The sequence below is a fragment of the Camellia sinensis genome, chromosome 13 (assembly GCF_055761805.1).
Source record: "Camellia sinensis isolate YWXY chromosome 13, ASM5576180v1, whole genome shotgun sequence".
In the NCBI taxonomy this organism is placed as follows: domain Eukaryota; kingdom Viridiplantae; phylum Streptophyta; class Magnoliopsida; order Ericales; family Theaceae; genus Camellia; species Camellia sinensis.
In genome coordinates this window covers 103,626,594-103,698,682 of record NC_138973.1, presented here as the reverse complement: position 1 = coordinate 103,698,682, position 72,089 = coordinate 103,626,594, and the positions used below count along the sequence as shown (strand labels likewise).

The window sequence follows — 72,089 nt, the reverse complement described above, 5'->3', positions numbered from 1 at the left end:
TATCATGTGCACCTTTTGGGTTGTGTGTAGTAACAATTCCCTAAATGTGTTTACATTTCTTTTTTGAGCCCAAATTTGGCATCAGACCTTGGATGCAAATCTATCAGTAGTGATCTTTTATTTTGGCTAGAGCCAAAGGAAGATTTGAAATAATTATTTTTTGTTTTGGTTTGTTTTGTCATCTTTCTATGTACATGGCACATGGCCTGTATAATTACTTAAAGGGTTGTAAACGTCATGAGGTGTATGAGAATTTTCACTGTTTTGTTACTTTTAGAGTTGGTCCATCAAATTTTGGATGCAACTACTAGCCAAAAGGAAATCTCGATTTGTCCGCACCATATCACATTATCTACATCAATAATGATTCAGATTTTATTTTTTAAAAAATCTCACAATTCTCTTTAAATATCTATCATTAGTGGTATGGCTCCATATATACATGAATGGATCCTACACATACATCAATAGTAGAGATCCAAGGGGATTGTGAGGATCTCTAAAAATAGGGGTCTCAAGTATTTTTCTATCTCTATAGTACTCTAAGTGCTCGTTTGGCTAATATTTTGGAACTAAAAAAAGTACAAAAAGACAAAATAAACTATAAGTCAATAAGACAAAATATCACTTTTTACCCATAGTCATTATATTTTTTTTTTCACAAAAGTCAAAGAACTCTTAAAACAAAAACCAAACAAGACTAAAAAACTGAGGTTAAAAAAGTCTCAAACTAAAAAAGTTGGTTATAATAGCCAATGCCAAACGACCCCTAAATTAATAACGTTTTGAAAAAATTTATGAATAGAAAATATTAAATTATTTTTATTAAATAATTAAAAGATAAAAGATGACATATTTCGTATGTGCTGCAAATTTTTATTAATTAGAAGTATAATATAAATAATATCACCTGATATTTTAAAAATATCTAATAATTTTTTGAAATGATTGGATATTAGCATTTAGAATGGTTAATGGTGCTCATGTGTGTAGTTAAAGCCCAAGGTAATGGTTATTAGAATCTATACTATATATTAAGTAAACGGGGGTTTTTAACCCCAAGTTTTATGGGAGTTCCAATTTCTCAATCTAAATTTTTTAATTTTTTGATTTAAAAAAACAAAAAAAAACATAAGCATTTATTAACTTCTCCCCACCCCTAAGTTTTATCCTTATAATAACAATTTAATGCATTAAAAACAAGTATAAAAAAAATTCTTTGAAACCCAACACATGAATTCCTTGAAAAATCCCAACACATATGATCATTATCCCTCGTAATAACACTTTAATGCATTAAGAACAAACATAAAAAAAATTTCTTGAAAAATCCAACACATATGATTATTATCAAAATATTAAACTTTAATATAATATAATAAAAAAAAGACATTTAATTTCTTGAGAAGTCTAACACATATGATTATAATAAACTTTAATATAATATAAAAAAGGAAAAAAAATGAGACATTTAAAAAAAAATATTTAAAAATCACAATTCATATATATAGATAATTATAAGCACAATCCGTGCATAGCACGGGTGATATGCTAGTTATCATTTAAGGAAATGGTCAATCTATAGGTGAGTTTAAGAAATAGGCAAATTATACTAATAGTTTATACATTTTGTTTTTTGTATTCCATTTCAAAAATATTTTACTCATTTTTCATTATTTAGTTGAACAAAAAGCAAGTAAAATATTTTTTAAGAAAAATATTTTTGCATTATTTTCTCAAAATGATTTAACTTTAAAAATTTTGTAAGTCAATTTTTACAAAGTTGACTGTCACTTAATAAATATCTTAGTTCACTGAAAAGACATAAATGACACTTTCTTAAATCAAAATTTCTCTTTTAGGCAATAAAATATTTTTGTTTCAAGTGTCAACCAAACTCCGAAAAATAAAAATAAAAATAAAAATATTTTTCTGTGTAAAATTAATTTACAAAAAAAAATATTTTTTGTGTAAAATATTTTATGTCGAAACAAACCGATTCTTAATTTTAAATTTTGTGTTAATTTAATCTAATTGATAATGTCATTAGTGTTTTTTATGGAAAATAATCACTAAATTGGTTGAGTAAAACTCACAGTGTTTAGTAAATTTATAATTTTACTCTAAAAAAATAACATATGCCACTTATATGCAAATTTTCATTAAAAAAAATGCTAAGAGTTATAATCAGTTGGACCAAATTAAAATAAAATTATAAATTTAAGGTTAAAATGGAGTCAATTAAAATTATAGGAACCAAAATGACAAAAAGACCAAAGAACAAGAACTACTATTTTGCCTTTAAGAAATAATTTCATTTTAGTAAATTAAATAGAGCACAATTTTTTTATTTTTACAATTACAATTTGGAGCACTGTTTTTTGGGTGAATAAATTTGGAGCACTGTTAGTTTGGATAAATTAAGACGGTTGTGAATTTGGTTTTTCTTTTTCTTTTTTTTTCATTTGATCCTTTATCACACGAGGCCAAAATACTTTTAAGATGGAATGTCAAACCAATGAATAAATAACCGCGTTATTTGGAAGGTTGACTATTTGGTTTTTTTTTTTTTAATATTTTAATTTGATTAAAATAATTGTGTTTGAAAAGTTAGTTAATTTTTTTTATAATTAATTTGATGATTGTAAAAGAAAAAATAAAATAATTATGAATTAGATATGAAATTTTATCTTATTAATTATTTTGGCTTATTTTATCTTTTAATGAATTATTTTAATCCAATTCACCTCTCAAACACCCCCAAAATATTTATAAAATGAGTTTACCAAAAATGACAAGGATTGTAAGATGGGTGTGTGGTATGGGCATCAAATATATTAAAAAAATAAAAATAAAATAGGGCAAATTACATTAACGATTTTTGTAATTTAGAACTTATGTCATTTTGGTCATCAACCTTTTAATTGTAATACATTTGACCTTAAATATTGAATTCTCGTTCCAAAGAAAGATAATTGAAAACAGTGATGCTTAGTTCAAAAAGTTGCCAATTTGAAAAAATATAAACTAATTTGACAAAAAATAAAAATGTCAAAAATTTATTTCACCCACTAAAGATAAAATTAAATAAAAATGATAAATCTTTTATATTTTTATTTTTTTAATTTTTTACCAAATTAATTTTTAGTATGTGTTTAGATGATGATCATGTAATGAGTGGTTGTTTTTGTTGATAATTTTTTATGGCTATCATATAATAAATAGTTGTAAATAGTTGTATTTGTTGTTACCATATATTTTTAGATGGTTATCCTATAATTAATGGTTATTAGACTTTTAATCTATAATCAATATGTTTATCACATGAAATATTTTTAGTTTGAGATTTTTTGATTTAATAGATTAGTTTAATAATGATATCAAAGTTGTGATTATGTTTGACTTTTGAAAAATAGAAACTATTTTAACGAAAATAAATATAAAAAAATTATTTTAAAAAATTATCTCGACCATCTCAAAAGATAAAATTATATAAAAATGATATACTTTTAATTTTTTTTTCGCCAATTTAATTTTTAGTTTCTTAAAAAAAATTATAAAAATAAATTCTAAAAACCAAACCAAACAGAACTTCATCACCAAGAAAGTTTTAACATTATTCATTTAAAAAAAAGGTCATTACATTTTAAACAACATATAAGTTAACTAATACAAAATAAGTTGTATGACGACTTTGCTTTTAAAATGAACCGTTTACATAGTAAACATATTTGATTGTCCTTATTTTGGAATAAGATTCAAAATTCAATGTCAAATGTATCACAATTGAAAAGTCAGGGACCAAAGTGATACAAGCCCCAAACTACAAGGACTGTTAGTTTAATTCGCCTCAAAAAAATTGAGACTTTTAAGATGTCTCACATATTTTATGTAGTAGTCATGCTACATCCCCACAAAAATCTCCCACAAAAATATCCAATCTATAAAGGGATGTTTTTGTGGGAGATTTTTATAGGGATGGATCATCTTTCCTTTATGTATAACTAACCACATAACATATTACATGTTAATTTTTAATCTCAAGATGTTAGCTTGGTAATCAAGGTTTGATATACAAGGGTGTGCTTCCTTTACGGTCTAAGATTCGAAATATCCTAGGTGCAAATAATTTCTTGAAATCAGTCCATATAGATTTTTCTCCGACTTTAATTAGGTCTCCTTTTAGTAGACAATCAGAATGATTCCCTGGATTAGTCGATCCTTAGGGTCAAATACCAAGTTATTAAAACAAAATGTTACATGTTAATGTTTAATTTAATACAAAATCAACCATGTAAGGTCAGAATTTGGGTGATTGTTGTGTGCCATACATAGCAGATATTGTTGTGTAACCAACAGCGCTCATTTCGAGTTTTATTTCAATTTCGAACTGTTCACTTTTTACAGTAGATCGAACGAACATACTTGTGAAAATTCAAATTGATCGGATATCGATAGTTCTTTCATCAAATCACATTTGAATTCAGTTCGTCAAAGTAGAATCCAGAAAGAGCCCATCAGCTGCACAATAATAGTAGTTATGCATGGCTCACAGCAACAACTATGGTTCTTGTAAAGCCTTCCCTTACTATGTCACTGTGGGTGAGTTTGGAGATTTAAATTCTAGTTTTCTTGTTGTAAAAATTATATTTGTAAAATGATAGATGTAACACTAATTGAATATAGATTTAAAGATAATAGATTATGATGCTTTGATTACAATAATGACTCATAGATCAATGGTAAAATATATATATATATATATATTGATATGATTATTGTAAAAAATTGTACTGTTGTATCTATACCTGTTCGTATTATCTGACGGTTATAGAAAGTAAGGGTTTGGATGTTCTTAATAGGCCTCACAGCTCATGGATTTTATTTTCTTGGCACTGAATGCCAAGTTCTAAAGAATTCACCGGCGATGAAGACTTTGTGGAGGAGCTCGGGAAGCTATGGTGGGCATGGACTGACGTCGAATTCTCAAACTCACTATTGTACTTTTATTAAGGGCACTCGGTTCAAAAGTCCAAATTCGAATTTCTTTTGCCCTAAGGTCTAGGTGTAAAATCATTATGTCCATATAGACATACTTTTGCACAATGACCAAACTACACTTGTACATCTTTATCAACTTTTTACACAAAGTAATAGAGAGAGAGATATTTCACGGAGCAAGAGAAAAAAAGAGAGAGAGGAGAGAGAGAGAGAGATTCAAGACGTGCGAGGGAGAGATTCAAAACCATAGATCGCTCGCTGCCATCTGAGAGTTACGATCCACGAATAGATCGTCACTACAGTCTAGCTACGCCACCACTACGGCCTTCAGATCTCTTTCATTCTCTCTCTCTCTCTCTCTCTCTCTCTCTCTCTATCTCTCTACAGTCGCTATTGTAGCATGGATCAAATGGCTATAACTTGCAGCGATCAAGCACATCGGAGATATAGTCAAACACAACAGAGATCTGGCTGCGGTGATCAATCACAAACCAAAAACACCGCCACCACCCACTCTTACCATCAATCTCTCTCTCTCTCTCTCTCTCTCTCTCTCTCTCTCTCTGTGGCTCTTTCTCTTGTTGAAAAAATACATATTTATTTATTTGTTTATTTTTTGTTGTTGTTGTTATTGATCAGAGAAAATGCTCTAATGACAAGAATGTTGTAATTGTTGTTTTCTCTTTGTTTGTTTATATTTTTTTTTCTTATTTTTTGTTGTTGTTGTTGTTATTGTTGTTGTTGTTGTTGTTGTTGATGATGATGATGATGAAGATTGCAACAAATAAAAAACAAATTTGACAAGACAAATTTGTTCAAAATTTGAACACACGCGTGCGTGCGCGCGCACATACACACACACATACACACCGAAATAAAGAGAGAAATAGAGATAAAAGATATGTAAAAATTCAACAGATAGAGAAAGAAAAGAGAAGTGGAGTAAGGAACAGATAGAAAGAAAGTTTGAAAATTATTTGAATTTGAACAGATACAAAAAATAGGTTATAAAAATTCAATAGATAAAAAAAAATCAAAATATAGGTTAAAAATTCAATAGATAAAAAAATATTTGAACAGATAGAAAAAAATTTGAACATATAGACAAAAAAATTTGAACAAATAGATATAAATTTGAACAGATAGTCAACAAAAGTCAACAGATGATAAAAAAAGTCAATAGATAAATTAAAGAGTAAAATTAGAAGCGAAATGTCCTTCAAAACAAACAAAAGGACTTCTCACCAAACTATTTCACAAAGGGTGAACTTCTTACCAGTAAAAAATATCTACTGAATCTAATATCTTATACCCTCCTTAGCTTGAATTTATCGCCAACTCTTTTATTTTTACTTGTAATTTGTAAAACTGTGGCAATGTTGTCTGTAATATATTAAACTCTATTGTATTATTATTTATCTTTGGATGTAAAACCCTAATAAAATCTTGTGTTTCTTTGTTATTATATCCTTTGATATAACTAATTTATTGAAATTCACATAATTTTTTGAAATTCATCGTAATATCAATATATTATAATTAAAATATTGGTTAATTACCTACAAGTTCTGTTTATATATGCCTTGCTAGGCTACGTTACATAAACATTTTTGACCCATGTTGTCCCAAGCTGTGTTTCTTTGCTAACAGCCGCAGCAGGTGTGGACGGTCTTCTTTCTAGGGATAAGGTTTGATGATGTCACTACGGATCTTGTCCCGGGTAAAGATTCAAAAGAGAGAGAGAAAAAAAAAAGATATGAAAGTTAAGAGAGAGAGAGAAAAAAAAAAGAGATATGAAAGTTGAGAGAGAGAGAGAGATAGAGTTGAAGTTGACTGAAAGAAAGAGAGAGATAGAGAGAGTGCGAGAGAGAAAAAAAAGGTTTGAAAAGAGACAAAAGGTTTAATGAAATGGGCCAACAGATAGGTTCCCACCCATCAATTTCAACATATTCGTGTATGCAGAAGAATTGGTACATTTCGCAGAAATTTATCCATATAAATCTAATATTTTAGCGCATGGACCTTTGAAAAAAGAAAATTCAAATTTAGACTTATTGCCGGAGTGCCCTACTAGTTATTTATTTTTTAGAGAGCGTACAAAACAATTACATACTGGAAATGGAAATGGGTTTGTAAAGCATTGAAACCTAGTGAGTGATAGGTCTCTAACTATTGCGATTTCACAAACCGCTTGACGTATTGTTAATGATGAAAATATAATACTATACGCACAACGGAAAATAATATGGATTCAGACAAACCTTGTTAGTAAACAGATTGCACAATGAATCCAGTTTAGAAGGTGAATCACGTACTCTTGGATAATCTCCACAGCAATGGAGTAAAACTACTAGAGTTTTACCCACACCAATCACAGTACAAAGGCAGAATGGTTAATGGGAAGAGAGAATGTATGTTTTTTTTGTTATATCAAAATACAGAACCCAAGGTCTGTCTATATAGGAGAGTTAGGAGACCCATAGGATAGATATATTATCCCAGATAATATCTATCTCATATCTATAATATCTAATCAATAATTATCATCTATTATATTGACAATTATCCCATATCAAGATTATTCCATATCTTGATATATAATCTATTACTGATATTTGGATCTCTCCTAATTGGGTCATGCCACTATGGGCGACCCAATTGAGTCCATGTGCTAAACCCGACCCAATTTCCAACATCTTCCATTCAAACATGCGCTGGCATGACACCGCGCCTTTTATATCTCAATCTACCCAATAAACACAATCATACTTAGCCAATGGACTGTGCGATCGCTGAGGATACCTGCATATGAGAGCTCTACACTAGAAACTCGTCACGAGCCAACATAGAGGCATCAACCCAAAGATCAAATCTCATATTCCCTAGATCCATCTAGTTACACCAAGTCAAGCATCTCTGATCCCTCAATGAGCAAACATTACTCCTCCAATCATGCTATGTATTCAAACCAATCTGTGTCTCATAGAGGGCGATGTGAGTTGTCGACAGTGAATATAGAGCAGAGGTGTAATTCTAGACAATCTTCCTTTCGCCCTCATGTCACTTAGTTTGAAGTCAATTGCTTTCCTAGACATGTTCCTCAAAGTTTAATCATACTTGACCACGGGCAACATACCAAAGTAGCTAACATTGACTTCTTACTTTATGACATAGTCTGAAAGTTGCTAAGGGTATAGTATAAATGTCAAAATTTAAAGCATATTTTGGACGTATTTAGACTAACACAATGAGGAAAAATTGGGATCCTTTCTCTCACCTCACTAATTGGTCTCCAAGCACTGTGGGCTCGACTTTTTCGCGCCCCCCTTTCAGAGAGCTCGAATTGGTCCTACAGTTCGAACTCCTGTCACGGTTCTGAATCTAATCTCACAAAGTGCAATGTGAAACTGATAAACACCAAAGAGTCCAATCCGGCAAATCATTTGGGAAAATCGATTTTGAATCAAATAATGCCAAAACTGGATTGCTTTGCCAGATTACAGAGTCGCCACCTAAATATTTTATTTTTGGAAAATTTAGGAAACCCTGACTCATGCCAAAGGTCACGTGTCCATCATCACCAAAGTTGCATCGGCTCAAGAACTTGGGTACGAGAGTGGAAAGTCCTGAAATGAGCACCCCCGCTCGCCCGATCAAAGATCGGCCTCTACTATCATGATATGTTCTTTTATAAACATTATGTGTTCTTATTCCGGTTATTAGCTAACTTTACTATGTGACACACACAAGCAAGTATAGACTAAGTCGCAAGAATTGGAACAAATCAACTCATGTTTGTTTTCGAAAATGGTTTGAATTTGCCACCCTCAAGTGGGCTAAAACACGGATTTTCCATCAAACAAGATGGGCTTAAAACATGATTTGCCACTTCGCAAAGTAGGATTAAAACTCATATTCATTGAATTATTCCAATCCAAGCAACAAAGCCTGCATCCACAGGCATTCATGTAGTTTAGCATTTAAGCACATAGCCTTATGGCAAGCATGCGAAGCATGGCAATATGGCAATCATACTCATGTAAATATGGTAAAGCATAAAACTTACCGAGTACTCCGAGCCAAAACAAAAGCTAGTTAGAAAAATGCATGATCCTAACTATACAAGATGCCTAATGCAACACATGCGATAATGCAATTAATAAGCTTGGCTACCTTATATGGCATATGATACAATTTGATAACATGCTTTGAAATACGTATTCAAAGAAGTATTGAATTCACAATGCAGTTTGAATGATACGCCGAGTCTCGGTGCATGCAAGACAAATGAATGGATGCAATCATGCAAGCATGAGGTATGCTAATCAAAACGTGTCCCTAATCTAACCATCGAAAGTGGATAAATAAAAGGGAGAAAGACGTGGAGTTGGAAGACATGCACACACGCACGCACACTTATTAAAACATTACGCCCTCGCGAAGGAGGGTCCGAATGAATAAGCTAACTAACTACACTAATTAAGCTAATTATTACAAACTAAAACTAATTAACTATCTTATTCTAAGGTAATTAATATTACAAACCGAAATTGAAGAATTAGTTACACTAACTAATTAAGGACAACATTTGAATTGAATAATTAGCTACACTAACTAGTTAAAGCAATTAAATGGCCTCAAGGGCGAGAAAAGCGTGCATGCTCAGTTGGTTTCCTCCCGAAAATCCACCGCCTTGCCATCGGATACCTCTGTTTGCATTTGTTTTGACCATTGAAAATTCCATCAACTTCCAGCACACCTCTGCTCCACCTTAGGAACACATTGAACAAACTTTTCATTGATGACCGGTCGGCTACAATTGGTGGCTATCGGCCACTGTTGGTGGCCAATCGGCCACCCCTTTCTTGAACTTCTCTTTTTTGCTGCAGCAGGGAGCAAACAGAGGCAAAGCAGTGTATTCTCAAGGAGTATGTGTACTATTACCCTCCTTATCATTACACAAGGTCAAAGGAGTGTAATTCTTGGCTCCAAAACCACCAACCAAGCATTTTCAATGCATTATGGCCAAAGAACCAAGAAGTACAATTTCATTGTATGCAAAAACAAGACTTGAGACCATCACCTTATCATGTGTGATCAAAGGTAATGGAGACCAAGGAGATTAGCTCAGTTCATCACTTTGAGTATGAAATGCTCCAATCTTCCTTGTGTTTAATATAACGTCCGATTGAATACATACAATGCAGCACAACATGCTTATCTTGCTCAAGTTTTACTTGTTCATTCTTGTTTACTCATTTTATATTATCAAACCATTCTTTAATTGATTTAGTCCATTGGTGAGAGAGTCCTCTAAAGAGAAAGAAATTTCAACCAAGGGATGATGTACGGCAAGAGAGAGTTCATGCCGTTGGTTAGTAGAAACATTCAAAAGAGGATTAAAACCATTAAACACAAACTCTATCTCAAGCATAAAAGATCCTAAACTTGAAACCACTCTCAAAAGCAATTGAAAGAGTAGAACAAATGAGTATGTGAAAAAGATTATGATGCTGAGGTTACATGCAAAATAATACTACAACATGCAAGCAACTCAAGCATTTCATGCTTAAAGCAAACAATGAGCTAGCGAAGACCATTACACTATAGGCATACAAGACAAAGCTCAAAAGATACAAACACTTCGTAACAATCCTAAGACAGCCTAAAAGGAGTCCTAAAACATGCTTGAATTAAGCTAAAGATAGCTAGAATAAGAGGCCAAAACATAGCACAAGCTAGACTATGAAGCACAATTGCACTACAAGCATACAAAACAAGCCTCAAGTGCTCCAACTAGCCCAAAACAGAGCTAAAACATGCCAACATAGAGCTTGAAACATGCTTGAATAAAGCTAAGTTAAGCTGAAAAATCAAGCTAACATGTGAAACAACCTAGGCATGGAAGTAAGACACAAGGAGGGGAGGCTAACCCCTCCTATTTTGGACTTCAAAAGTTGATTTTTACCACTGAAATAACTCTGATTTTCAGTGGTTAAAAGGGCCAAAAATTTTGATTTAAGGGTGGTAAGAAATGGCACAAAAGGCTTCACAAGCCAAAGAGCAAAAAAAGAAGACAACCCCTTTAACTCACCAAGACTTAAACTACCATTTTCAAACCTCAAAAACAGTTTTTTGTAGTTGAAAAACCAAGTCAAAATAGTACAAAAATATGGTAACTCAAGTTATGCAAAACAAATTTAAAGAGTAAGTCTTATACCTTTTGAAGCATAAGACAATTTCAAGCAAAAACTCAAGCTCAAAGCCCTTTCTAAGGCTCCAAGAAAGCATCCTAGAACCTCAGCTCCAAGGTAGTCAAGATTGATCAAGGGTCTATGTGCAAAAGTGTAGAGAAAGGTAACTACAAAGCACAAAATAAGAAGAGAGAGAGAGAATTCTAGAGAGAGAGAATTTTGTTCCAAATTGTCCAACCTCTTCAAATGGTGGAGAGAGACCCCCCCTATATATAGAAAAACAAGCTTAGAGCTTGTATTCATCCCTCCATACACGTGTATGGAGATGCACTTCAGTGAACAATAGCTGGCAAACAAATATTTGAAAAAAGAGAAAAATGGTCGTCGGCCACCACCAATGGCCGGCAGGCACAAGCCATAGCCAATGGACTGTGGGGATAGCTGACAGGCCACCCTCTCCTCCAGACTTGAAGCAACAAGCTCTTGGTCCACAACCAAGCACAAAACAAACAAGTTGAGAGGCTCAAAGGCAAGGCGCTCGACCGAGAACTTCAGGCACTCAAAACAAACACAAGCATACAAAACCATCGAGTATTCAAACGATGACGTCCAAGTCTTGAGGACGGTCAAAAATGGGGTGCCTACAGTTGCCCCTCTTTGACAGAACTCGGAAGTCATGAAATGACGGAAATGAGTGTCAAAGCCCAGGGATGACCCTTTTTTTACAAGGCCGAAGACTTGGACAAACAAGCAAGCAAAACAAAGAACGGTTGCGCCCGCAAGCTGCCTACGTATTCCTTTGCAAGGAATCAAACTAGCGTAGTTCTGGGGCAAAATGCAAATGACATGCACGATGCAGAACATAAGTTATGATCATGCAATGAGGGCTATAATGAAACATCTAGACGCAAATGTTATGCAAAGAAATGTTACAACAAACTCATACATATGCAAGTAAACATGAACCAAACCTCATTTCAAGGAGAAAGGATATAAGAAAATTATGCAATCTTAACTGCGCATTACGCAGGAAAGGCAAAGAACAATGCAACCCTCGGGCGCACTGGAGGCGTGAATCAAAATCCTAATGCGTAGCACACGCGTGGACAGAGATGGTGTCAACCCAGGGACACACCCTAATGTTCTAAACCAAAGAGAACAGTGATAACAAATTAAACACGTCCGCATACTATTTACCAAAACAAAGAGCAGTATAAGCATTGGAATCCGTCCGAATGCTTTTAACCAAAGCATCCTAACACATCACGCGCAAGAGGGAAAAGAGAGCGGTGCAAACACTAGAGGGCGGTATAAACATCGGAGCACGTCCCAATGTTTCTAACTAAAACAAGGTGGTATAAGCATCGGAACACGTTCCAAACACTTCTAACCGGGAGGGGTGGTATAAACATCGGGAACACGCCCCAATGTTTCTAACTAAAGCAAGGTGGTATAAGCATCGGAACATGTTCCAAATGCTTCTAACTAGGAGGTGGTATAAACATCGAAGCACATCCCAATGTTTCTAACCAAAACAAGGTGGTATAAACACCAGGCGTACCTGAATGTTTCTAACCAACAAGGGTGTGGTGTAAACACCGGCCGTACCCGAGTGTTTCTAACCAACAAGGGTGTGGTGTAAACACAGGGCGTACCTGAATGTTTCTAACCAGAATAGGGTATGGTGTAAACACCGGGCGTACCTGAATGTTTCTAACCAACGAGGGTGTGGTGTAAACACCAGGCGTACCCGAGTGTTTCTAACCAAAACAAGGTGTGGTGTAAACACCTTGCGTACCCGAGTGTTTCTAACCAACAAAGGTGTGGTGTAAACACCGGGCATACTCGAGTGTTTCTAACCAAAACAAGGTGTAGTGTAAACACCGGGCGTTCCCGAATGTTTCTAACCAACGAGGGTGTGGTGTATACACCGGGCGTACCCTAGTGTTTCTAACCAACAAGGGTGTGGTGTAAACACCGGGCGTACCCGAATATTTCTAACCAGAACAAGGTGTGGTGTAAACACCGGGCGTTCGCGAATGTTTCTAACCAGTGCAAGGTATTCAAGGGACAGGACTGATCTTACCCGGAGTTCCTCTAAATAAACCGTACATACAATATCATCTGGTTACACCAACTTTAAATGAACTGTACATACAATATCGTCAAGTTGCACCAGCTTTAAATGAACCGTATATACAATATCTTGCCTACACAAGAAAGAAATTTAGCAGGTACAATACAATGAGAATGCATATTCTATGCAAGACGAATAACCGTGACACAATGCTAGAGGCATGTTTCATGCACGACATGCAAGGAACAAAACAGAAGCATGTTCTATGCAGCGCAAGCGAGAGCATGTTCTATGCAATAGACAGAGTAATGCATATACATGGTCGATACAACAGGTACGAACATTTTCTATGCGAATGTAAGGGCATGTACAAGGTGATACAACGCAATATGCGTATCCCATGCAAACATGAGAGCATGCATAATGCAACATAACAACCATACATATTCGATGCGAAATAACAACAACGCATATTCTATACGAAATAACAACAATGCATATTCAATGCAACATGCATATTTGATGCAAACATGAGAGCAGTGCATCTTCAATGCAACATGCATATTCGATGCGAAACATGAGAGCAATACATCTTCAATGTAACATGCATATTCGATGCAAACATGAGAGCAATGCATCTTCAATGCAACAAGCATATTCTATGAAAAATAACAACAATGCATCTTCAATGCAACATTAGTGAATGCGTGTTCCATGCGAGAGTAACAAATGTATGTTCCATGCGAGAGTAACAAATGTATGCTCCATGCGAGACACCAAATGCATGTTCAATCAAATGCGTGACGCACGCCTTACATACGTGACGAAAATACTCTAATGCAACATGTTCAAGAAGCACCTCTTCGATCTTGCGATATACAAAAGGATACAAAAAGGATACTCTTCGTCCAGTAAGAGGCAAACAAGGGTCATCAAGAACACAATTCGAGTCTTTGCAAAGAAAACTCAAGCTTAACAATAACTTTTCCTTGCATTTCTCAAGAAACAAGGACCAAATCATTGGAAAGACACCATAATAGGAACATTGGGGACTGGAAGACCACCAAGGAGGGGTGTCGGCCACCCATCGGCCACTCCTAGGCACCATCGGCCACAAGAGGAAGCTATCGGCCACCAATGGTAGCCGGTCGGCCACCGATGGTAGATTTAGGGCAAAATGGGGAATTCAACTTGGGCCTTTATATTTACACCCTCACACCTCATTTCCACACAACCCTAAGCCCGAAAATCATCCTTCCCCCTCTCTAGACCTTCATCCTCCTTAGATCCAAGTGATACACGCATTTTCCAACGCTCCATAAACACTTCCTTTGCTAAACCCTCGTAGTTTACCCCGTTTTAAACTGGTCGAAAGTTGATTTCGGGGTTTCCTTCGTGGATTTCACCGCTCGGGGTTTGTTTTCCCCAAGTTTCTCCTGGATTCGGTGCCCTTTCTCGGACTCCATCCTTTTCTTCTATTTTCTCCTTCCGAGAGTTGACTTTTGTTAAATTTTGGCATTCCTCGCCCATTTTTCACATTTTCGACCACTTTCTCATCTTCCCTTGAGATGGCGGACAACATTCCACATAATGGAGCTTCTCCAGAGATGAAGGCGAATTCGGAGTTTGAGCCACTGTCACTTACCGATTGACGTTTTGATCCGGCAACGTATCATCCCGAGATACACATGTTACCGTCCGATAGCATCCGTTAGTTCAGGGGGTTTGCACGAGTGTAGAAACCCCATTTTTGACCGTCCTCAAGACTTGGATGTCACCATTGGAACACTTGGTGATTACCCTTGTTTGTGTTCGTCTTGAGTTCCCGGAGGTCTCGGTTGCGCGCCTTGCCTCAGGATCTCTCGACTCGACCGTTTTGTGTCTGGTTTTGCACCAAACACTTGTGTTTTGCCTTGGAGGGGTAGGGAATGCCTTGTGAGGCATCCCCACACATCACCGGCCATGGCTTGAGTCCACCGGCCAGTGATTCTATGCCATCGGTAATATATATTGCAGGTCGGCACTCTTTGTTGCCGGTCGGCCATTTATTTTGTCAAAGTGGCAATTTTGGATGGCCGACCACTGTTCATCTACTTTTAGTAGATATTTTGTGCCAGCTGTGATAGCTGGCACCCACTCTGTTCCACTCCATACACGTGTATGGAGGGATTTCCCTCTTGGATGGCTTGTTTTGGAAGCCTTACAAGAGGGAGTTGCCTATAAGAAGAGGGCTCTGCTCTTGGCATTAGGGTTAGACAACATTTTTAGAGAGCTTTGACATTAGGGTTAGGAATTTGCATCTATTCCATCTCTATATTTCCCTCTCTTGTTAGTTTAGTGTGTGTTTGGTCTTACTTTTGCACACAAACACCCACCATTATACCTTTCCTTGGTTATTGAGGGCCAAAGGAGTGTTCTTGGAGTTCTTGGAGCTGGTTTGGAGCTAAAGAAGCTGCTGGAGCTTCATTTGTGAAGGAAGTCTTCAAGGGTAACAACTTTCCCCTTTTTTACCCCTTTCTTGCATAGCCTTTTAGCTTACCTTGCAACTGTATTTGAGCTTTGTGTATAACATAAAAAAGTTCTGTTTTTAGGTCCTCTAAATAGTTGTTTAAGGTTGTTTCAAGTTTTGGGGTTGTTTGACCCCTCTTAAACCTTGTAAGGCTCCATTTTGTGTCATTTTGGGAGAGCTCCGAGACCTCGGTGTTTGGGCCTCCTCACCACTGAAATCTTGAGGGATTTCAGAGGTGAGGATGGTACCTTGAGGTCCCAAGAAGGAGAGGGCCACCCCCTCTCCTTGTTGTCCTTGAAAATGGCACTTTTTGCCTCTTGAGGGAGCACCTAGCTTAGGCTCTTGTTGACCATACCTTAGCTGTTATTTATGCTTATTTTGCCATGGAATAGCATTTTTTTAAGTTGGTTTAGACACACCATGCTTGCTATGCATACTTGTCTTGTAATGCCATGAATTGCCTTAACATGTGCTTAGCATTTAGACCACTATGCTTACTTGTTTTGGCTTAGCTTTGTGAAGCTTTTATGCATGTTTTAGTGTGCTTGAGGTCTGTTTTTGGTCATTTGGGTCATCCATGCTTTGCTTTGTATAGCTACCATGCAATCTCCCCTGTAGGCCTTGAGTGTTGACCCTTCTAGCATGCTTTACTTGCTTTGTTTCAGTGGTTTGGAACCACTTATCATGTCATTTCAGTCCTTATAGCATGCTTGTATGCTTGCATTTGATGCTCCTTTAATTCTTTAAGAGGTTGGTATCTTATGCTCCATATTTGGCCCCTTTTGTATGCTTCCTTGTATAGGCCATTTAGATGCCATCTAGGTGTGTCTTTGACCATAATTTGGCATGATTTGGGACTGTTTTGATTCACTTTGATCATTTCCTTCGTGTGTTACATGATCATAATTTAAGTCCTTGGGCTTGGATGCATGCTTTGCTTGCATTGGTAGGTTGATTTGGCATCATCTTCTACATGTTTTTCAAAGCTTATCATGTATGCTATGTGCCAATGTTTGCCCCTTTTAAGTGTGCTTGAAAGTTTCTTCTATATGCTTAGGTATTCAACCATGTTTGCATGCATGTTTGTATGCTTAGGTACTTGGCTCATGACATTTTGTTGCATGTTTAAATGGTATTGCATTTGGCATGCATTTCTTGCTAAGTTTCCTAACATGTTACATGCCTTGCATGTGTGCATGGTTAAGATTACACTTTGCATGTTTGCTAACTTGCGTACTTGTCCTCATGTTCATGTTGCATACTTAGCTTCCATGCCTAGGTTGCATTGCATAGAGCATGCATGCTTTGCCTCTTGAATTGAGTATGATAGAGGTTGGGCTTTATGTGTTTAATTGGTTTGCATGTCATTTGAAATCAAAATGCATAATTTGGCCTCTTGGGCCATCACGCATTGAAATGCGCGATGGATGGTCCGAGAACCAAGGACCATGTCCCTTTGAGTAATAAACATGATAAGGGATATGGTTGGTGCATACATTGCTTGAATTGCATTGCCATGCAAAGCTCTGTCCTCTGCTGCTGTCAAACAAATTCTGCAAGAACTTTCTGCCGATCGACTGCACATAGTGCCGACCGGCAATCTATCCGTGGCCGATAGCTTCATCAACAGCCGATGATCACATCTTACTGCCGGTGGCCATTCTCCTCAGCCGGTGGTGTCCCCCAATGTCCAGGGAAGCAATTCTGAGACTTTAGAAGTTTTCAGAGGGGCAAAGCAGGGAAAACAGAGGCAGCTTGCGCATGGCAGTGGACTTCCGAGCGACACCCGAGCACGCATGCATTGAGCCCTCTTCCCGAGGCCCTTTTTCCTTGCTTTCTTAAGTTGATTAATTTGTTTAATTAATTTAGTTGGTCTGTAATAATTAATTAGCTAGGTTAGTTAATTCATTATTCGAATTGTATTATTCTTTTGGTCCCTCCGAGCGAGGGCGAATTTGTAATAAGTGTGGGTGAGTGTGTGCATGTCTTCCAACCCCCACTTCTTTCTCCTTTTTACTTACCTGCTTTGATGGTTAGTAATAGGTCATGTTTAATTTAGCATACCTTATGCTATGCATGTGTGCATCCACACATTTGTCTTGCATGCACCGGGCTCAGCGCATCATGCTAACTGCATTACTATTTCAAATCTAACTTGAATACATGCTACTTGTGCATTTTCACATGTCATTCATAGAATAGCCGAGCCTACTCTAGTGACATTCCGTATGCGTTGCATTAGACATTTAAACATGGACTTGGATCATGCATTGATTGCTAACGAGTTCTTTGTTTTGGCACGGAGTACGATGTAAGTATTTACGCTTTAGCATCCTTGCATGCGTGTGAGTGTTGCCATGATAGCATGATTACCATAAGGCTAGCTGCTTATGTGATATAACTACTTGAGTGCCTGTGGGTGAAGGTTGGATTGTCTGAGTTGGAATAGCTCATTGAAATCCGTGTTTTAGCCTACTTGCGAGTAGCAAATTCCAAAACATTTTTCCAAAACAAACGGATATGCAATGCTTATTCCCAAATTAGGCAATCTAGTCTATACTTTTGTGCTGTGCGCATAACATAGTAATTCTAGGCTAATAATCAGGATAAGAATACATAACGTTTTCAAAATTAGATATCACGGTTAGTAGAGGCCGATCTTCGGATCGGGCGAGAGGGGGTGCTCATAGATGACCTTCCCCAATCGTACCTAAGTTCCCGAGCCGAGGCAACTTTGGTGATGACGGACACGTGGCCTTTGGCACCGAGTCAGGGTTTCCAAAATTCCCCCAAAATAAATATTTAGGTGGCGACTCTGTATCTGGCAAAGCAGTCCATGTTTGGCACTTCTTTTCAAAAATCTGTTTCTCAAAACGATTTGCCAGATTTGGACTCTTTGGTTCAGATTAAGAACCGTGACACAAATCGAGTCCGAACTGTAGCGGGGTCCCTCGCAGACGTGTTACAACGAGGCGCGCTGGAGGACCTCTTACTGTGTGAGCCGAAGTCACATTTATCTCATGGCGCCTCTGAGGTATACACTTCTTCTTTATTTTCCGCAATGTATGTTGCATTTCTTGCATGGCTCACACTGTCTTTCATCTGTTCATCGCAAATACATTTATGCACTACCTTATATCTGCTTTTTCCGAACATACTTTTGCACTGTATTTCTTACGTTACATTTTATCTGTTTGTCTTGATCACAGGGGGATTCACGCGTCATCCGAGGATATGGGACCACCTCCTCGAAGGAGTGGTACATGGAGCTTCCTGACGACGTTCGCCACATCATTAATGAGGCTGGCTTCGGCTCATTCTGCATGGGGCTCTCACGCTTCATAGCGAGCCGGCCTTTATTGGGCACTTTGGTAGAGAGGTGGTGGGATACCACCGATTCCTTTCACTTCTCTACCGCAGGGGAGATGACGATGACTCCCTTTGACTTCTCTATGCTCACCGACATCGAGGTGGGGGTCATCCGATTCGTTATGACACTAATATGGGCTAATGAGAGGCCGCTCAGATTTACCTACTGGGGATTTGCCCACCTATCTCTCGATCAGGGATGGTTCGCTACTCCTGGTTCGCAGATCACTACAAAGAGACGGCACCTGCGACTCGAGAGGAGACCGAGCAGTATGCGCGAGGTTTCCTGATGTTCCTGTTTGGCACTACCCTATTTGCCGACCGGGCGAACACCGTCGGGTTATACCTCATGAGTGCCCTGGTGGACCTATCTCGTGCCCGACTCTACGATTGGGGCTGCGTCGACTTGGCCACCTTATACGGGTACATGAGCTCGACCTCTCACAGGAGCGGACATCTGATAGGAGGTTACTGAAGGGCCTGGGAGGTATACTTTACTTCTCTGTTTTGCATTCCCTATTGCGATTTCCGCTTAGCATTCTCTGTACACTGTACACCATACACACACAATCTGCTTCCTGCTTTGCATACTCTGTACACTGCACACACTGCACACCATATACACACAATCTGCTTCCAGCTTTGCATACTTTGTACACTGCACACCATACACTCACAATCTGCTTCCTGCTTTGCATACTATGTACACTCACTGTTGCCTTTTCGCTTCCTACAGCTATGGGTGTACGCCTACTTTCCGAGACTTGCCCCAAAGCCAGAGGTGGAGATGCCGCCTATTGTGCCGCACTCTTAGCGATATGACGGGAGGTGCTAGCGGAGATCCCGGGAGTCCTTTCCCTTCTTCCGTCGATACTTCGTTACCGTGACCACGGTTGAGGTAACTCAAGCTTCTTTGTTTATTTCCGTTTTCCTTCGATTCTGACTCATATTGCAATATCTGATGATAGCTAACAATCTGCACATTTTTCATTTACAGATCACTTGGCAACCCTGGGCGACGATGCTTGAGGGAGTCAAGGATCAATTCACTGGTGCCCGAGAGGCTTCGCGCTTCTGGATCCTACTCGAGGGCCCGGTTTGTCGAGCGTGGTTCTTAGGGGAGCGATTCTTTCGCCAGACCATCGGCTCACCCAAGCCAGTAGTTCCGATGCCGCCTCCAACGTACATGAAAGCCACAGAGAAATACACTATGCAGGAGATGATCGACTTCACTAGAGGTTGGGACGCCGACTTCTACCGAGTTAATGGTGATTACACAGCCTTTATCTAGACATACCTCATGCCACCCCTGACCGGGGCTGTAGACGCGCCCATGGGCCCCGCTACAGTTCGGACTCAATTTGTGTCACGGTCCTTAATCTGAACCAATGAGTCCAAATCCGGCAAATCGTTTTGAGAAACAGATTTTGAAAAGAAGTGCCAAACATGGACTGCTTTGCCAGATACAGAGTCGCCACCTAAATATTTTTTTATGGGGGGATTTAGGAAACCCTGACTCGGTGCCAAAGGCCACGTGTCCGTCATCACCAAAGTTGCCTCGGCTCGGGAGCTTGGGTACGATTGGGGAAGGTCAGCTATGAGCACCCCCTCTCGCCCGATCCGAAGATCAGCCTCTACTAACCATGATATCCATTTTTGAAAACGTTATGTTTTCTTATTCCATTTATTAGCCTAGAATTACTATGTTATGCGCGCAGCAAACAAGTATAGACCAAATCGCCTAAATTGGAACAAAACATTGCATGTTCGTTTTGGAGATGGTTTGCTACTCGCAAGTAGACTAAAATGCAGGTTTTTCCACCCTCAAGTGGGCTTTTGAAAAAGATGGTTTTGCCACTATCTAGTGGGCTTAAAACTCACAGTTTTAATGGATTATTCCAATTTAGGTAATTCAACCTCCATCCACAGGCATTCGAGCAGTTATATCACATAAGCAGCTAACCTCATGGTAATCATGCTATTATGGCAACACTCACACGCATGCGGTATGCTAAAGCATAAATGCTTACCTAGTATTCCGAGCCAAAACAAAAGCTAGTTAGTAATCAATGCATGATCCTAGCTCATGTTACGATGGCTAATGCAACACATACAAGATGCAACTACAATAGGCTCGGCTATTCTAAGATGGCATATGATGATACTACAACTAGCATGTATTCAACTTTGAAATTGAAATACAAATGCAGTTAGTATGATGCGCCAAGCCCGGTGCATGTAAGACAAATGTATGGATGCACGCATGCTATCATAAGGTATGCTAATTTAAATATGCCATAGTCTACCATCATAAGCAGGTAAATAAAAGGGAAGAAAGACGTGGGGTTGGAAGACATACACACACTCACGCACACTTATTACACAATTGCCCTCGCTCGGAGGGTCCGAATAAATATTACAGTCCGAATAAATAATACTAAATTAATTATTACAGAATTTCTAATTAATTAACAAATTAAACGTAGCATTAAAGTGGCCACAGCCCCCGCCTCGAAATGCGTGGATGATGCATGCTTGACTCATCTTGCCCGAAAATCCGTACCATGCCACTGTTGCCTCTGTTTACACTGCCTTGCCCCTCTGAGGACTGCCAAAGTCCAAGGGCATGCTCTCTGGATGTTGGGGAATACCACCGACCAAGTAGAAACACCACCGGCCTAGTAGGATGATCACCGGCCACTGAATAAGCTATTGGCCAAACATATTTTGCCGGTCAGCACCCAACACTGCCGGCCGGCCAATTCTTCCTGCTGAAACCTGTAGCTGGCAACAGCAGAGGGCAAGCAATGTATGGCATGAAATTTTCAAACAAATGTGAGCATGGACACACTCCCCATCATGCAATGGACTCAAGGGAGCATGGCCCTCGACCCTCGGGCCATCAATCACGCATTTCAATGCATGATGGCCCAAAAGCCAAGTGTGCAACTTCGATATCAAATGAAATGCAAGCACAAAACACATCAAAGGGCCCTAACCCCTATCATGATTGATCAAGAGGCAAGGGATGCATGCTCAATGAAATGCAACCTAGGCATGGAGGCTAAGTATGCAACATGTACATGCAAATGAGCAATGTATACTAGGCACGCAACCTAAACATGTAAGCAAACATGGCATGCAACAACATGCGATGATGGACTTAAACTAACATGGATAGCTCGCAAGCATGCCAAAATCAGTGGCTAAAGTGCTCAAACATGAGGACCAATACAAACACACACATGCACATGTTAATGGGCCGACATTTAAACATCAAAAGGCAACTCTCAAGCACGCTTGGAAGAGACTAAACATGGACTAAGGGCATGCAATGTAAGCTCTGAAAACCATGTTAAGATGATGCCAAATCCAACTATCAATGCAAGCAAGGCATGCAATCAAGCCCAATGACTTAAACTATGGCTAAATGATTCATGAAGCAAATGACCAAAGTGGACCAAAACAGTCCCAAATCATATTAAGACAAGTCCTAAAAACCACCTAGATAGCATCTAAATGATCTATACATGGGGGCATGCATGAATGCTTAAACATGGAGCATACAACACCACCTCTTAGAGGCATCAAAGAGGCATCAAAGACAAGCATACAAGCATGTTATAAGGACTGAAATAACATGGAAGGTGGTTCCAAACCACTGAAACGCTGCAAGTAATGCATGCTACACACTCACACAACCAAGGCTAACGAGCCAAAATGCAAGGTGGTTATACTAAGCATGTGATGATCGACCAAAACAAGCAAAAACAAAGCTTAAGCATGCTAAAACAAACATAAAAGCTTCACAAAGCTTGGCCAAAATCATGCTAGAACAAGGACAAAAAGCTAAAGCATGTTAAGACCTAAACATGGCATTACAAGGCATGTATGCTAAGCAAGCATGGTGTTCCAAAACCAACATACAACAATGCTATATTATGACATAATAAGCATGAAAATTAGTCAAGGCATGGTCAATACACACTCAAACTATATGTTCCCTCAAGAGGCTAAAAATGACCCTTTTCAAGGACAACAAGGAGAGGGGGTGGCCCTCTCTTTCCTAGGACCTCAAGGCACCATCCTCACCTCTGAAATCCCTCAAGATTTCAGTGGTGAGGAGGCCCAAACACAATGGTCCCGGAGCTCAACCGAAATGGCACAAAACAAAGGCCAAACAAGCCTTAAGAGGGGTCAAACAACCCCAAAGCTTAAAACACCCTTAACAAACTCTTTAGAGCACTCAAAAACAAGACTTTTCTATGTTATATGTTAAGCTCAAAAATAGTTGCAAATATGGCAAAACAAGCAATGAAAACAAGGCTTAAAAGAGGTAAAAGCTCACCCTTGAAGCACAGCAGCAAATCAGCAACTTTTGGCCCAAGAAAAGGCTCTTAACCTCTGAAAATGGCCTCCAAGAAACTAGAATGGATGATGGTGGTGTGGTGCTATGGGTTGTAGTGGAAATGGTGCAAGAATCTTAGGGTTTGGAGGGTTGAATGAGAGATATAGAGGGTGTATGTATCAATGCCTTAGCTGGTTTTTGTAACCCTTGAAAATGGAGGTGAAGGGCTTCCTTTATAGAGCCAAGAGACTAAAGCTTCTCTTAGAAGCTTCAAACCATGAGCAAAGATCCTCCATACACGTGTATGGAGGATCCAGTTTGTGCCCTCCAGCTGGCACAGCTGGCATCCATTCAATCTGTCGAATACACCGGAAGGTCGTCGGCCAGCAAAATTGGTCAGTCGGCTATTTTAAATGGTCGGTCGGCCATCTATTTGGCCGGTCGGCTAAATTGATGGCCGGTGGTGGCTTCCAAGGCCAAAAAGTGGCCGGTGGGTGTCCAGATTGAAGCCCCGGAAGTTAGCTTTCCAATGGCATAAACCTTGCATTAAAATTCCTCCTATAGAAAAAGTTATGCCCATTTTGGTGAAGCCGCGCAGATTCGGTCCAACCGGAGTGATGCCCTACTTCAATCAACGATATCTCCCCCACCCGGAGTTGGTTTTAGGAGATTCTTGAGTGCAAAATGAAGCCCCGGAAGTAAGCTTTCCAACGGTGGTGGCCTCATAGCTAAAATCCAAGTATGCAAATGAATAAGCCCGATTTAGCGAGGGCTGCTCAACTCTCTCTTACCCGAATTCATGCCGAACTTCTCCCAAACTAGTTTTCTCCTCTCCTTTCCTCTTTTCTTCAAATCCAAACCCCTAAACAAAGTGTTTTGAAAGATTTTTTCAAAGATTTCATCTCTCTTTCATTCATCTCCAACTTGTCCTTGCTCGGTTTATCGAAAAGCGCAACATTTACCGAAATGTGAGCGTCGGAACATCGTAGGAATTTTATTTTCAAAACATTTTGAAAGAGAGGATTTTAAGATATAAAATCTTTTGATCAAGATTGTTTTGGTCCAAAAGGGGTATGAAGTTGGGATTTGACTCTCTCATTGCTGACGAATTTGAACCTTTGCCCTGCACACCTTTTACCACCAAGTAAACCATCAGTAACACCCAAGTCTTAAGGGCGGTCAAAAATGGGGTGTCTACGGGGCCCGTGGAGATGAGAGAGCAAGGGCTCCAGCTGCGGGAGAGAGAGGCAGAGAGGCCGGGGCGACTAGGACCTATAGCAGAAGAGGCTCTAGTACGGGACGGAGGACTAGGTGGCCAGAGCTGCCTACCACACTCACTTACTGGCAACATACCGGGGAGGCTTGCCATATTCCCATTGAGCCCGCACCAGCCAGGCATGAGCTTGTCGGGGTTCAAAGCCCAACTCCAGTATGTACCATACTTTACATTCTGCATATTTACTTCAATTCAGTTATGCTTTATAGAACACTAATCCTCTCAACGCACTTGCAGGCACCCATAGAGTACACCAGGTAGGCCTTCGAGCTAATGGCTTCCCTGATGGAGATGGTACAGAGGAGTATAAACCTGCTCAGCCTCTACAAGATTCCGGTAATTTCCTTCAATTCACACTTTATGCCATGAAACTCCCTACCAATACATCAGCATTTCAAACATAATTTGTTCCACACTGCACTGTTCTGACACAATGTACTCAAACACTGCACTTAATATTGCACTCAAACACCGCATTTGATATACACCACAACTAATATATTTGACAAACTGCCTTTTTTAGATCCCAGGCACATTGGACGTTCCAGCGAGAGCTGCAGCAGGACTATCAGCACCTTCTCTAGCGACAAGGAAAGAGAAACGAGAGGTTCCAGCTTGTAGCCGAAGCAGAAGTAGGGGCACCCGTGACGAGAGTGGCCCTTCAGAGCCCGTTCTGGACGAGGATGATGATGAGACGAGTGAGGACGAGGAGGCAGCGAGTCCACAGTCAGAGTCATCTGAGGACGGAGAGGGCGATGTTGGCTCCGATTCTGAGAGTGGAGATAATGCTGAGGCTGGTTCAGCAGCTAACTCGTACACGGGGGCCTCTGACAGTGGCGCTGATAGTGATAGCTTTGAATCCATGCCCAGGAAGAGGACGAAGAGGGCCTCTCGATCCTTAGGTGGATGGCACTGATCTAGATGTTTTTTGCTTAGTCTCTTTTGCTTCTTTCTTTTAAGCTAGTAGTGTTAGCACATTGTACAGTTTTATTTTCTTAAAAACTTGTACCCTTTTGTAAAAAGAAACAGTGATTGAAATGAAAAATCAACTTTTGATGAAAAAGTGTTATGTTTTATATTCTGAGCATCGCATTGCACCATTTTACACAAAACCAAGATTTGATGAAAATTGAATATTGTACATTGTATTGGCAATTTCTTGATCAGGCAATGAACCGACCATCACATAACAACAGAGTAAGACAACTCAATGAACAACTAATGCAACAACTCGATAAACAAAACAACAACTCGATAAGAAAAACAACATCACTACAACTCAATAAGCAACAACAAAACAACTCGATAAACCAAGAGAAACAACATAAAAAGCGACTCAACAAAACTCTTTAAACAAGACGGCAAAATGCACCAAGAGTAAAACAAAACTCAGGTTCTTAGCACTCCCAACACATAGAAAAGTCATAAGAATCATGTCGGCTATAGGCAGAGGTCGTCGGCCACCAAAAAATGACTGTCGGCCACTAGTACTGGCTGGTCGGCTAAAAAAGTGGCCGGTTGGGCACCAACACTGGCCGGTCGCCCACTAATGCAGGGAACCTCCAAATTGCTGCCACCTGTCTTCCACTCAGCACCTTATCTTCTACAAAAGTTGGGACTTTGTAGTTTCTTCATTCTAGCTCTGTTTTTGCCACAAATGGAGCCATTCTTAACTGAAAAACTCTCAATTTGGATTACAACTCTGGATGGCTCGGAAAAAGTGAACTTTCGGGGTTTCGGGATAAATGCACTATTCCCGTTGAGTCGTACCCCGCTGTGTTTTCCATTCCTTCAAGCCACGGCTAGATGTTGGAACTTGATTACACATGTTTTCAACTTCAGGGGGCAAAAACTATGCCCTGCAGTTGAAGACTTCCAACTTTTGATGGAATCCCAGCGTGATGAGGAAATCTTGTCCCAGTTCCGTTTTAGTCACATCCAGGTTTAGAACGGATGTGTGGGCTCACTTTACATGATGCTCGATCTTTAGTTCACAATGGAGAACTAGAAATTCCCAATTTGATTCATCAATTTTCTGATGCCAGCGACCGCGACGACCGTCTTAGGCAAAGCTTTCGGCAACATGCCCTTTGCTTGTCTATGTTGGCCCATTTCCTGTTTGCCCTTGGCTTCGAAGGGTCTAGCATTCGCTTGATCGAAGTAGCTTAAGGCTTGAAAAAGGGCAAGAGCTGCATTGACCTGACACTAGCCGAGACTTTGATGGGCTTGGATGCTTTCCATCACCAGGAAACAACCAAGTTCGCAGGAAGTCCACTACTCTTGCAGGTAATGTTTCCCACCTTGCTCACATGTGTTTCTCACATCACTCATCCCTCAAGCTCTATTTTTCTCTCTAAAACCCTTTCTCACTTTTTCTCTCCACATACATCTCTCTATTCTTTAATCTCTCTTATTTTTCATCCCTCCCCAGATGTGGCTCATGGATAGGTTGAAAGTAGTGGACTCTTGCCCTGCATATTCAGCACGCGGCTATTTCTTTCACCGAAGGCTAGTTGATTTCCCGAACGAGGGGTGGTTGTGCCATTGGATGTGCAACAGGTCTGCTATTGATATCGCTTGGCATTGCCCTTGGTTTGACTTGGCTAAGATGAGCTACCGTATGTTTAGACAGGCTGGTATTTAGTTGATTAGCTTGACACACTGTGTCTTTTACTTTTCATTCCGGTTTAGGCGTCAGTTCAGACACGATCAGACTTGCCTAGAAGAGGGGGTAGAGTACCTGGCTCCATTTCCAATCCGAGGTTCACAACTAGCTCGATATCCCACTGCATGGAGGACAAGAAAACTTCTGGCTCCCGCTCTCAATTTCAGTTGCGCCGTTTCTAGCGAATGCATAGCTTTGCTTGAGGATGAAGCGTAAATCGAGCCTACTTTAGCATCTGAAACTTCCACAAGCTCTAGGAGGGAACGCAGGAACACCTGACTCATCGACTCATCGATGCCCCAAGTTTAGTGCTTTGATCTAACTTTCAAGTTTTCCTTTTGAATGTAATAAAAAGCAACTTTGATTTGTATCGAGAGTTGGAGAACTTTGTATTGAAATCAATGAAATTGAAGTTGTGGGCACTGAAAATTTTCCTTTTGGTCCAAAAATGGTCTAAGTTGTAAAAAGATTAATTTGAACAAAATCAACTTTTATTAAAACTTTTCAAAATCATTTTTGATAAGGATCACAACTGGACACACCCAGAATCTATCCTCGAGATGTACATCCCCGAATCCACAAACGAAAAGTTGCCCCTTGTCTGAATAGCACTGCACTGCACTGCACTGCACTGTAACCAGCTTTCATAGTGAAGACCACAACAGAACTCCTGGATGTAGAAAAGACAAAGATGACCAAAACAATCTCATGGACACAGTTGATTTGGAAGTGTTTATGGCTGGACTTCATAATGAAGTTGCCTACGTATCCCAAAGATGGGAATCAAGCCTTACGTAGTTCGGTTCTAGTTCACTTGGGTATTAACACTCTCATTTTGCGCTCTAACTTTTGCCAAGGCCGCCCTTTCTGGGTTTTCAACCTTACGAGCTTAGTTTTTATTTCTTCTAATTTTTTTGTGCTATAACTTTTGCCTAGGTCGCCTTTCTGGATTTTCGGCCTAGCGAGCCACTCAAGGATAGTATTTCTTGAACTTGTCCATGTTGATTGGTTGGGAGAATTCAAGTCCATCTAGGTCCATAAGAATGACAGCTCCACCCGACCAAATTGATTTGATGATGTAAGGACTAGTCCAATTAGGTCTGAACTTGCCCCTAGGGTTATGGATGGGAGCTCGGTTGTCTTTGAGCACCAAATCCCCTTCTTTAAGATTCTTGGACTTAACTTTCTTGTTGAAAGCCCTGGCGATTCTGCGTTAATAACTTTGGACGAGGTATAGTGCTTTCAGCCTCCTCTCGTCGAACAGCAGTAGTTCCTCAAACCTGCTCTGCTGCCAATCCGCCTCTACTATCTGGCACTCAGCTGTAACCCGCAGTGATGGAACTTCAACTTCAATTGGCAGAATAGCCTTCATCCCATAAACCAGAGAATACAGAGTTGCCCCAGTAGATGTTCGGATTGATGTCCTGTAGCCCCAGAGAGCAAATGGCAACTTGTTTGGCCAGTCCTTGTAGGTTTCCACCATCTTCTGTAGAATGTGTTTGATGTTCTTGTTGGCGGCCTCAGCAGCTCCGTTGGTTTGCGGTCGATATGTGGATGACTTATGAAAATTCACATTGTATTTTTCCAACAAGTCGATCACTTCTTTCTTGAAGTGGGAACCATTGTCCGAGATGATTTCATTCGAGACCCCATAACGACAGATGATGTTATTCCTGATGAACTTGGCTACGTGCGACGCTTTCAGCACTGCGTAGGATTGAGCCTTGACCCACTTTGTAAAGTAGTCTATTGCCAGCAGGATGTACTCATGCCCATTTGACCCCTTCGGAGTAACTACCCCAATAACATCAATTCCCCAGACTGAAAATGGCCATAGTGAAGTCATATTGTACAGCTTCGACGGCGGGATGTTCATGCGATTTCCATGAATTTGGCATTTGTGGCATCGCCGAACAAAACCGATACAATCCTTCTCCATGCTTGACCAGTAACAACACTGCCTGAGAATCTTCCGAGCTAGCTTACCCCGCTCATGTACGATCCGCACTCTCCTTCGTGGATGGCCTCCATTAGGCGCTTCGACTCTTCTGCATCGACACATGGTTTATGCATTCCCAGATGGCCTCGTTTGTACAATTTACCCCCACAGATGATAAACTGAGCAGCCATTCACCGTATCGCCCTTTTATCTTTGGCATTTGCCCCTAGTGAATAAACCTCATTTTCTAAAAAGTTCCAGATGTCATGATACCAGGGGTTCTGATCTTGTACTTCTTCTATCGTGGCAGTTAACTCGTATGCCGGTACATACCTCTACTCAATAATGATCGGACGCATCCGGACTCCCAAAGAGATGTCTATTATGGAAGATATTGTTGATAAAGCATCTGCGAACCTGTTGTTCTCTCTTAACAGATGCGTAAAGGTTAGCTTCTCAAACCTGGGAATCAGAACATCTAGGGTTTGGTGATAGATTTTCATCCTTTCTTCCTTAACCTTCCAGTCTCTTTTTTCTTGAGACACAACCAGGTTCGAGTCCCCAATGACGTCCAACCGTTTTGCCCCTAGTTTCAAGGCGGCTTCTAAGCTAGCGATACATACCTCGTATTCTACTTCATTGTTTGATACCTTGAATCAGAGTTTGAAAGCTAAAGGTATGTGGGAATTGTCGAGGTGCTATCAGCAACACCCCTATCCCATAACCGTACTGGTTAGACACTCTGTCAAATTGCATGGTCCAAATCTCTTCTTCGACCTACAGAATGGCCTCATCCGGGAATAGATACTCTACTGCTTCGTCTCCTTCCACTGGATGATCGGCTAGGAACTCTGCTACCACTCTCCCCTTCACGGACTTGCGAATCATATACTTCAAATCAAATTTGGAGAGAAGAAGCAGCCAACGAGCTAGCCTACCTGTAAGTGTTGGTTTCTCGAAGAGATATTTGATGGGATCCAATCTCAAAACCAGAATTACGAAGTGAGCTGGCAGGTAGTGCCTCAACTTCCTGGTAGCCCATACTAAGGCCAAGCATGCCTTCTCGAGTGGAGTGTAACGGGTCTTATATTCCAGTATCTTCTTGCTCAGGTAATAGATGGCTTTCTCTACTCTATCTTCAGATTCCTTTGCAAGCATGTAGCCCATTGTCTTGTCGGTTACTGACAAATACAAAATCAATGGCTTCCCCGGCTCTGGCGGTGACAGCACAGGTGGGTTCTGTAGGTACTGCTTGATCTGCTCAAAAGTAACCTGGCATCGGTCATCTTATTGGAATTTCTTTCCTTTCTTTAGGAGACCAAATAGTGGTTCACAAGTCAAGGTTAATTCTGCAATAAACCGTCTTATGAATTGCACTTTTTCTAGAAAGTCTCGTACCTCCTTTTCAGTCCTTGGTGGTGGCATTTCTAGTATGGCCTTGATTTTGGAAAGATCGACTTCGATGCCCCTCTGTGTGATCAAGAACCCCAGTATTTTCCCTGCTGTGACACCAAAAGTGCATTTTTGTGGATTCAACCTCAACTGATATTCTCTGATCCTTTGGAAAAATTTCTTCAATACGGTATAGTGGCCTTCTCTTTCCTTGGACTTGACAATCATCTCATCCACATACACCTTAACCTTTTTGTAGATCATATCATGCAAGATCGTGGTTGCAGCCCGTTGATAAGTAGCCCCAGCATTTTTCAAACCGAAGGCATCACCCTATAGCGGTAGGTTCCCCACGATGTGGTGAAGGTAGTCTTCTCCCTATCCTCAGGTGCCATCAAGATCTAGTTATACCCGAAAAACCCATCCATAAAGGAGAGCAACGCATGGCCTGCGGTGAAGTCCACCAATTCGTCGATATGCGGTAGAGGGAAGTTGTCCTTCGAACTAGCTTTGTTCAGATCTCTGAAATCCACACATACCCGAATTCTGTCATCTTTCTTCGGCACCGAAACAATGTTGGCCAACCAAGTAGGACACTCATATACTAACAAGAACCCTGCATCTATCTGCTTGGTGACCTCTTCCTTGATTTTCAGAGCCTAGTCCGGGCGTATTCTCTGAAGCTTCTGCTTAACGAGTCGGGCCTCAGGGTTAAGAGGGATTCGGTGCTGTACAATCTCAGGATCGATTCCAGGCATGTCTTCGTAGGACCACACGAAAACATCTTTGAAATCTTTTAATAAAGCGACTAAGCACTCACGTTCCTCCGGAGACAACATGGACTCGATCTGGACCAGACGCGGATCCTTCTCAGTACCTACATTAATTGCAACGATTTCATCAACAAGAGGTTTTACAAACCTCTCCTCCTCTCGATCAATCAAATGTTTCAAAACCAGAGGAATTCCTTCCTCGTCGTTTTTATCAAAATTTTGAAAGTCATGATCAATGCAATATACAAGTAACACAGAAAAGTACTCAAAACAGCAGTGGTACCATTCTTATTCACAACTTCCAGCTCGTCCAATTCCTCGGTTACAACCGACTCAAAAGAAAAGGAAAAAAACGACCTAAACAAAATAACGGCATCTAGGTTATCAACCCCAAGAATACCGGACTCCAACTCAGAAGAACTGGAATCTAATTCTGACTCCACAGACTCTGTGGAATTAGATTCTAGTTCACTACCTGATTCAGAACTGCTGGACAAAAAGCCCTCCTCGAACTGCCAAACGAAGGAGGGTGCGATAGATGCATCCAGAATGCCACCAGAAGGGTCCACAACCGATTGATCTCCAATCATGGAAACTGTGAAGTCATCCCCCAAGCTCTCCGATTTGATCTGAGGATCCGAAAGGAGACAAGACAGCACTGCTCCTATCTCAAGTTCTATGCCATCGGATTCATCCTCTGTACACTGTTCAGTCTCAGCTGGTAGGTCAGTCTGTTCCTCTGCAACTTCATCCCCTTGCAGCTGTAGGTCTAAGAAGATCTCAAAGCCGGGCAAACGCCGCTTCTCAGAGTTCAGCCATGGCTTAGGAAAGCCACAAAATGGGAAATCTTCCCTCTCCCAGACAAAGCGGCCGTTCAGGGTTCCTTGAATGGGTCTATGCACCAGCTCATAGTGCTTTCCACTTTGCTTAGCTTTGGCTCTTCCTGCCATTTCCTTTCCTTTTCTCACCCAATCCTCTCTGGTAGTCGTGTAACCTGAGCCAAAGGTATGAAGGTTATGTGGCACTTCGGCGAACGCAACAACGCCCTTCCGACCGCTCCTTCCCAATCCCATTCCGAGTACATGCTGTAACTTATTCATGAGGTAAACTGATTGAGCACTGATGTACAACCCTTCATCAATAGCTAGGATATCTTGCACCACCCGGGCCTTAGCCAAGGTGAACCCAGACAAAAAGACATCCTCATCGCCGTGTACAATTTCCAGGACCGGTGTAGTGACTTCCGGCGGAGGATGTATGGGAGAATTTCCAAAAACAATAGCTACCCCCTTCCCATGGGGGTACTTCAGTATCTGATGCAGAATGGAAGAGACAGCTCTCACTTGGTGCAACCACGGCCATCCAAGGAGTAAGTTAAAAGTGGCTGGAACATCCAAGACATGAAACTCAATGTCCTGTTACGCCGGGCCAACCTGGGTTCTAATCCGAACTGTCCTCGTCATTTCCCAACTTGAATTATCATAAGCCCGAATCGCGTGGGCCGTTGGTACAAAGTCTGTTGGCTTCAAGCCAATACCATAGGCCGTGCGCGGCAGTCACATGTTAATTGCAGACCCGGTATCAACCAAGATGACTGGTATCCACTTCTCTTTACATTCAACAGAGATGTATAATGGCTTGTTGTGCTCAGGGCCCTCAGGTGACAATTCCTTATCTGTGAAAGTCAAAGTCGGTGAAGCCCCTCCTGGGGAAGACCAGTCCTACTAACTGCTCAGGGGTTGTGTTAATTGAGAGCTTAGCCTTATCCATTGCTGATAGGATGGCTTGTCTGTGCACCTGTGAGGCCATGTGCAATTCCCAAATGGATATGTCTACCTGAATCTTTTTTAGCTGCTTCAGTACAGCTTCTTCTTCTAGCAGTTTATCTTTTTGTTTCTCTGCCTCCTTATCCTTCCCCGATGTTTCTGGTTGGTCTAGGTGTGGGGGCTTAAAATACTGTCCGCTCCGAGTCATGTGATCGACTTCCTCGGAATACGATGTATCATCTGGTACATTCTGTCCCCAATCTTCATCTGTGTGGGCAAGATGCAAATCATCATCTTCCCACCACATTCCTCTGGAAACCGACAAGCAACTGTCTGATTCCGTTGTACATATTCCTGTATCCACAACACAGTCAGTCCCCGTAGGGCCTTTGGCTTTTCTGGCCTTCTGATCATTTTCAATTCTTTCATGCTCGAACCGCTTCAATGCGGCCTCCTGTTCTGTATCGGCTATACTAACACTACTTAATTCCTGAGCAAAATTCTTAGTACCGGTGCTCTCCGGCAACTTTCCCTCATCGTCGACTATTCCGACTATTGCAGTAGTTCCCATTTCCAGCTGTTCCTACTTTGGTTGAGCCCCCTCATCCACATCTGGTTCATCGCCGAGCCACCCCGTATTATTCGTCGATCCGTTCACATCAAACCAGTCAATCTGTACACTCCCCAGATCTTGTTCATCGAAGAACTGCAGATTACTGATCTCCTTCTCGAGCTCGGCTATGTCATCTAGTCCCTAGCTTGGTCCATCCTCTCGGACTACACTAACCGCCATTCCCGTCGGCAATTTCACCCCTGGTCTGGCCTAACTTGTTGGCACAATGTAGCGGCACAGGTTGTATGCCTCTTCAGTTAAGCTCACGGAGCCCTCAAGCATGCCTTCTTCTACCACAACCACCACCACAGGTTCGGATTGGGATATGGATGCGCTCATCATGCACAAGTCTATACTTTTCGGGATGAACAGCTCCGGCTTAGGTAGGTGGGAGGGGGTGATGTATATACTGGGGTCGTATGGGACGACTAGTGTTTGGATAAGGTTTACTTGCCTAGGTGGAGGGACTTGGTTATGTGGTGAGAGAGGATTTGTAGTGATGTTGGGCTTTTGAGAAGGCGTTATCACTTTGTTATCAATGAGATCCTGAATCTCATGACGCAATCTAAAGCATAGGTTGGTATCATGACCATACTGCTAGTAGAAGGCGCAATACTTGGCCGGGTTGTGTGTAAAAGAGAGGGAATTAGGCAATGGGCACGACTCTAGGGGCTTTAGATGCCCCTTTTTGATCAGGACCCTCAAGACCGCAGATAGAGACATGTAGAGTGGGGTGAAAACCCTTTGGCCTCGGGGTTGGTGCTTTGCAGGTTGTGAGGTAGTTTCGGATGTACCAGAAAAGGGGATGGCTGTTTTCGGTGTGGTGGTGACCATACCAACATCAGAGGTCTTGAATCCGCATTACTACTTACAGCCGCATTAGAACCGCGTGTAAAAGCCCTCTTGGGCTACTCTTTCTCATGATTTAACAGACCATGTTTCATCGTGTCCTCTATCTGCACCCCTATCTCATGAAGGTCAACAAATGTAGGTAGAGGTAAGACTATCATCTTTTGTAGTAGCCTCGGTTGCAGATTACGGACGACCATTCTGATCTGGTCCTTTTCAGCTGGCCGGGCGGTCATCATGGTGGCTTTGGCCCTCCATCGAGTGACAAAATCAGAAAAGCCCTCCTTCGGCTCTTGACGAGTTGCTTTGAGATCACGAGTTGTGACCTCGATTTGAGTGTTATAGGAATTGGGCAATAAAGACCTCAGCCATCTCTTTCCAGCTCCTTTTCACAGAATCTTCCAGCTTAGCATACCAAATGGCTGTGATAACAGACAAGGTCCGACTGAAGAGGGATAACTTCTGCAGTCTAGTTAGGCCCATCGACCGTAGAATATCTAAAAATAACCGCAAGTGGACCATTAGATCACCTGAGCCATCAAAGCGGTCTATATGTGACATTTTAAACCTATCTGGCAAGGTCACCGCTGCATCGGTATAGCCATCCTCTATATCTAGGATCGAATTGACACCCTAAGCTCGTTTGAAAAGCTTATCAAGCCTACTCACTTTTAGCGCGGTAGGGTCGACCTCAAACTCAAACAGTGCCTCCATTGGGTAAACCGACGCTTTGGAAGTCTGGGGTGGAACCAAATCCACTGGGATGTCCGCATTTTCCTGGACATTGGCTATGGGAGCAGGAGCTTTGGGTATTGGAATGTTTGCGGGAGGTGGATAGGATGCAGAAGTCGTTACTTGTTGCGGCTATTGCTGTTGTAGTCTAGCAATCAACTCAGCCTGCTGGGCTACAATTTCTGCTTGGCGGGCAGTATCCAACTGCATATTCTTGATAGTCTGTTGAAGTTGGCGCATCATATCCTTCATGTTGCCTGAGGGGTGCTGATCTATCAGAACTGGTGTGTAACCTTTTTCGAAGTGGAAGCAGATGATTGGGTTCGACTGATCACAGGTGAAGTAGTCAAAAACTGCTGAATTGGAGACTGCTCAACCGGTGAGCTATGCCTAACTCTCCTCCGTCTGGTAACTGAGGGTAACGAAGCAAACACTGTTTTTCCTCCAATAAGTAAATCTGCCTTACTCGAGTCCAGAGTGCTCGGAGGGTAATTGTATCGTCTGAAGCAATTGTGAAACACTACCTTGCAAAAAGGAAAATAAAGCAAAAAGAAACAAAAATCAGAAAACGTACAGCACCTCGGCTTAGACAAAGAAAACACGCAGTTGAAATCATAAGCTGAACGACTGTACTTAAACACTGATTTATGTCCCAAATTTCTACCTCAAAACTGATAGCCTCAAACTGATACCCAGACTTGTAACTGATACATACATTCCTACAGAGTTACACTCTAAAAGCACATATCAAGCAAATAAGAGCCAAAACACCCCTATGACGGGGTTGGGTTACCCTGTCCTAATCTCGTTAGGAGCTAGGGATTCACTACGCAAATAAACGGTTTCAAACAATCCTGCATTCAGGTAAGCAACTTGTCCTACTCTAAGGCTTCTAGTATGCAACTAGGTCGATTGGTCAAAAAGGGTACCTCAGCAAGACTGCCTAATATACCTCTCACACCTAACACCGAGAAGTGAAAGGAGGATCAAACGGTACAGCGATAGTTCAGATCCAAGGGTTGTATTCTCATCGTGGCGGAGCCCGCAACCGGTCAGCCTTTTGGCAAGCTTTTCCAAGCGAGCCTCCAGCAAACCGTTCAGGAATAGTATATGGCAAACACTATGACTTAGGTGCACCAATGCAAAGAAACACATAAGTGTAGATAAAATGACATATCATGAGTTCGAGTCAAGTTCTCTAAGTCCTCAGCAGAGTCGCCAAAAACTGTGGGCTCGACTTTTTCGCACCCCCTTTTCGAAGAGCTCGAATTGGTCCTACAGTTTAGACTCCTGTCACGGTTCTGAATCTAATCTCACAAAGTGCAATGTGAAACTAATAAACACCAAAGAGTCTAATCCGGCAAATCATTTTAGAAAATCGATTTTAAATCAAATAATACCAAAATTGGACTATTTTGCCAGATTACAGAATCGTTACCTAAATATTTTATTTTTGGGAAATTTAGGAAACCCTGACTCGTGCCAAAGGCCACGTGTCTGTCATCACCAAAGTTGCCTCGGCTCGGGAACTTGGATACGAGAGGGAAGGTCCTGAAATGGGCACCCCCGCTCGCCCGATCAAAGATCGGCTTCTACTATCATGATATGTTCTTTTATAAACATTATGTGTTCTTATTCCGGTTATTAGCTAACTTTACTATGTGGCGCACACAAGCAAGTATAGACTAAGTAGCAAGAATTAGAACAAATCAACTCATGTTTGTTTTTTAAAATGATTTGAATTTGCCACCCTCAAGTGGGCTAAAACGCGGATTTGCCATCAAACAATATGGGCTTAAAACATGATTTGCCACTTCCAAAGTGGCCTTAAAACTCACATTCATTGAATTATTCCAATTCAAGTAACAAAGCTTTCATCCACAGGCATTCATGCAGTTTAGCATTTAAGCACATAGCCTCATGGCAAGCATGCGAAGCATGGCAATATGGCAATCACACTCATGTAAGTATGCTAAAGCATAAAACTCACCGAATACTCCGAGCCAAAACAAAAGCTAGTTAGAAAATGCCTAACTATATAAGATGCCAAATGCAACACATGCGATAATGCAATTAATAGGCTCGGCTACCTAATATGGCATATGATACAATTTGATAACATGCTTTGAAACACGTATTCAAAGAAGTATTGAACTGACAATGCAGTTTGAACGATGTGTCGAGCCTCGGTGCATGCAAGACAAATGAATGGATGCAATCATGTCCCTAATCTAACCATCAAAAGTGGATAAATAAAAGGGAGAAAGACGTGGGGTTGGAAGACATGCACACACGCACGCACACTTATTACAATATTACGCCCTCGCGAAGGAGGGTCCGAATGAATAAGCTAACTAACTACACTAATTAAGCTAATTATTACAAACTAAAACTAATTAACTATCTTATTCTAAGGTAATTAATATTACAAACCGAAATTGAAGAATTAGTTACACTAACTAATTAAGGACAACATTTGAATTGAATAATTAGCTACACTAACTAATTAAAGCAATTAAATTGCCTCGAGGACGAGGGAGGCATGCATGCTCGGTTGGTTTCTTCCCGAAAATCCACCGCCTTGCCATCGGATACCTCTGTTTGCATTTGTTTTGACTGCTGAAAATTCCATCAACTTCCAGCACACCTCTGCTCCACCTCAGGAACATATTGAACAAACTTTTCATTGATGGCCGGTCGGTTACAATTGGTGGCTGTCGGCCATTGCTAGTGGTCTGTCGGCCACTATTAGTGGTTGTTGGCCATTACTAGTGGCCGGTCGGCCACCCCTTTCTTGAACTTCTCTTTTTTGCTACAACAGAGAGCAAACAGAGGCAAAGCAGTGTATTCTCAAGGAGTATGTATACTATTATCCTCCTTATCATTACACAAGGTTAAAGAAGTGCAATTCTTGGCTCCAAAACCACCAACCAAGCATTTTCAATGCATGATGGCCAAAGAACCAAGAAGTACAATTTCATCGTATGCAAAAACAAGACTCGAGACCATCACCTTATCATGTGTGATCAAAGGCAATGGAGACCGAGGAGATTAGCTCATTTCATCACTTTGAGTATGAAATGCTCCAATCTTCCTTGTGTTTAATATAACGTCCTATTGAATACATGTAATGCAGCATAACATGCTTATCTTGCTCAAGTTTTACTTGTTCATTCTTATTTACTCATTTTATATTATCAAACCATTCTTTAATTGATTTAGTCCATTGGCGAGAGAGTCCTCTAAAGAGAAAGAAATTTCAACCAAGGGATGATGTAAGGCAAGAGAGAGTTCATGCTGTTGGTTAGTAGAAACTCTCAAAAGCGGATTAAAACCATTAAGCACAAACTCTATCTCAAGCTTAAAAGATCCCAAACTTGAAACAACTCTCAAAAGCAATTGAAAGAGTAGAACAAATGAGTATGTGAAAAAGATTATGATGCTGAGATTACATGCAAAATAATACTACAACATGCAAGCAACTCAAGCATTTCATGCTTAAAGCAAACAATGAGCTAGTGAAGACCATTACACTATAGGCATACAAGACAAAGCTCAAAAGATACAAACACTTCAAAACAATCCTAAGATAGCCTAAAAGGGGTCCTAAAACATGCTTGAATTAAGCTAAAGATAGCTAGAATAAGAGGCCAAAACATAGCACAAGCTAGACTATGAAGCACAATTGCACTACAAGCATACAAAGCAAGCCTCAAGTGCTCCAACTAGCCTAAAATAAAGCTAAAACATGCCAAAATAGAGCCTGAAACATACTTTAATAAGGCTAAGTTAAGCTGAAAAATCAAGCTAACATGTAAAGCAACCTAGGCATAGAAGTAAGACACAAGGAGGGGAGGCCAACCCCTCCTATTTTGGACTTCAAAAGTTGATTTTTACCACTGAAATAACTCTGATTTTCAGTGGTTAAAATGGCCAAAGATTTTGATTTAAGGGTGGTATGAAATGGCACAAAAGGCTTCACAAGCCTAAGAGCAAAAAAGGAAGACAACCCCTTAACTCACTAAGACTTAAACTACCATTTTCAAACCTCAAAAATAGAGTTTTTTGTAGTTGAAAAACTAGGTCAAATAGTACAAAAAGATGGTAACTCAAGTTATGCAAGACAAGCTTAAAGAGTAAGTCTTATACCTTTTGAAACACAAGACAATTTCAAGCAAAAACTCAAGCTCAAAGCCCTTTCCAAGGCTCCAAGAAAACCTCCTAGAACCTCAGCTCCAAGGTAGTCAAGATTGATCAAGGATCTATGTGCAAAAGTTTAGAGAAAGCTATCTACAAAACACAAAACAAGAAGAGAGAGAGAGAGAGAGAGAGAGAGAGAGAGAGAATTTTGTTCCAAATTGTCCAACCTCGTCAAATGGGGGAGAGACCCCCTATATATAGAAAAACAAGATTAGAGCTTGTATTCATCCCTCCATACATGTGTATGGAAATGTACTTCAGTGAACAACAGCTAGCACAACTGCCAAACAAATATCTGAAAAATGAGAAAAATGGTCTTCGGCTACCACCAGTGGCCGACCGGCCATCAATGTGGCCGACCGGCCACCCCTGATGGCCGGCAGGCACAAGCCATAGCTGATAGACTGTGAGGATGGCTGATAGGCCACCCTCTCCTCCAGACTTGAAGCAACAAGCTCTTGGTCCACAATCAAACACAAAACAGAAAAGTTGAGAGGCTCAAAGACAAGGCGCTCAGCTGAGAACTTCTGGCAATCAAAATGAACACAAGCATACAAAACCATCGAGTATTCAAACGATGACGTCCAAGTCTTGAGGACGATCAAACATAGGGTGTCTACAAGCACATGTAGTATGAATACATGCTACGATGGAGTTACTCTTCTAAAGAGTGATGTCATCCTCCAAACACCGTATAGATCTTAGTTCAGTCACTAACTAGCACACATGTCGTTTTTCAAGTGCGTAACTCGAGTTCTTTATTCACCCGCTATACAAGTGCTAAAATGAGATCTCGCATCTGGCCATCATCTATAGGCACATCATGGAAAGTACAAATTTCTATCCATGGTCAGTCAAGTAACATGACCTCATCTTGGTAAACCAATGCGACTTTAGCTGTGGATGATCTAAGTTAGAAACAACTCCCACTATGATCTAACAACCATATGTCTCATTTTTTCTCGCTCCATCTAGTGCCAAAAGTGATTGCTCGTGTGAGTGAGCCAATCTTGCTTATTAACATCAATCAACAAATTTGTATGTGCTTTTTCCAAGCCATATCCAAACAAAAAAAAAAAAAAAATGAATAGAAGAAGCATAAATACTGATTGCATAAATAATATCCCAAACATTGCAAAGTACAAAAGTAATCATCCAAGTGAAAAAACACATAAGCATCACTACTATCTATGTAAACCCAAAGACCTAACATGAGTACAATGAGCATCTCTCGAAATGGGTTTGGTCAGTGGGTCCGCAACTATGCGACTAGTAGAAATGTGTTTTAAGACAACTTGCTTCTGTGCCACTACTTCTCTGATGAAGTTAAACTTTATGTCTATATGTTTGGTTCTTCCATGATACTTAGGATCTTTAGCATAGGCGAGTGCAGCCATGCTGTCACAATGAATAGTGATAGGATCTGAGGCTTCTGAGACTACTCCCAAATGCTGTAAGAACCTTCGTAACCAAACAGCCTCCTATATGGCAGTTGAGCATGCCACAAACTCTACCTCCATGATACATAGGGAAATACATGATTGCTTCTTACTACTCTAGGTAATGGCTCCACCACCGAGCAGGAAAGCATATCCAGATGTGGACTTTCGCTCATTTATATCACCACCTCAATCAGCATCACTGTAGCCAACTAGGCGTAAATTTGTACTCTGGTAGCAAAGCATATAATCTGCAGTCCCTTTGAGGTAACATAATATCCTCTTGACTGTATTCCAATGAGCAGGTCTTGGATCAGACTGGTAACAACTTGCCAATCCCACTACATAACATATATCTAGCTAAGTACACATCATAGTGTACATCAAGCTTCCAACTGCATTAGCATAGGGTACTTGGGCCATCCTTTCTTTTTCTTCTGAAATCTTAGGTCTCATATTAAGGCTTCAACTCTCATCTTTAGCTAAAGGAGTGTTGACAGGTTTGTAGCTTTGCATTCAAAATCACTCTAAGATATTCTTAATGTAAGTCTCTTGAGACAACCGAGAAGTCTCTTAGAGCAATCTCTCATGATCTTAACCCCGAGCACATAGCTAGCTTTACCTATGTTCTTCATCTCAAAGGTTGAGGACAACCACCCTTTGGTGGCGCCAATCATCTCCTTATCATTTTCGCCCAATAGTATATCATCAACATATAATGACAGAATCAAAAAACTGTTCTTGGATTATTTGACATACACACAGTGGTCTTCATCAATCATCGTAAACCCATCGGTGATAATTGCTCGATGAAATCTCATATACCATTGTCTAGATTACTTTAAACCATAAATAGATCTTTGAAGCTTGCAAACCTTGCGCTTCATCCCAGCTGCTATAAAGCCCTCTGGCTGATCCATATAGATTTCTTTATCCAATTTTCCATTGAGAAATGCAGTTTTAACATCCATCTGACATAGCTCAAGGTCCAACTAAGCTACTATTGCTAGAATAAGGCGAATAGAGGCAGACGTTACTATTGGAGAAAAATTTTCCTCATAGTCTACGCCCTCTAATTGGGTGTAACCTTTCGCCACTAGGTGAGCTTTATGCCTTTCTATGGAACCATTTGCCTTGCGTTTGATCTTGAGAACCCATTTGTTCCCAATGGTCTTGCACCCAGGTGGCAGATCAACCAAGTCCCAGACATAGTTCTTTCTCATAGACTCCATCTCATCAAGCATTGCAACTTTCCACTCATTACCCGTAAGAGATGCTAGAGCCTCTTTTACTGTTTTTGGCTCAGCAATGTCACTTGGAGTAATCATGAATGCTTCCCTCTCAATCTCAAAACAACAACGAGGAATGGATCTATGCTCGCTTCTACGACGTTGAGGTTCTTGCGAATCCACATTTGCTGGACCTAGTCCATCAATGTCACTCCCACTGTCCCTAGGAGCTTGAGGGATGTCCTCATTCTCAACTAAGCTACTTGATGCGCCATGTTGTGGTTCCTCTATCTCATAGAGATCTACGTCTCTACTTACCTCACATCTTCTAGGAAAGTCTCCTTCTAGGAAATTCACATCACGCGACTCAATTTCAGTCACACTCTCGTCCAAATGCTCTCCAATGAACACATAGCCCTTAGAATGCTCACAATAGCGAATGAAGATACACTTCTTTCCTCTAGGGCCTAACTTCTCATACTTATGAGAAGTGTTGTGTATGAAAGCTGCTGAACCCCATGGCCACAATTTGTCCAAATTTGGTTTTTCGCCAGTCCATAATTCATAAGGGATGGAAGGTACTGATTTAGAAGGCACACGATTAAGGATATAGGCCACAATTAACAAAGCATCTCCCCAATAGGAAATAGGAAGATTGGATTACGCCATCATCGACCTAACCATATCCAACAGTGTTCGATTCCTTCTTTCCAGTACATCATTTTGTTGCGGAGTGGCAGGAATTGTCAACTGTCTAATTATTCTTTTCTCTTCACAAAGTTTTTTGAATAGCTCAGTCTGTCCTTAAAGCCTTAATGCTTTTGTTTAATTGATTCTCAACCTCTAAAACATATCGTCGAAAGCAATCCAATGCTTCTAACTTATGAGAGATCAAATAGACATAACCAAAATGCGTATAGTAATCTATAAATGTGATAAAGTAAGAAGCTCTATTCCTTGCCTTAACATTCATTGGTCCACATATGTCAGACTGAATTAGCTGTAATGGAAAAGATGCCCTTTTGGCTTTTCCAAATGGTTTTCTAGTTGCCTTGCCAGCAAGGCAATGCCAACAAGTGGTAGATTGACCCTAGCAAGTGGGCCTAAAAGGCCGTCTCTAGCTAACCTGATCATTCTGTCTTTCCCAATGTAGCCTAATCTAGCATGCCATTTAATAGAATCATTATTAGCGTCACAATTAGACGTAATATATGAAATAGAGTCATTGGCATCATTCAAAGTAGAATTATTAACATCCAGAACTAAAAAATCATCAAAAATAAAACCACTACCATAATAAATTGTACCCAAAAAAATGCTAACTTGTCTACTCTCAAACTAAAAATTAAAACCAAGACTCATCATGCTAATAACTGATAATAAGTTTCGTCGAAGCTGTGGAGCATAGAGTACGTCATGAAGATATAGAGTGCGCCCACGTCGCATTTCCATCTTGTAAATGCCAATTCCACGCACCTTTATGCTAGATTCATTCCCCATGTATACTTGTTTGCTACCAGCTAGAACTCGATGACACTCAACAAACCCAACTCTGTCCCTCACTACATGACAGGATGCTCCTGAGTCTACAACCCACAAATGAAGAGAGTGAGCAACTAAAACTTGACTTGAAACACAATAGTCAAAGTGAGAAAATAAGTTAGGGAGTACCTTCTTTGGTTCAGGGTAATCCTGAACGAATTGTCCTTCCTTCTTGCTAATAAGGCATGCCATGTTAGCCTTAGCTTTCTTGCCAACCCTCTTACCTCTTTTGTGCTTAAAAGTGCTAGCGCGCTTTGGCCCAAGGTCAACCCCATCTTTCTTTTTGGGACTCTCCTTAGCCCCTTCGCACCTAGGGCCAAATATCCGACTCGAGTTAGACTCAGCAACAAGAGTAGTGCCATCAGGTTTAGCGGCCTTTAGGCGCTCAGTTTCAAGCTCCAAATGACGTGATATGTTCTCAAATGTTTTAACATTATCATTGCGCGTCATGTGACGCTTCATTTCTTTCCAAGAATGAGGAAATGAGAAAATCGCTACTTAAACTTGTTGCTCTTGTGTCAGATTATGATCTGCTGCTGCCAACTCGCCTATCATAGTTGACATCACCCTTAGATGCTGCTTCATTGAATGATGTACCTTTTTCTTATAAAAATCAAATTTCATGGTCAATTTGCGCAACTTAGCCAAAAAGGTGATGCTGAATTTCTATTTAAGAGCCTCTCACATTTCAAAAGTAGTCAAGGAACCTTTAAACTCTGCTATCAAGTCGTTATGCATGCTGCTTAACATCGTAAAGCGCGCTATTTTTTATAGGCCTCAAGGTCACGACGATGTTGAGCTGTAGTGTCTTGCTCAAGTCATCACTTGCTCAAGAGTCTCTAAGACCTCTTGCTCATTCAGGAGATACTGGATCTTACAACGCCAAATATTATAGTTATCGCCATCCAGCGTTTCTCTCTTAGTCAAATCAACTACAATGCATTTTGTTGCCATAGTTAACTATATCTAGAGAAAAAATGCACAAGGGATAAAATTTTAGCACGATACAGAATAATTTTGTTTTATAAATTCAAATTAAATATTAATAAAAAAAATATACATGTCGCAAGATCGAAAATTCACTAATCTTATAATCATCTCTTGCGCCTCTGGTGATTTTTATCAAACATTCAATTTGATTTAATGCGCAAAAAAAATAAAATAAAATAAATTAATAGATTTATTAAAAGAATAATCCTCCAGTTCATATGACATGTAAGAAGCATGATTTGGAAAAAATTCACGTATGAGCATCTCAATATGATAATACTATCCAAAAAATGATAAATAATATTTTATCATAAAATTCTAAGTAACATTAATCATGCTTTGTGGATAACAACATGAGTTCTATCATGAAAAATTAATCATGATATTCCTAACATTAAGAATATTCATAAACTGCAGAAAATAATTTTCAGAATTTTTTTGAAATTTTCAGGAATTTTCCGTGATTTCTTTAATAAAATAATACACAGAAAATATAAATAAATATTTCAGAAGCTGAAACAGTATAAATTCTATACCAGTAATAGCATATGATTTCAGTATACTTCTATAAAACATTCAAGTCCAAAAAATTAATTATGCATGCACAGAAGCATTTAACGTAAAAAATACTGAATTAATAACTCAGAAAAATACTGTTTTCGTTTCAAAAAAATATGAAATTTAAACAGATCGTAGGCAAAGTAATTATAAGACTAGCCATACATGCCATGCTGAAAACAGAATTATAGCGAATATTTTATGAGCAATTAATGTGGTTTTTTAAAGTAAAACAAACAAATAGAGCCTTAGAAATACTAATCCCACACCACACCTGCCTCAGGTGCGTGTAACAACGCAAGTGCTGACGCTTGTGTCAGCACTGATGTCAGCGTACGCAGTGCGACAATCCCGATTTCACATGCCTCACTTTCATTAATATCTGATAATTTTGAACAACAATGATTCATCTTACTAAAAGCATCACTACTTATAGCACTAATACATTAAAAAAGTAAAAAATAAAATAAAAAAATACAACTCCAAGACCAAAATATCACATCATTAATGATGGGACCCACTGCCACCTAATTAGTGGGAGCACTAATTAGTGCTCCTAAGCATTTTTCAATTTTGAAACATAAAATTACCAATGATAATTTATTATTTATTAATGTAATTTTACATGTGAATGTTCATAAAAAATATAAACAGAATAAAAAAAAACTGATAAAATTATTTTGACCAAACATCAGTATTTTATACAAACAAAAATAATATATATACATATATTATTATAAAATATTAATTTCATGGATATTTAATAGTACTAAATCTGATACCAATGATGAAAATATAATATTATATACACAGTGAAAAATAATATGAATTCAGACAAACCTTATTAGTAAACATATTGCATAATGAATCTAGTTTAAAAGGTGAATCACATACTCTTAGATAATCTCTACAGCAATTGAGTAAAATTAGTAGAGTTTTACCCACATCAATCATAATATAAAGACATAATGGTTTATAAGAAGAGAGAACATATATATATATATATATATATATATATATTTTTGTTATATCAAAATACAGAACCCAAGGTCTATTTATATAAGAAAGTTAGGAGACCCATCGGATAAATATATTATCTAATATCTATCCTATATCTATAATATCTAATCAATAATTATCATATATCATATTAACAATTATCCAATTATCCTATATCTTGATATATAATATATTACTGATATTTAAATCTCTCCTAATTGGGTTGTGCCATCATGAACGACCCAGTTGAGTCCGAGTTCTAAACCCAACCCAGTTTCTAACCGTTAAAATAATCTCAGTATAATTTATCATAAAATGATATAATTATTAATTTAACTTCAATTAGATTAACTTAAACTCCTATTGTACTTGAGATTGACATGTCATGTAAATGAATAACATCGAATGAGGTTCTTAATGACTTTATTTTAATAGGTCAAAACTATGCCACATATAATGTTGATCTTGTCTCTAATTGAGCTGATTATTTCAGTTTGGCCTCATCCTATAAAGTTAAAGAATATGCATATTTGAGTTACCAATACGGCTTACAGATGCAAAATGGATGCCTAGCCAGAGTGCAAGAATAAAAAGGGGGTTAATAGAATCATTTCTTTCTTTTTTTTTAGTGGGTCAAAAGCATAAACTTATCCTCATTATCTTGATAACTGCCACATAGGGTTACTGGAATATAAGTGTAATGCATGTGGGACCCCACATATGCCACCACAAAACCTAGGGCTGGTTGGAACATAGTTGAACTTGGCCAAACATCACTCAAATCGAAAACGAAAACGAAAACAATATTTATAGTATATAATCTTTAATAAAAAAAATAATATGATGATTATATTTTGAAAAATATAAACCATATTTATGAATCTTTTTCTTTAAAAATGATAAAATTTAAAGTTAATTATATTATTTTATATTAATTTTATGCATAATTTTTGTGTTTATATATTACTACTCAAGTGAGGAAAAAAAAAATAGAGAAAGAAAGTAAGGCCTCGTTTGTTTTTAGAAGTAGAATAGAGAGGATTAATAGTGAGGGGATTAATAATGATTGAATTAAGTAAAATTGTATTTGTTTTGATGATAATTTTTAGTGTGGGGATTATTAAATTATTATTCTATAAAAGAAATATAAAATATTAAAAAAAATTATAATTTTTACTTAACAAAAAATATAAAAATATTAAACATTACTGTTAAAAAATGCCCAACGTGTAAAATAAATAAAAAATAAGTATTAAAAAAAAAAACTAATCCAGATGACTAATTTCCTAATACCACCTCTACCTCTTCCATCTCAATCCTAATACCAAGACACATCCTAATCTGATAGGATTATAAATTCCTTTTTCATCTTCCAAAATAAATATAAAATATAATAAGTCTCACTTCCATCTCAATAAGGGGTGGGCACGGGTTGGTTGCGGCCACGAAACCTTCAATCCGCCATCCGTCCGCTAGATTGGCGGATTGGAGAAAATCAATCCGCATCCGTCCACCAATCCGACGGATGTGGATTGAGCGGATTGGCGATTTGACAGATGGATGCGAATCAGTTTGGCGGTTTAAAATTTTATTAGTTTTCAACATAATTCAACTTGTGCACTTTTTCAAAAAAAAAAAATATTACAGTCAATGACTTAAAAAAGTATTACAATCACTGTATCCCTTATCTAAAAAAAAAAAATTTAAAACTTTAGAATATCACGATCACTGCATGCCTCATTTATATATTACAATCATAGCATGATTCATCCACATAAAGTATTACAATCTATGGTTCTTAAAATATAATAACAATTCAAACCATCAAAATCATGAACAAAGCAGTAGTAGAGATTGTATGTCTCTGTATTGTTACATCTATATATGTTTTTGAAAATAAAAACCAACCAGCATATATCATATTTTCTATTTATTATTTTTAGAGTTAGATTTAAAAACCAAAAAATATAGATAAATAATACGTTTATTTTTTTCAATTCAAAAAATATATTCAAGTTGAAAACTTTTTTTTAACAGAATATTTAAACTCTTTTTCAATTGAAAACACAAACATAATATTTAAACAAATTGAAAACACAAACTCTTATAAATTACTAGGGGTGCTCGCGGTTTGGCAGTTCGGTTGCGGCCAAAGAAATCTCAAATCCGCCATCCGTCCGTCAAATTGACGGATTGGAAAAAATCAATCCGCAACCGTCCGCTCGTCATCACGCAACTGTCCAAAATACAATAGATCGGCTCAATTCGATTAATTTTAACAGATCAATATATCCACTGCTCACCCCTAATCTCAACCTCATTCCCATTTCTATTTTCCAAAACAGACGGAGCATAAGAGATGTGCCCTATTTATTGGAGAAAGTGGGGTGACGACGCTCCTTTGAAACACTGCTGGTTGACACTACTGCCGTTTTGGGACCCACCATCAAGGGGCAAGATTTTGCCAACTGGACCCACCTCCTCATTATGGGACCCATGACTTCTTCAGGTGGCTTCTCTTCATTATTATTATTATTATTTTAATTACACCATCTAATTATGGAAGTAATTGAGAATAATAGCTATTAGATGTTAATTTTACAAACTGAACGTGACATCTATTTAATTTGTCACAAACCCTATCAATGAAGAGTAGTCTTCCTTCTTTGCAAAGTGGTAAGAGGACACAATGTTTTTGTTACATTGTTCTACTAGAGTTTATGTATTTTCTCAAACAAAAAGGAAAATAATTATATATTTTTTGTTGGAGATATCAAATAAATGAAAATTAAAAAATAATTATAAATCACTGAAAATTGTGTCTGATACAAATAAAAATTGTGTTTCAATATAAATATATAATGAGTTCGATGCAAGTAAAAAATGTTCAGTGCAACTAATTATAAAATTTTGACTCATTTATAATTAATTTTCCAATTTTTCATTTATACGAAAATCCCCCTAAATGTTTTCATATCAAACCATTTTGGTTAAATTTTAAATCAAACTTAAGGTATCTAGTAAAATTCAAGAATATTATTATGAAAGCATGAAATTAGAGTTTCTTAAATTATAAGTCTGAATTGTAACAATCCCCACTTTAGGATAAACAAATATATGTCTAGATAAACATATAACATATAGTAGAATCTGATAAAATGAAACGAGAGTCTCATTTGGCAAAGATATATGTACATAATTAATATATAGAAATATAGTTAATAAAATAACAGTTTGTTCAAAGTTAACTCTTATATAATAGAACACACATTTTTAATGAATCTGATCTATACATTAAAATTTTAAAATATTTTTTGGTGTACAAATTTTATATTCATAACATTACCCATTTGCAAAAGCAAGGACACAATGCAAAACCCTCATTCCATGCTTTTGTGACCCTACATAAACAGTCTGTCACAATCTAAAATATGGTATCATTATCAACAATTTTATCAAAAAATTGCCACTGAAAGTGACCCTATGGTTACAACATTCATCATTAGTAACAACAAAAAAAAGGATTAAGTATAATTAAGGTGCCCATTGAATCTTGAAAAAGTATGTTCTCATTCTCAAACAAACAATAATTTCGTGGTAATTAATTGTTATTAAAAACAGCTTTGTTGTTAGGCGGGATATCAGTAAATAAGGTAATTAATTTACTGCCGTAAATTGTACTGACATTAGGCAATTTTTTGTCCCCTAATAGCCCCATTTTTGGGTTCAAAGTCTTGTTTTTAATTCAATTGTTTAAAGTAAATTAGTTGTAATCTTGTTTGACTTAAGTTATGATTAATCCAATAGCATCCGCTTTGTTTTTTTTTTTTTTTTCCCCGCTCTTTTTTTATTTTTTATTTTAAATGGAAATTGCCTCCATTGCCTTGGCTGTTAATTATAGGATTTTTGCTCTCTGTGAATGTCTTCCTTGAATTGGTGAATGCTAGTTTTTTGCTATAATATTTATTTATGTTTTAAAATTTTGACCTCATAAAAATCGAAATTCTGTTCCTTACAAAGAAACCTAAAGGTGAAGATCTCTCTTATTCTAGCAAAAAATTTAATTTCAAATGAAGCAATTTAAATCCAAAGGACATCTAAATAGGTCTGTCTTTCTTTCTTCCTTTTTGATTTTGTTTTGTTAACTAGCAATTTGGAAAATTGAACATTATAGTTGGATTTATCATAGCTTAAATTATTGTCAAGGTCAAGACATTAAGGTCATGTTTGTTTGGATGGACATGGGCTTAGGATTGGACTAATAGTCCAAGAAAATTATTAATCCGTTGTTTGGTTAAAAAATTAAAATACGGATTAACAATCCTTTCGGATATGATGTCCCCCATTTGATGGATTATTCAATCCCACAAAAAGGTGTAGGATATAAATTGGGAGATTAGCCAAAATCAGGACTAACTCATCAAATGACCAAATTAACCCTCACTATATATCATATTTGTTAATTATTTTATTCTACAACCTTCACTTCTTCCACGTTGCTGTGATGAGATGAGAGTCTTCAAAGTTCATCGCCGAGCTTGAGCCACTAATCACTGATTTGGAGATCTGGAGCAACTGTTCATCGATTTGGATCCACCATTTGTTGATTCGTTGATCTCAACAAGGCAACTATTCATCGATTTGGATCCACTATTTGTTGATTCACTGATCTCAACAAATTTCAGTGAGTAATTCTTTTTTTTTTTTGTTCCATTGATGTTCGGTTTGAATTAAGGTGCTATTACGTGGTTTGATTTGCTATGAATCTTTGTTTTACATTGGTGTTGTTATAGTGATTGCTCTTTCTCTCTCTTCATCTTCATAGATCCATATCTAGGGTTATGAGTTTTTCACTCACATTGAAATCGCAGATTTGTTGATTGTGAGTTCATAAATGGATTAATTTATCTTCAACACGATTATACGATACTACCATCTCCAAGTTTTTCCAGCAAATGAAAAGCTCTGATCCCTGCTTTGTAGCTACGTCCCTTCCTCAATTGCACTCTCTTTTAGTCGTCGTGTTGTCGTGTTGAATCAGGTTCGTCTCTTCAAGTTGGGTTTGTGTTTTGTGACTTGTTTAATTTTTTTTTGATTGATCAATAATTGCCTACTTCGTTATGGTTTGCACTTCAATTCACGAACTCTTTAAAAGCTATTTACGATCCGTACATGTAATCCTGTAATTCTCATCTTCTGGAAGGAGAATAGGGTAGTTAGGTGATTTTGGGTTGATGATACATATATATATATATATATATATATATATATATATATATATATATATATATATATATATATATATATATATATATGTTAACTCTTAGAAAAGACAAACATAGAAAGATGTATAATTGTATTTGTAATTTTTAAAATCCAATTACTCTAGTGGATTTTGATTTCAGAATATGTTTTCTAATCTTTTCTGAATCGCACCGAATCATACGATTTACTCATTTTCCGATTCAGCAGAACAATTTGTATGTGTCTTCTCTTCCTCCCATTTAGAGGTATCAAACAATTTTTAAAGAATTAAAATAGCTTTTTTTTGTGAATTCATGATGTAATAAGATATTTTCCTGAAATATCTTATTACAGATATGGTGAGAGTGAAAAGTTTCAGGTCAGATATGAGAGAAAGGACATTCTCTAAAAATGTTCAGAGGTTTCTTGTCTTCTCATGAGCTGAAATCTTATATATATGATGTGCATGCATTTATTTAGGACTTACAGAAAAGAAATGTAGCCTGTTTCTGTACATTTGGAAGTTTGATCAAGAAAGAATTAAACCTCTTGTCATTGGCTTGCAATCAATGATGATGTAGTGGAAGGGTTGTCCATGATTGCTAACAAGTTGGGTGAGGTATTTTCTGCCACCAATGAAAAGCTGGATTTCATTGGTCGAAGAATGGGCTATGAACATGATCTCGCATCTAAACGGGCAAGTTTGAATGATGAACTCATTAAGTTGCCAATTGCTCTTGATGAAAGACTAGATGCTTGTGAGATCATATCACAAAGTGCTCAAAAGCTTGACATGTTCTTCAGCTTGACACATGATGACAAACTATGGTGGGTGATGAGGTTGCTACGTAGGAGTGCTCCATGATAGACTCGTGGCTCTTTTATGTCCTTCTACGTACTTAGTTTTTTTTATTACTCTAATGCATGTAATAAGGACTTGACTTTTGGTTTTTTTTTTTTTGTTGAACTACTCATATTTTGCTACTTCATATTGCAATATGCTACTTGGAATGGTTATTTTGAAATGATGAATGGTAGATTTATATTTCTACAATTTCATAGTTGAATGATTTTTGATATTTTTTTTGTTCAAAAAAAAAGATAGTTAAATTTTGTTTAAATAAATGCCTTTTTGAATTTGGGCAATGAATGGTTGGATGATTAAAATAACAGGGCATATTTTTTAATGATTGTTTGTGTATATATAAATTTTATACTTGAATGGTTTTTGATTTTTTCTATTAAAAAATAAGTGGGGGTTAAATTTTGTTTAAATAAATACTTTTTTGAATTTGAGCAATAAATAATTAGATGATTAAAATAACAGTGTATTTTTTAAAATGGCTCCTTAAGGTATATATAAATTTTATAGTTGAATTATTTTTTATTTTTTCTATTAAAAAAAAATGGGTTAAATTTTGTTCAAATGAATCGAAATGGATGTGGAGCAATAATATGAAAATTTGCTTTTTAAAAATTATAGCTCATTTTAGTGCAAAATTTTACATTAATTATAACATGGGTATTATGGTCAATATATTGGATGTCTCATATCTTGTCATGTCCTATTCATTCAAATCTCCTTAAACAAACATTGGATTGGATAATATTTTATTAATCCCCCTTATAATCCTAACTCAATCCAAACATAGGATAAGATACACAATCCAAAGGATTCATAGTCCTAGGACTATTAGTCATTGGAATGCTAATCCAACCTAATCCAGTCCGCCCAAACAAACATAGCCTAAAGGGTTAAATTCTCTTAAGTGGTGTGGGCAAAGCCTAAATATCAAAGAGTTGGAATTCTCTTCAATGGAATAAGGATCTTAGTTATACGGTTAAGCCATGTTTGTTTGGGTGGACTTGAGCTCGGGATTGGACTAATAGTCCAATAAAATTATTAATCTGATGTTTGGTTAAACAATTGAAGTAGGGACTAATTATTTTAAACTTGACTATTAGTTAAGATAGGATACATAATCTAACGGATTTGTAATCCTAGGACTATTAGTCATGGAAATGCTAATCCAGTCTGCCCAAACAAACATAGCCTTAATCTTATACGGTCACCCATTTTCACAGACAATAGTATTGTTTGAACTATCTAATCTAGTGGGAAAAAAATAAGAAGGAAAAAGTTAATATGTTTTCGACAAAAATAATGCTGAAGATTGTTTCTTAATTAACAAGCTCCAAGATGCTAATAGTTTGTACCCTATTTTTTTTTTTGGTTGTTGTTGTAGTAGTAGTTGCAGTTTTTACTATATGTAGATTTGGCTACCCTCTAATAAAAGGTTTTAGCAAGATCAATTACTCAACTAAAATAAAATGTTAATTATACTTAGGTGTTTAGGAAGTTGTTATTTTAGTAGGTTTTTTTAGTTTTTGATTATTTTTGGAGGAAAAAATTTGTGTTTGGGAAGATAGTTGAATTTTTTTGTAGTTGAATGTGATGTGTGTGAGATAAAAAATGAAATGATTATGGGCTGAATGTGATATTTTGTCTGAATTTGTTTTTTTTTTTTTAACCTATTTTGTCTTTTAGCAAAAAACTATCAAAAAAAAAAAAAACTCTTCCCAAACACCGCCTAAAAGTGAAGATCATTTCTCTACTACACTTGTGATCTCAGATTCAAATAACTAGAAATAAGGCTTGAATCCCCTCTCCAACATATCGTAATATTCATTTATTCTTTTACTAAAAGAATAATAATTTTTGTAGGAAATTTTTTTCCACTAACAAGTACTCCTAACACTCCCATCTAAAAAACAAAAAAACACAAAATCAAAATATATATATATTGTATACATTTTACCGATTGCAAAATATTTTTTATGATATCATTTGGATGTTTTTAGTTGACAAGCCTACAACTTCTATGTGAAAAATTATGGTTTTGAACCTTAACAATATAGAAAATATATTAAAAATTTTATTCCAATATTTAGGCTAAGTAATTATGTATGTAATGGAGACTATATGAAATTAGTCAAGATGAGCTCCAAACACCCTACTAAGAAATTACAATTTTTTTTATGCCTATTTACTTATTTCCTATTCATCCAAATTGCAATATCCCAAGAATATTAGTTAACATTTACTTCTCCATTTTGTTTTTCAAAAATAAAAATAAAAAATGAATTTTAACCAAATCACAAATGCTCATTTACAATTTTTTCACAAAATGAAATATAAATGTGAGACAAAAGATGAACCTCATATTTGAGTTGATTGGAGCATCTATAATCTAGAATAGATGCTTTATCAATTTGATGAAAAGAGCCAAATGAGGCATTCCAACCCTTTCACTAAATTCATATCAAATAGAGATAAAATCAAAACTTTCATCAAAAGACGAGAGTCTTTAATCTTTCATCAAATTTAAATTTATCGTTGGGTCAGACATCCTTCTGGATGTCCACCAAGAACAATTTTAATAGCTTTTTTGTTCATGTCCAGACGACCTCTAGGACATCCGTCTGGACATCCTTATAGACAATCGAGAATGTGAAAAACTCTGATAAAATTCTAATTTTAGTATTGGAGTGAACGGTATCAAATTAAAATTTTTATTTAAATTTAATAAAATTTTTGATTCACTGTTAGAGATGGTTTCATAATATAAATTTGCCGTTTATCTCACATGAATAAAAAAAAAAAATAATTTTTTAATAGTGACTTTTTTACTAAAATAAATATTTTCCAAACATGCTCTCAAACTGTTTTTGGTTACCGCTGGGGTGGTGATAATGTGGATAACAGACCTGCTTTCCACACAGAAGAGTAGAATTTGATACTAGAGGGATTCGTTCATCGGAGTTGGTATTGTACTCATATTGTTAGACTTTTGTCACCTATTGTAAAGTATCAGTGAAGTCTATTGTTACCCCCCAATGGTGAATCTCTTTTTTTAAATTAGATTAATTTAACTGTCAATCAACTATTTCGAACAGAGCACACATGCAATGATACCAGTATCTTTTCTTATGATAACGAAAAGAAAAAAAAACTGTTTTTGGTTACATCTGTAATGGTAAATTTTTTTTTTCATTAAATTTGAGAAAAAAAAATGACGATTTTCTCAATTTGATACGAGACGCTTTAACAATGAGCATCAAAGTAGAATTGAGGGAAGTGGTCGACCGGTAAAAGTAAATTTTTTTTTTACCTGTTTGAATCTTTTTTGACTGGTTTGAACCTATTTATTTGAAAGAGAACCGGTCAACCGGTTGGTCAACCGGCCGGACAATCAGCTGGTTGACCGGTTCAGCTCTCTTAACGGTCAAGAACAATAATTTGGTAAAATCAGTACCTTATTCTCAGTTTAATGATTTTTTTGTTAAATTTTTATTTTGATATCAATTTGGTAAAACGGTTGAAGTATCAAAAAGTATTTTTTTTTTTACTAAAATTTGAATATGATATCAAGTTTGATTTATCGTTAGAGATGATCTTAATTATTATATTATTTTTATGTCTCTGTTTTTGTTACACTTATCATAATCAATAGTTATTCTTTCTTTTGGATTTTAACCCAATAACAATCCTGTTTTTTTTTGGTTACTTTTTACACTATCTTTTGTTAACATCATCATATTCCGTAATTATTTTCATCACATTCTTACTTACAGTTGAGACAGAGAGAGATGATTATAGAGAGATAAATATTTTAGGAGCTACAGAAAGGCCAAAGAAACTTTTCTTTCCTTTTCTCTTCAACCAAACACCACTTCATTTTCTGTTTTACTCCTGAATTTCAGTTATATAGGATTACTTCCACTTCACACCCAGGTCCCTTTTTCATGCCCTTTCTTCAAAATCGTTGATGTCTATGCCCTTTGAAGAACATGATTACATAGGCTTATCAGAGCTTCCTTCAATGGAAAACTCTGAGAAACTCACTACTATTTCCTCAGAAGACCATCATCATAATAATAATAGGAACAACAATAACAAAGGTTTGAATTTGAAGGCCACTGAGCTGAGACTTGGCTTGCCTGGTTCTGAATCACCAGAGAGAAAAAATGTTGTTGGACATGGTGGGTTGGAGGAGAAGAAAAATGGGTACCCAGTTGGTGCCGTGAAAGGTTTGGTCTCGGGGGCCAAGAGAGGCTTCTCAGACACCATTGATGGTGGTTCGGGGAAGTGGGTTTTCTCTGGGAGTGGTGGATCTGATGTTGATTTGGGGAAAAATGGTGGTTTGTTCTCTCCCAGAGGTGTCAATGGTGGTGGGAAGACTCATGGCGTGCCTGAGATTAATACTCAGCAGTCTTCCATGGCTTCCATTGGTGTGAAAGACGCTGTTCCGCTGTCGCCGAAGCCGGTGACGCCCGAGAAGAAGCCCCTGATTCCTGCTGGCAACGCCCATGGGACTGCTCCAGCTGCTAAGTAATTTTCTATCACTTTTCTCTCTCTCTCTCTCTCTCTCTCTCTCTCTCTCTCTCTTTCTCTCTCCTGAGAAAGTTACTGCAAATAAGGCTTTTAACGTGGTCACCCAATTCTTCAATACATTATTTTTTGTTTAATTTTCTTGGTGGGTGGTTTGTTTGTTTTGTGTGTGTGTGTGTGTGTGTGTGTGTGTGTGTGTGTGGTCATTCCCATGTTATTGTGAGTCTTGTTATTGAGGGTAATTGTTTTGCAGCTTCTTTTCAGTGATAGCATATGGTGGTGGATTGTTGTATTTTGTTGTTCACAAAATTTGGGTTTCCCCAATTTGTAAATTTTGCAATCTCCTGATGTTCTGGATACGTTGTATTTTATTATCTTTCTACCACTTTTCTCTTTTTGACTGCAAGTAAGACTGGTAGCATGGTCACCCAATTCTTCAAAACATTTTTGGTTTAATTTTCTTGGTGTTTTTTTTTTTTTTTAAAAATTTTCATTCCCATGCTGTTTTGAATTATTGGGGGTAACTGCTTTGGAGTTTCTTTTCAGGATTAAAATATGGTGGTGAATTTTCTGTAGTTTGTTAATAACTTGTTTACAAATTGGGTTTTCCCCCAATTTGTAAATTTTGCAATGTCCTGATGTTCTGGATAAGTTGTATTTTATTTTTTTATATTTTTGTTTTGAGAGCTATATGTTTTGTGTTTGTTTTCAATGTTTCTATATCAGAGATGAAAAGAAAGGGGTAGCTTGAGATTTTTCTTCTTCATCTTATTCTTTCCTCTGATATGTGGTACAATATGGCACAAGATTTTCTGCCCCTCAAAATTGCAGTTCTTCTGTCCCAATTCGCTCCCTGTATGATCATGCCTCAAGATTTTGTTTCGAAATTATCACCAAAATTGTATGATCGCGTCTTGAGATTATGTGATTCGAGATTCTAACCAAATTGTATGATAGTGCCTTGAGATTCTGTGTTTCGAAATTATCACCAAATCGTATGGTTGGGAGTGCTTTGGAACAAAGCTGAAAAGAAAGAAGTAGCTTGAGTTTTATCTTTATCTTTTTCTTTTTGTGATATATTATGTGGTACAATATGGCATGAGATTTTCTGTTCACCCCAAATTGCAGTTTTTTCTGTACTGATGAACTCCCCATATGATTGTGCCTCAAGATTCTGCGTATCAATATTCTCATCAAATCTTATGGTCGTTCCTCGAGATTCTGTGTTACGAGATTCTCACCGAATCGTATGGCTGGGAGTGGTTTGAGGCAGAGAGACAGGAGGATCCCGGGCTGATACAATATTTATGTCTATGCTCTGTTGATCTTTTATCAGATCTCTTTATTCTTTTAGGATTTTCAGTTGCATTAGTCATGAAAAAAAGTTGGTTCAGGTCCTTTTGCATTTGAGCCACATTAATCACAAAGTTCTCATGTTTGTGTGACAGGACACAGGTTGTAGGATGGCCACCAATTCGATCTTTCCGGAAGAATTCGATGGCTAGCAACCATCCTAAAAATGATGAAAATGGGGATGCAAAGTTGGGTTCGGGTTGTCTCTATGTCAAAGTCAGTATGGATGGTGCCCCGTACCTGAGGAAAGTTGATCTCAAAACCTATGGAAGCTATACAGAACTGTCTTCGGCACTGGAAAAGATGTTCAGCTGCTTTACAATCGGTAACCTCTCTATGAATCCCAAACCCTCCTATGTTTTTATCAGCGATAAGATTGTTGATTTGGCTCTTGAAGTCCCAGATCTGTCTATTATGAAATATGTGTTAAGAAAAAAATTGTTGTCCTGGACCTTACCCTGAAGTAAATCATCAATCTTACTGTCCAACCAATTAAAAGATAGTCGATAGATTCCTTTTTGGGATCAATTCATAAGTTGGCAGAAACAAAGGCATTTCATGTTAGTTCCTATGGGAAAAACATTGGAATGTTTCAACTTCCATGGGATGCCAAATAGCCCATTTTCGGTACCCAGAACATCTTTTGTTTACCCATTCTTTTACATGCACAAAATTTGATTACAAAACCGAACACTTGGGGTGTGACCCACCTCATGTGAAAGGGTTGTGTTTGGTTTTGTGATCAGATTTTGTGCATTTAGAATTTTCCTTAGTGATCTTTTGTTATGGGAAATTGAAAAGAAATGAATTGTTACCACAAAAGGGAAAAAAATAAAAAGAAATGAAGAAGTTAGTTAAGAATTTATTAACTCGCAATGATCTGGTTGTCACAAGAAGTAGCATTTTGGGTCTTTTAATGATGTGATAATTGTGTCAAGACACAAAATGACTATTCCGTTTATAGTTTCCTAAAAACCACAATTGTTCTAAGCCAAAGGGTTTTGCATGATGGTTTCTACTTCATTCAAAGTAACAATGTTGATTTTATCATCGGCTCGTATTGTTCAAAAAGATTACCTTTGTTTGGTATCCAATGGGCTGGGATCCTGAGTCCCAAAACTTCTCATCCAAAACACGAGATATGAGGAATAGGGGGGCATGAACCTTTTTGGAATGGAGAATCCCATGCCGGTATATGGATGTTTGGTATCACTTTTGAATAACAATAATATTTCCATTTGACTTTCATAAAGAATCCTAGAGTTTTAGAGATATAAGGAACTTTTAATTCCTTAATCTTACTTTTCTTTTCTTTTTTTATAAAAAATAAAATAAAAATCTCATTTTCTGGTGTAAATGTGATGAATTACATGTGGGGTGTATCCCTCCCCTTAACCAAGATTCGCGGCAATCCAAAGAAGGCAGGATTTGATCCTGTGTGCCAAGAGACTTTAATCAACTAAAGTAGCATGAAAGCGATTCCTAGGCTGAAAACAATTCCTTTATTTTACTTTTCAAAGTTGTCATTGTTTTTATAGACATGAAATGCTACAAAAGCATGTGTATGCTCTCTCTCTCTCTCAAGGTCAAAATTTTCTTTTGAATTGTGAATGATTGGATCAGGGCAATGTGGTTCTCATGGAGTTCCAAGCACTGATGGACTGAGTGAGAGCCGGTTGATGGATCTTCTCCACGGTTCTGAATATGTGCTTACCTATGAGGACAAGGATGGTGATTGGATGCTTGTTGGCGATGTTCCATGGGAGTAAGTGTGACTCTGATTCCATATTCTGTGAATCTTCTTATCACATTTTTAGAAGCATATAGTTTGGATGAACTCAATAATAATGACTACATTAAATCCATTTAATCAGAATTTGAGCCTGTTCCTATATGATTCCTCAAACAAATTGAATAAAACAGCCTAAATCTGTAATAGCAATATTCACTTGTTTTGTCTATATTCTTATCAAATACATGAACCAAGTTTTGCAGAAAAGGATGTCATTGGTCAGAACCATGGTACAGTGCTTATTCGGTTGCACTTTCGTTTTCATATTTTTTGGAAACATAATAATAAAAAGTTCAAAAACACCAATTGTCTTCAAATTCATTTTTATGCAAAAACAGCATTCAAAAATTGAAACAACTTTTTGGTGTTTCTGAAAAATGTGTGGTGTTTCAGGAAAAAATTTAAAAAATAATTTTCAAAAGCAGTTCCCCAAAGAAGTTTGTATTTTCCAAAAAAATGAAAACAGGAAACAAAAACATAACCAAACATTTTTTTCTTTTCTAGTTTATGAGTTGGAATTGTAGTATAGAAAGTTTTTAAAAGGCTATATTGAGGATTGCCTTGAAGTGAGGCTAAGACAAAACGCAAGCCTCGAAGAGATGCTAATTCAAAACGCACCAACGCTCTAATTTTTAAGCAACTTGTTAAACTTAGTTCATGGTTTAAACATTAATAAAGATAAACCTCTGTTTTAGCAATAGTTTATGGGAAATATCAACCAAGAAAAAAATATGAAGTTAAGTATCAAGTGGGAAGCTCGATAACTTAAGTTAATAATACAGATTTCACTTTTGATAAAGGCAAACTTCTTTCTCTGTAGTCAAATTTTCGATACCTTGAGGATAAAGTATTTACACTATATATTTAATTTTTAATATTGTTTTACTCCTTCAAATATTTTTATTAAATATAAAAATTCAAAATGCTTACGACTTGACACCTTGAGGTTTTATCCCAGTCCTATTTTGATAATTCGAACTTTCATATTGTAGAGTTTGTGGAATATATTATCTATGAAAAAAATCAAGTTTATCGGACATTCATAGCCCATGATCAAATCTTAATTATTTTTTAAAAAAATTATCCAAATTATTTAACCATTTATTTCTTAAAAATAAATGTGATTTCATTATGGGGCTATATATGTCCAATTAATTTGATTTTTTTTAATAGATGATTTAGTCGATAAACTCTATAATATGAACGATTCAGATTATCGAAACAAGTCCAGAATAAGTCTCCACCAAGTGCACAGCGGGCTGCTTTGTGAGGGTAAAACACCTTGTGTAATGCATTTGCCTTTTAAAAACTTTGCTTGTATAATACTGAGATCTTTTATCATTTTGTTACCTCATCATTCACTGCATGCATCCTCTATTTTCTTACCATATAACCAAGATGTATAATAGAGGGGTATTTCTGTCCTGATCTGCTAGTATTTGTTTCTGCAGAATGTTCACAGACTCTTGCAAAAGGTTGAGGATCATGAAAAGTTCAGATGCAATTGGTCTAGGTATGAACTAAAATTGATCATATATGTTCATTTATTGATTACTCTCATACTCAAAATCCCATAATTTGAACATAGCTGACTCTAGCAGACCTGTTATTACAATCATCGTGTTCAATTTTTTTTTTTATCAGCGAAAGTCAGTTGTTAGTAGTTGGATTAGCACCTATGGGAGTTAGCCTCCCCCCCTTGCAAAGCACCTAGTATTTGTCTCCTAATTCAACTTCCTTCTTGAGACTAAGCCCTTAAAAAGTCATGGTGGCCAACTAGGCTAGGCCTAGTTGGTTCAGTCATCGTGTTCAATACATGCTTTGCATGCATATCCATCGCTTTCATATTTTTCTAAATATGCCTTTAACCTTTAAACTTTTAAAATATCAAAATTACTAGTCAACATCTGATGTATGGAATGAACGAAAATATCAGCAAAAATAAGAAAAAAGTGAAATAGAGATTTTTGTGGGGGTGTTTTTATTAAACTTAATTAATGAGCGACTAGCCGCAACAACTTACAACCCTGTAAGTAGGGGGAAGACGCAATGATTACAGAAAATCAAATAGTTACCCAAAAAAAAAAAAAAAATAGCAAATTTGAATTAAGCTCAGTTTTGGAATATTGACTCAGAAAGAACTTCGTGAAAAATAAAAAATAAAAAATCTAAACTCAAAACTCAAAACGGATTTAACTAAAACTCTAAATCAAGTAGTCATTTTTTTTATTTTTTATTTTCAAATTTAAAGGCTTAAATAAAATAATTTGGCCAAAATTCAGTGTTGTGGTAAGTTGGCTGTTTCAGATTGAATCTGGGTCGTTTGGAATGATCCGACAACCTTGAAAAATCTCCCAGATTACGATAAATGGTCAAATGGCTCTATGAACGTGCTATGTAACCACTTTACATCATAATTCTCATAACATTTTATCATAAATGTTTTTGAATCTGGTTCTTGCAGCCCCAAGAGCCATGGAGAAGTGCAAAAGTCGTAACTAGAGTGGTACTGTTTCTCCGAAGGGATCGATTTCTCGATGAGAAAAAGAAGGTTAAGGATTGTAACTCTAATTGCCGGAAGAAGCCTTGAGGATTTGAGATGATGTGCATGCTGTTTATTATTTGTGTGTTCTAAAGAAGTCTTTTTTTAGCCTTGTTGTGTGTATGTACTGGGAAAAACATTCTAGTAGCAGAAGAGATGTTGACAGCCTAGTAGTTTTTGTTAGGTAATGCTTGTTTTTCTGTCTCTTTCAGTCTCATGTATTTTGAGTAGTGCTTGCTGCTCAAGGTTTGAAATACTCTACATATGTAAATGGTTTGTTGTAGCATTGTAGCATATCTCTCTCTCTCTCTCTCTCTCTCTCTCTATATATATATATATATATATGTATATATATAATGCGCACACATTTTGATGACAACTTCAGATGCCATGAAAGAAAAAGGTCTAGTGATTTAGGAACACAAAAATAACCACATTTTTTTTCGAATTTTTTGTCTTCAGTATTTTTCTTTAAAATTATGTCTTTTTTTTTTTTTTTTTTTAACTTTTATGGTCCATTTAGTGCGGAGGAATCTAAAAAGTAGAATATTTTTGAAAAAATTCAAAACAAATTAAAAAAAAAAAAAAAGTCAAAATAAGCCCAAAAAAATCATTCAGTGTGTTTGGTTTGAGTTTTTTGAATTAAGTTTTTTGAAAATTGAGTTTTTTGGTTTTCGTGTTTTTTTTGTTTTAGTGAATATTTTTTAAATTTTAATTTTTTTTTTATTTTTTTAGATGCACCTTCTTTAGATGTATCTAAAAAGTAAAAAAATTGTAAAAAAATATTTTTTTAAATTAATAAATACATAAAAATATAAAAAATGTACCGAATTATCGTATTTTTTTGTATTTTTGGTATTTAGTGAACTTTTTAAAAGGTTTTTTTCAATTTTTTTTGACTTTTTAGGTATATTTATGTTAGGTATGTCTAAAAATTAAAAAAAAATTGCTCAAAATATTAAAAAAAATTCAATAAAAACAAAAAAAACACGAAAAATAAGAAAGTAGAATTTTTTAAAAAATATTTTTAAAAAATGATAACCAAGCATTATTTTTTGGCTTATTTTTGTATTTTCTGAACTTTTTTTGAAATTTATTTTAAATTTTTTAATTTTTTTGGTTCATCTTGTCTAATAGAATCTAAAAGTTTAAAGTTTTTTTAAAAAAAAATAAAAAATACTAAAAAAATGGGGGGGGGGGGGGGCGGACATTACGCAAAATTAGGGAAATTTTTTGTTGTTTTTTCTTTTTCTGTTTTTTTTTTTTTTGGAAAACAAAAAACATGTTTGACAAGAAATCCTTGTTTGGTTATGTTTTTGTTTTCGTGTTTTTGTTAACAAAAACGTTGAAAATTTAAAAATGTTTTCATTTTTGAATTTTTTTTTAAGATCCTTGATATTAAAATTTTATAAAATAAAAGGTATATAACATTTTCATAATAGTTGGGGTCTCTCAATATTTTCATACTGAAAATTCAACACAGAAAAATTTTGTTCGACAAAGAGATATTTTAATTTTTATAGTGAAATTTCTCTGATATGATCACAAAGAAATTTTGAAATTTCTCTAGTATGATCATATAGAAATTTCATCAATGGACCTTAGTTTAAAAAAATAAAAAATAAAAAAAATAAAAATAAAAAAGAGAGAAAGACTTACATATATATCCAAATAGGTGAACTTAATAGGTCCTATGATAATTAATAGTATTTTTTATCAAACAATATTAAAAAAAGGTCATTAATTGTTAATTTTCAGTGACAGTTTGAAAATTTTGTCACAAAAAATGTTAGTAAGTTTTAGCGACAGTTTAAACAAATTATCACAAAAAAAGTTATTAATTTTTAACTTTTAGCAACAGTTAGAAAATTTCGTCACAAAAAAACGTTACTAATTGTAAAATACAATTTATAAAAATCATGACAAAAAAATCACTAATTGTGAATTTTTAACGACATACAAGAAAAATTATTTTGAGTCACAATTTTATTAAGACTTATTTTCAATAAAACTTTATGGGAATTAAATTCAACTATTATGACCAATTGGTACTTTACCTTTGGAGACACCTCATTTTTTACAACCCTTATGACTTGGACACCATTGTATGCACACCCGATAATGAGTTTATTTGCTCGTCAAGTACTCGAAATCCTCAGCGGAATGCCACAATTTTAAGCCTTTCAAACCCTGCGCCCTTGCTGCCTCAGTTTTGGACCAAGCCTTGGTTCTTCAAGCCTGCAGCTTTTGGTAGCCTGCCAGCCACTTTTAAAAGCCGCCAGCCGCCAGCCATCACTTTTGGGTTGCCGGCCACCGATGTAACTTGCCTGCCACCAGTGTATTTTGCAGATATTTTATTCCAGCTGTTTGCACAAATGAATGCATCTATCCCCACGTGTAGGGCTGCATCTCCTTGAGGGAATTTCATGTTTTCTATATATATATGAGGCCCTTCTCTCATGTTTTAAGGTTAGAAAATTTTGAGATCAAAAATTTTCTTCTCTCTCTCTACCAAATCTCTACACTTTTACTTATAAATCTTCAACCTTTTCCTATACACCCATAACCAAATCTCACCATCTCTAAACTGAGGTACTTTTGAGCTTGGTTTGAGCTCTAAAGGGTGTGTTTACTTGATTTTGTTACATGGAATTGCTTCTTCTCTTCAAGAAGTATAAGGCTTTACCTATTTGTTTGCTTTCTCTACTATTTTTTCTACTGTTTTTCCATTGTTTTGGGCTGTCAAAACTCTGTGTTTTTTGGGCTGAAGCTTGGGTTTAAGGCCATTAAAGGTTGAGGGGTTGATAACCCTTCTTTATACCTTGTTTTGGAGGTCTTTGCCCTTATGTTTCCCACCCTTTTACTATCTTTTTTTTAGTTTTAAAACACTGATTTTTAGAGCTTTTTTAGTAGCCAAAAGCATGTTTTGAAGTTCAAATTTAGAGGGGTTAACCTCCCCTCCTTGTGTCTTGCCTACTAGCCTAGTTGGTGCCATGTTTTAACATTTTAATCTAATGATTTTTAGCTTAATTTCAGTATGTTTTATGACTTATTTTAGCATTGTTGTTTGCATTTGAGCATTGTTTTGGATTGTTGTTTGCATTTGAGCTTTGTTTTGCATGCTTATAGTGTAATAGTCCTCATGAGTTTGGTGCTCTAGGTCTTAGACACCATCTTGTTTGAGTTTATAGCATTTATTTATGTTTTTCTCACTCATTTTCAGCACTTAATCATCTCTACAACCTCACTCCTTTCTTGGTTTTTTATTTTGCTTTGAAAGTGGTTCAAACTATTTGTTTGTTTAAAGCATAAGATTAAGATGTCATGCTTAATGGTTTAATCTTTTAGTGGGGTTCATTACCAACGGTATGATATCTCTTTCATGCCTACAACAACTTTTGGTTTGAGTCTTCTTTCCATTCGAGGACTTAAACTCACCCTTGGACTTAATTAAATTAAAGGATGGAAAGGTAACTAAAAGAAAGTAATTAAAACTTAGAATTAAAAGTGAGCAAGATAATAATTTGGTTGTGTTTAGTTGGACGTTAATTGAACACATGGAAACTTAAACCATTTCATACTCATTAGTGATGAAATGATTCAAGGTTCCAAGGAATTTGGTTGTATTCAGTCGGGCGTTAATTGAACACATGGAAACTTGAACCATTTCATACTCATTAGTGATGAAATGATTCAAGGTTCCAAGGTCACCACTTCCCTTGATCATTCATGAAATGTGAAAGGTTTGTGTCTTGTTTTGCATTTATTGAACTTGCACACTTGGTTTCATAAGCCATTGTGCAATGAAATTACATCCATTAATGGTTTGTGAACCGAACTTGCTACTCTTTGGATTGGCTCATGAAAAGGAGGGGTGAGTTGTGCAAACAAACCCTTGAAATACTCTGTATATGCTCTATTTTTCCTCTATTGCTACAAGATGAACCTGTGCATCAGTGGCCGGCAAGCCACTTTCAATGGCCAGCAGGTGGCCGACAACCTTTATCACTGGCTAGCCGGCCACTGATAAAAAATTGAGCAATGTGCTTTTGAGGCAGCGCAGAGTTATTCTGGAAGTGGGCAATAGTGTTGGTGTTCAACTATGTAAACAGAGGCATTCAGAAGCAAAATAGTGGCTTTTTGGGTGAAAACCGAGCATGTGCATGAACATCCCTCATTTCTCAGGACGTAGTAGTTAGTTGTTTAGTTTAATTACTTATTTTAATTGCACTTGTGTTGTAATTATTTAATTAGTTAGTTAACTAGAATAATTAGTTAATTCAAGTGCTGTAATAATTAGTTAAGTAGTTTAGCTAGTTATTCATTCGGTTTTGTAATAATTAGCTTAATTAGCTTAGCCTCAATTAGTGAGCTAGTTAGCTTAGTTAATTCATTCGGACTCTCCTTCGTGAGAGCGCAATGTAATAATGTGTATATCTCCCAACCCTATATCTTTCTCCCTTTTATTTACTAGCTTATAATGGTCAGTTCAGGGACATCACGTTTCAATTAGCATTCTCCATGTTTGCATCCATTTGAATTGTATACACCGTGACTCGGTTCATCATTCTAACTATATTGTTAGTTCAATACTTTTTTTTTTTTTTGAATACGTGCTTAGACCGCATACTATTTCATTGATTCATATGCCATATTAATAGCCGAGCCTATTAGTTGCATTGTTGCATTTGTTGCATTAATCATATTGCATAAAGTTAGAATCATGCATCTTTCTAACTTTATCATCTTTTTGGCTTGGAGTACTAGGTGAGCCTTTACTCGCTTTAGCATAATTACATGAGTATTCTTGTTGTCATATCTAGCATGTTTGCCATGAGGCTAAATGCTTAATTAATAAACTACTTGTATGCCTGTAGATGAAGGCTTATTGCTTGAATTGAGGTAATTTGAATAATGTTTATATGTGATCACTTTTTCAAGTGATACATATTTCGAAACAATTTTCAAAACAAACATGACTCGAAATGTTCCAATTCTTGCAAATTAGTCTATACTTTTGTGTGTGTATGTGTGTGTGTGTGTGTGCGCGCGCGTATGTGTGTGTGTGTGCGCATCACATAGTAATGCTAGCCTAATAACCGGAACAAGAGCATGCAATGTAGATAAAAATCATATCATGATTAGTAGAGGCTGATCTCTAATCGGGCGAGCGGGGGTGCTTAATTCATGACATTCCCCTCTCATACTTAAGTTCCCAAGCTGAGACAATCTCGGTGATGACAGACACGTGGCTTTTGGCACAAGTCATAAGTTTCTTAAATTTCTCAAAATAAAATATTTAAGTGGCGACTATGTAACTGGCAAAACAGTCCATTTTTGGCAATTTGATTCAAAATCGATTTTCCAAAAGATTTGTCGGATTTGGATTCTTTGGTGTTTATCAATTTTACATTGCACTTGTGAAATTAGATTCAAAACTGCGAGAGTTCGGACTGTAGGGCTTATATTTCGAACTTCCGAAAGAGGGCGCGAAAAAGTCGAGCTACAACCTTAAAAAAATAGGACTGCTATTAGCACCTATCTAATGTCTTTGGACTCTCCGATTCCTACTTTTTTCTTTATTACAATTATACTCTGAAGTAAAATTACATTAAAGGATAATCTTTAATGAAACACCCACCCACCAAATAAAAATGATTAGAATGACACTCTACAATATTATATACCCACCTCCCCCGCCTAAACATGTTCCCCACTAACCTAAATACAACATATTCCTCTTCATCACCTTCTTAAACCCTAAACGTAATCTTCATCATCACCATCCTAAACCCTGAACCAGAAATCAGTAATTAAAGTTCAACGTTCAAGTCGTTTCAAAATGCTGCACTATTCATATCACATATCCGTTATTTCACCATTCGTTGATACTTATAAAGCAATGGAGGACGATTACAACAACTCTTATGAGGTCGACGTTGTAATGGTAAGTTTATCTATCTTGCATTAACGATTCTCAATAGTTACTGTTTTGTTTGAGTTTGATCGGTACTTGATTGCCGATTATTAAAGTTTTGTTTGGTAACATAGTGCTGAACATAAACATTTAGTTCATAAAATGGGTTTCGAACAGTAATATAACCAATCGGTGGATGTGTTTCGAACAAAACTTGATAAGAGATTTTCGATGAGTGAAAGAGATTTTCGTCGATTGAGAGGTTACAACGTCGTTCACTGACCGTCATTGTTCACTCCATTGTCGTTCACTGGCTTCGAAGGATTGTTGTCGTTCACTGGTTTTGAGGGACCATTATCGACTCCTCATTCTTCAATAAGAGAGGATACATTTAGGTGGGTGTGATGATATTATAAATACGAGTAAATTTGATATTAAGTGGGGTGTTAGAAAAAATCTTTTTAAAATTTAGGATTTAGGGAGAGGGTTCAAAGAGATGAGGGGTCCAAAGAAATTAGGCAGATGCTAATAGCAGCCCTGAAAAATCCATATTAAAACTCTCCTATTATCCAAAATTTGAGAGTGATATTTCATTAATTTTTCCTTCATTTTTATGCAAAAATATATTCAAAAGCAACTTTGAGTTCCCTAAAAAGTGGGTATGAAAACGATAACGGAAAAACAAAAATACAACCAAATGGGAAGGATTATGTTATGAAAAAAACAAGAAAAAATAAATCTACTTTTTAGGAAACATTAAAAAGCTGTCTTTGAATTTTTAAAAGCTAAATTTGCAAATATTTTTGGTTCATAAGTTTTTAAAAATAGTTTTCAAATTTTTAATTTGTATTTTTTGATTTTAGTGAATTTTTTAAACTTTTTCCCTTTTTAAATTCACTTAATCTAGATACAACTAAAAAGTACAAAATTTAGGGAAATTTTTTTTAAGGTCCCTAATAATAACAATTTAGAGGATAAAGGACACACAAAAAGATAGTGATGCATCACGTCCCTGAAACAACTTGGCGCGCGTTTTTAATTATTTTGTGGACCAAAATACCCTCGCCAAAATCAACACAGAAACAAACTCATTCCGACGTCTCAGTTACATTCCAAACATCCAGCATCTTCACGAACAGGAGAACAGCAGAATTAGGGTTTCAACATCATCTGCACCATCGACATTAGAGCTTCGTTATCTTCTCCAAAAATCATTCACATTCCTTCCTCACAAATTTCTCTGACCTAGGTTAAAGCTTCGTTTTCACTGCTCATCATCATCTCAGTTCATCTTCGTCGCGTCGCATCTTCATCGCGGGCCATATCAGCTCGTCATTCAAGTTTCATCCTAACTCTGGTGAGTTTTTCTACAATACAACTAGATTTTCTCTGGAAACACAGTTAATAGCATTTTATAATAACCTTTCATAAATTAGGGTTTCAATTTTGTAATAAAAAGCTACCTGAATTTGAAAAAATTTATTTCTGTGTATTTTGAACTTATTCTTCAACATGTTTGTGTGATTTTATCTGTAAATTTCTCTGGCATTTGAATTTCTCTGATTTTTTATTAATGTACGTTTCTTCTTTCAATTTTCTCGGGCATGTTTATTTTCACAACAATTTTTTGTGTTTTTATCTTATTCTTGAACATGTTTCTGTAATTTTGCCTATAAATTTTCCTGCTCCGTAAATTTCTCTGTAATATGTATTTTTAATTGCAATGTCTTTCTTAATCTAGAATGTCTATTGCTTTCTTGCCTCTGTCTTAAGTTTCTCTTGTATTTATAATTTTCTCTGACCACATCACATCACTTTCCTCCCTTGTGTCTTTGTCATTTTTAATTTTCTCTGGAATTTTAATATTATGGACTGGAATGAATGTTTCTTCTTTGAATTTTCTCTGCCATATGCACTTTGAGAAAAAAGTTATTTCTCTGAATTTTGATCTTATTCTTGAACATGTTTCTGTCATTTTGTCTCTGAATTTCTCTGCTTTGTAAATTTCTCTGGAATATGTATCTTTCTCTGCAATGTCTATTACACTCTTGCCCCTGTCTAAGTTTCTCTGGTATTTATAATTTTCTCTGACCACATCGCACCACTTTCCTCCCTTGAGTATCTCTATCATGGTTAATTTTCTCTGGTTCTGTATGTAAATTTCTCTTGCATTTTAATATTATGAATTGAAATTTTCTCTGGAATGGAAATTTCCTCAAGAATGTGTAATTTTCTCCAGAATGTGCATTTTTCTCTGGTATGTTTATTTTGTTCAATTCTCGATTTCAATATGGTGTACTTCTCAGTGGCATGTTTACATTACTTTGTTTATTTTATCTTTGCTAATTGTGGAATGGAAATTTTCTTTCACTTGCCATGTTTACTTTTTTCTATCATTCATTTTCTCTGGTATGTTTACTTCTATCTGTAATTTAAACAATTATTGAAAATTTCTCTCCCATGTTTATGATGCTGTGTTGATTTTCTCTGACATTTAATTTTTAATGTCCAATTTTCTCTGGCATGTCAAATTTTCTGTAATTTTCCCTTATCTGTAATTTTCTCTGGCATCTCCAATTTTCTCCCTTATCTGTAATTTTCTCTGACATGTCCATTTTTCTCTGGGATTTAATGTTGACATCTTTATGCTTTAATCATTGTCTAGAAATGGCAAAACGTAAAAGCAGCGAAACACCGGAAACACCAAGCAAAAAACAGAAACTCTCTCAGTCTTCTTATGGACTAGGATAAAAAACCAGCAGCAAAACACTAGAAACACCAAGCAAGAAAGAACAACTCTCTCAGTCCTCTTATCATCTAAGATCAAAAATCAGCACTAAAACACCACAAACTCCTTCCCAAAACACACAAGTCCAAGCTGATGAAGCAACTAGCATCCAGATGAGTACCCCAACTTCAAAAGACTCAAGCTCAAGGGGGAAAAAACCTGTTAAACTCCACAGAAAGAGAGCTCACTACAGCATTCAATTCCGATCCAACCTCTCATCTGTCGTCTCCTTATTTCAAACACTTAAATTCAGTTCAAAACATCTTCTAGAGCTTCAAAAGACCCCATTCTGGTATTTGATCCAAGCTCTAACCACTGGAAGGATGGATCCAAAGAAATCTAGGAAATCCGATGATGATGCAGTTGCCATAATCCAATGTTACAATGAAAAAACAAAAGCATTCACAGTTGGGAAGAAGAACCTGACCTTTACAACAAATGACATGACCTTGATTTTTGGTTTGGAAGGAGGTAAAGGAGCCATGTCATTAAGATACTCTAAAAAGCCAAAATCTGCATTCCTCAGGAGAAGATTCCAAAAGAACACAAGGCTCACTGGTCCTGTTCTTAAAAATGCCTTGATCAAAGCAATGAAAGGCAA

The 72,089-nt window shown here is 37.2% G+C and overlaps 1 protein-coding gene across 1 annotated transcript; it reads left to right on the top strand.

Moving 5' to 3' along the window:
- The first annotated feature begins 56,195 nt into the window (after positions 1-56,195).
- On the top strand, positions 56,196-63,077 carry LOC114271477 (auxin-responsive protein IAA27). The gene is made up of 5 exons (XM_028213095.2): positions 56,196-57,096; positions 58,545-58,774; positions 60,073-60,214; positions 61,693-61,754; positions 62,706-63,077. The coding sequence occupies exons 1-5, from the start codon at positions 56,534-56,536 to the stop codon at positions 62,741-62,743; spliced, it is 1,035 nt and encodes a 344-aa protein (XP_028068896.2). The 5' UTR covers positions 56,196-56,533; the 3' UTR covers positions 62,744-63,077.
- The last annotated feature ends 9,012 nt before the right edge of the window (positions 63,078-72,089 follow it).

Bases quoted from the DNA above. Each gene is read 5' to 3' on its own strand.
- LOC114271477 (XM_028213095.2), top strand. From the start codon at position 56,534: ATGTCTATGCCCTTTGAAGAACATGATTACATAGGCTTATCAGAGCTT. The intron at 57,097-58,544 runs GTAATTTTCTAT...TTTGTGTGACAG, and splicing joins GGGACTGCTCCAGCTGCTAA to GACACAGGTTGTAGGATGGC. The intron at 60,215-61,692 runs GTAAGTGTGACT...TTGTTTCTGCAG, and splicing joins GTTGGCGATGTTCCATGGGA to AATGTTCACAGACTCTTGCA.